The sequence below is a fragment of the Chrysochloris asiatica genome, unplaced genomic scaffold (assembly GCF_000296735.1).
Source record: "Chrysochloris asiatica unplaced genomic scaffold, ChrAsi1.0 scaffold00168, whole genome shotgun sequence".
NCBI classification, from domain to species: domain Eukaryota; kingdom Metazoa; phylum Chordata; class Mammalia; order Afrosoricida; family Chrysochloridae; genus Chrysochloris; species Chrysochloris asiatica.
In genome coordinates this window covers 5,428,745-5,497,474 of record NW_006408686.1, presented here as the reverse complement: position 1 = coordinate 5,497,474, position 68,730 = coordinate 5,428,745, and the positions used below count along the sequence as shown (strand labels likewise).

Below are 68,730 nucleotides of genomic sequence, written 5' to 3'. Positions count from 1 at the left end.
GAGGAGGAGGAGCTGGAGGTGGAGGTGGATGACCGAGAGCCTTCTCCTCTCCATGTCCTGGAGGGGCTCGAAACTTCCAGTGCTGAAATTCCTGACATTCCCAGCCTTCCCAGCCTTCCTGAAATTCCCGAGATTCCCCGCCTTCCTAGTCTCTCTGACATTTCCAGCGTTTTCGAAATGCCCTGCCTTCCAGCCATACCCAATGCCTCTGACATTGCCAGTCTTCCCAGATCTCCAACCCTTCCCTGTGGCTCCTGGCTCCAGGATCCTCTGAGGGAGCCAGATGACCCTCCGGCCACCAGGAGAGAACTGTTCCCAGGAAGTAAGTCTGGAAAACTGAGCGACTCCTCTTCAGGAAGCCAGGCAGGGCAGGAGGAGAATGAAGGGTTACTGTTTTCAGATTTCATGCCCAAGGAAATCACTGAAGAGTCGGGATTCCCAGGTGAGCTGGAGCCCGGCTCGTGCTCAGAAATCCGGAGTGCCTGGCAGGCGATGGAGCAAGGACAGCTGGCCCAGCCTGGCTTTCCAGAGCCACTGCTGATCCTGGAAGACTCGGATCTGGCTGGAGGCAGCAGAAGTGGGAAGGCAGGAACCCCAAGTGTGGCGAGGGCAGCCTCCCGGGTACGTGAGCTGGCTCGGCTCTACAGCGAGCGGATCCAGCAGATGCAGCGGGCTGAGACACGAGCATCCACCAACGCCCCCCGCCGCCGACCTCGGGTTCTGGCCCAGCCCCACCCGTCCCCCTGCCTGCCCCACGAGCAGGCCGAGCCAGGTGAGGGCTTGGCACGTGGTAGGCAAGGTGGCCCACGCTGTACTGCGGCATTATCCCTGACCCCTTATCCTCTGTACTTACAGGGTCCCTGCCTGCCTTTGGACACGTGCTGGTTTGCGAGCTCCCCTTCACACTCATCTGTGCCCAGGAATCTGTCCCCCTGGGCCCTGCTGCCCACATTCAAGATGCTGCACCTTTAACTAAACAGGGTGGCTGCCTGCATGGTCAGGGGCTACATGTTCCAGATTTGTCTGAGCAAGACCATCTGGGCAGCCCAATTGCTTCACCTGCAGCTGAACAAGGAGGCCTCCGAGATGCCCAGGTTCTGGCTACCACACGGTTGCTGACGCAGGAAGACCACTCAGACAGCCAGGCTCCGATTATCATAACTTCACCTGCTCAAGGAGACCACCTGCAAGTACACGATCCAGCCGCCGCTCCTTTGCCTGAGTCAAGAGACCACCTGGACATACAGGATCCAGCCTCCACTGTTCTTCCTGAACAAGGATGTCTTGTAGAGCTTCAACTTCCAGCGCCTTCAACTTTGTCCAAACAGGGAATTTGTGAGATCATGGCTTCAGCCACTGTGCTCAAGCAAGAAGCCTTCCCAAACAACCAGAGCCTCCCTAGCAGCCCAGTAACCGAGCAAGGAGACTCCAGGGGCATTCAGGGCCAAGCCATCAATCCCTTGGTTGGGCTCGGAGGCAGCGAGAATGATCAGACTTCAGCCAGCACCCCGCTGCCCTTGCCACATAACCTCAAAGACATGTCCGTGCCAGGTACCACACCTGTGCCTGCACCTAGAGGCCACTTGAACTGCCAGAACCCAGCCAATGCCCCCCCAGATGTTCAGGTGTCAGACATCACACCTTTGACTCTAGATGGAGATACCCTGAACTTACAGCTCCCAGCCAATGTTCCAGAGTCTTTGCCACAAGAACGTCCAGACGTTCAGGCGCTGGGTACCACATCTCTGTCTGCACATGGAAGCCGCCTTGATTACCAGATCCCTGCCTGCCCTCCATTGTCTTTGCCCCAAGACCTCCCACACAGTCAGTTTTCAGTGGCCACACCTTTGCCCCAGCCACAGGCCCTCACCACCATCCAGGTGCAAGCCCTCACAGCTCTGCCCAAGCAGGAAGACCTCCCGGACATCCAGAGCCCCAAACACACACCCCTGTTGGAACAGAGAAGCCTCACAAACATCGACGTTCCAGCGGCCACACGTTTGCCAGAGCATGGTGACACAGGAGACATTCTGGGCCTGTCACCCACTCCAGCTCAGACCCCCCTGGTTTTGTCCAAGCCAGGAGGCCACTCAGTCTGTCATGTTGCCAGGTCAGAGTCTGCAGACTTGACTCCACCCCAGAGCCCCCCGCCCCCCACCCGTCAGCTCCTAGGTCCCAATGCAGTTGCCCTCTCAAGATACCTAGCAGCCTCCTACATCAGCCAGAGCCTAGCCCGGCGGCAGGGTCCTGCAGGAGAGGTACCCCCAGCCTCCAGGGGCCCCTGGTCCTCCTCTGCTCCCACATCACGGGCACCGTCACCACCACCCCAGCCCCAGCCCCCACCACCTCCAGCCAGGCGACTCAGCTATGCCACCACTGTCAGCATCCATGTGGGGGGTGGGGGGCGGCTGAAGCCAGCCAAAGCCCAGGTCAGGTTGAACCACCCTGCTCTCTTGGCCCCCACTCAGAAATCAATGGGTCCTCGAAGGGCCCAGGGAGCACCCGATGCCCCTTTCCACTTGTGAGTCAGGATGTCAGACATCCGGAAAAGCAAGGACTTGAACCTGAAACTACAGGTCCTTGGAACTCCATTCAGAAACGCAGACACTGAACACAGGCCTGAAATTTGCTGGAACTTTCCAACGTTAGGGATCTGCTTTAGCAAATGGCCCTCGTTACTTACCTTGATACTCAAATGGGTTTGGGAAGGGGATGTCATTAATATTTTGTTAATTAATATTATAAAATGATGTCTTTTACTGTTCGTTCTCAAGGGATGATAGGAAATTGAACAGTGAATGAAGTTACACACAGCCCAAATCAATGGTTCTGAAAATTTGGGGCATGCGACATTTTTGGAAACTAAATCTATTACAACTTGGCATATGCCCCAAGTTTAGTCTTGCTCCAAGTAGTCTTCCTAGGAATGCATTCTCTTAACCATTTGCTCGGTTTTTGTCTCTCTTCCAACTATCGACCCAGCCGTTTCATCTATCCACCTTCTTCTAATCTATCCATCCTCCCCACTTTTGCTTATTCAACATCTTTATTCACCCGTAAGACATCCATTATCCTACCAGCCCACCTAGTATCCATTCCTCCATCAATTTGTCTATGAGCTCCTCCATTTCTCCATATAATCACCTATCCTGTGTAGTCACCTATCTGTCCGTCTCTACCTAAATTTGTCCTTTCTAAGCGGCTTCTGAGCACTGGCACTGCCAAACCTCAGTATAAAAACTACAGTCCCTTGCTTGCTAACACCAGAGCTTAAGTTAGGAGTCTGTCCCGCAGCTGTCTGATTCCCCTTGGCAACTACTCCCCACCCCCATCTTCATGAATATCCCAATTCTTGTGCCCACACACACACACCAGATCCCTTCACACCCTCTTCCCAGTTTGGGACCGTCTACAGTGCCTCTCCTCTCTTCCCCTGAAATATTCAGGTCACGGGGACAAAGAGCTTTTTTATATTAGGATCCTTCAGCCCACTCCTTCCAGCAGTGGCACCCCCCCAGTGGGAAGCATAATCTAAGCAGTTTCTTTGGCAACAGTATTACCTTTCTTCATCAAAGAACTCCTTGTACTTTAACATTTAAAAAAAACCCAAAACCAGCCAACCCATTGTCAACAAGTCCCCCTCAGTGACCCTATAGGACAGTTACATTGTTTCCAAGGCTGTAAATCTTTACAGAAGCAGGCTGCCACATCTTTCACCGGGTGGGGTCAGCAGCTACATACTTAACCATTGCATTACCTAAACTCACTGCTTCAGTGTATGGTTTAAGCTTCCCTGGAATTGTGTGCGACACCAGAGACAAGAATCCATTCTGTGAGTTCAAGCCTACTAGGTATGTGACTCTGAGCCCGTTTTGTTTTAAGGGCTCAGTGAGAATACTTTTCCTTTCAGAATGATCTTCTGACAGCTAGGCACATTTGTTAAATCACTCTCAAAAATATAGCTCCAGCCTACTGAGTCAGAACATCGAGGGCAGGGGTCTAGGAAGCTGAACTTTTAGCAGTCAACAGCAAAAAAGCTCAGCAGTACCGTTTACCGTTGTGAGACTCGTCACTACCTGGAATACTGCCTTGGTTCCTCTTAGTTATGAGGTCACTAATGAGTTATCACGAGTGCTTACTGACATTTGAGCAAGAGTGAGGCTTTGTTCAATTCTGCAAAATCTGGTACCCAATCCAGAGGACATAGGTAGCCATGCCAGCCACAGGGCGCACCTAAAACTTTATCCTATTCTGAGAAGGTCCTTCCTTCCCTCCAGCTCATTGACTGAGTACCATGGAATTAACAATCTTCACCCAGACGTTGCCTATTAACTTTTATTGGCTATATTATTTAAAGTTCCTAGTAAATGGGTTCCTTCCTCCTCCCCCAATTCATTCTGTTCACGTATCTCAGGAACACAAGCCCCCTGTTGCTATGTGAATCAACAATCTAAGCCTGCTGTCACAATCTCCTGGGCCCTTGATTTCCTGATGGACCATCTTGAGAATTTCTCACACCATGGGTTCATAGTCTCTGCAGATGTGTCCCAGCTGTGCTGGGAGTGAAGCAAGACCTTCATTTGAGTTAATTCCCTTTCAATCCTTCCAATATCTTTAAAAAGCAAGCAAGTGGGTTCTCATCTCCATTTCTGAGATGAGGACATTTGAGGCATAGAATTACAGGACTTTTTAGTCACAGGAGGGCTAGGATCTGAACTCAACCTATCTCAAACCTGTGCTCTATTACTGGGAGTCGGGGTTAGGGTGGCTCTAAAAGCCTGTGGAAAAATAATGCAATTTCCCACAAACTTTGAAACTCCTTTTTGTGTGTGTTGTGTCCCTTTGCCACTTAACACAACACAGACACAAGACGGGACATTTCCCTGCCAGAATGAGGCTTACAGTCTGATGCTCTAAAGGCCCCACATGACTCAGTTACCTGACCAGCTGGTACAGGGCTCAATAAAATCATGGTTAAGTACAGTCCAGTCAGTTCCTACCCATAGCAACACTAAGTTTCTGAGGAGTGGCTGGTGAGCTTGAACCACCAACCTTGTGGTTCAGCACAATGTTAGCTGGCGCTTTTATTCACAATGCTGACTGGGAAAGACAATAGCTACAATGGACTTAAGCATTGAACTGATCATAAAGATGGTGCCAGACAGACCGTGGTTACGCACAAGGCCATGGAATTGGAGTCAACTAGACAGCAACCTCCAACTTGTGGAGCTGGCCTTTCCCTCCTCCGCGGGCCCCAGCTGCAGATTCCCAGCCACCCCCAGCTGCATTCTCTGCTGAAACAAAGTTCCCAGCCTGGCCCAGGCTCCCAGCCTGGCCCAGGCTCCCAGCGGCGCCGGAATTCCCGGTATTCAAAGAGGCGGAAGGGAGGGAGAAGGGGGCTGTCTCCACCACAGCCTGGATTAGGGAAGGAGGCAAGCTCCTCATCCTTTCTTTGCAGATGTATCCCAGCTGTGCTTCTGGGAGTGAAGCAAGACCTTCACTAAAAAAGGGCTCAGGGAAGACCAGGGGTGTTAGGCCTGCCTCAGCTGACCCCCTCCCTGGTCTGTACACCATTCCCCTACTTCGGGTCCAAGGTCTCCTTGAGAATACCTGCCGCACCAACCGGTCAGCTCTCGGTGGAACATTTAGGCTAAAGCAAGCTAAAACCCAGTTAGCCAAACTTTGCCTGTTTCACTTCAAACATGGCAATACCATATCCACCTCAACCAGGGCAATTCTTAACGAAACACCTAGCTAGTGCTTATCAACCTCACCTACTCTGTAAAGAATCTTTCAAGGTGTTGTCCGTTAACTAACTGTCCTGAATGGTAGAAATGCCCTATCACCTAAGAATAAGAAAGCCCAGCACATGGTTGTATTTACACTGCAGTGTGGCCTGTGTTTAGTGCAAATTGATAAAATGGACCAATGTGGAAGGAAGGACTCCATCTCCAGTTCCTCCTTTTATTATAAAGTACGTTTCGTTTTGTGAAACTTTCCCCCTCACTCAATATGCAAGTGAGGTCTCATGTATTCTCAGCAATGAGTAGTATGGGACCCCACATGGGGTTGTCTAGTTAAAGACCCATCCTGATGCTCCCACAGGGTTAAGCGTTTTATGCTACTAACCACAAGGTTAGTGGCTCAAACCCACCAACTGCCCTGTGGCAGAAAGATGAGGCCAGCCGCCCCAGTAAAGAATGACATTCTCTCAAACCATCAGTAGTTCTACTCTGTCCCTTGCTAAGTGCCACTGAGTCAGTTCTGATTGGTAGTGACCCTGTATTGGGTTTCCAAAGAGTGTCTGGTGGGTTTGAAGTGCCAACCTCTTGGTTAGCAGTACACTGCTTATCCTATAGCACCATACACTGTTTCTTAGGATTGCTGTAAGCTGAAATCAACTTCACAGCAGTGATTTGGTTTAGTTTGGGATCGATGGCCCCACGGATTAAGCACAGTCCTTGAAACCTTAAAATCCCATAACCCTTGTTTATTATAAAGGAGAACCCTCCTCCTTGTGGTGGGCTTATCGGTAGGATTTCTGGTAGCGAGCACGGGCACCTGGACCCCCAAACTTCTTGGATTCGCAGCGACGGGGATCAGCAACCAGCAGGGTCCGGTCGTATTGGATGAGGATGTCTTTGATCTCTTTCTTGGAAGCCTCATCCACATCTGGGTAGAAGAGAAGAAAGAGGATTTAGGTAGCTATGGAGACTTTCTGTGATTCTAAGGCCAGAGCTGGTCCTGGACTTGTCCCCCCCAATCATCAGATGGGAAGGACGCACTCTAACTTACATTTCTGGTAATAGGCAACCAAGGCTTTGGAGATGGACTGGCGGATTGCTGTGGGATAAAAAGGAGCATATTAACTCTACGAAGGTCCAAGACAAGGGCCCTGCTCCCAGAGCTGCCTCCCACCAGAGTTCCTGGGACTCACCATAAATCTGGGCCACGTGGCCACCACCTTTCACACGAACACGGATGTCTACACCTGCGAACCGCTCTTTGCCCAGAAGGAGAACGGGTTCCAGCAGCTGGAAGAAAGGGTTTTAAGATCACAACCAGGCAGCAGAATCCCTCCTTTCCCTTGCACATAGCTTTTGTCACCTCTCAAAGTACTAGTCAAAGGAAGGTGAGCCCCCATCCTGAGAACCTCTATTGGTGGAAGCAGCCAGACTATTGAGATGGGAGGAAATGTCACTTAATAGCCTCTGAATAGGAAAATGTCACTGCGGGGTAGTCAGGTGCCTTTTCTCTAGGTTTCCTGCTCCATTTGATCCTCACACCCATTTCCAAAGAAATTACAATTATACCTACTCTTCACTTACTACCTCATAATCCAACATCATCTCAGTTATAACTATAGCAAAAAAGAACACTACTATCCAACTATCTCATGCATAACTATGTACACCAGGCAGTAACAAATGCCTAGGTGTGAGGTAAGAACAGTGTGATGGTTATAATCATGCTTATCTTGGTTGACCTGGCTATGATTTTCCATGGATGAAATTTGGCAGGTGTCTAATGATGTAGTCACCCTCCACTTGTGTACTACTGATGATTTTTCACATAACTATCTGGTCTTTGGACCATGTCAATTGGTGAGGACTGGAATGGGATGTACACTACACACCTACATTATGTTTGCCCCTTCTCAGCTCTAGATACTATGTATGTCCATGTTTCTGCTTCCTGGAACACTACTCCCCAGCTCTGACCACCTCCCACCCAGGTCTGAGCCAGAAGCCTTGTAATTAATTTATCCTCACTGGTAGCCCTTTGAGCTAGGATTTGCTATTTTACAACAAACTCAAGGCAGATAAATCAAGTGACTTGCTTCGAGTAACAGCAAGAAAAGGCAGAAATCGTTCTGGGCCAAAGAAAAAGAGGATGGCACATTAAAAGGGGCAGGGGGCGACCCCTTCACCCACCCAAATCAATTATTTACACAAACTGACATTCTGTTCTGTTCCTTGAGCCATCTACAATGCCCAGACCACTTTAGATAGCAAAACTTATCAGAAATAAACATCAATTCTTATCTTTGAGTAGCTTGTTCTGTAAAGCACCTTCTACGTTCATGCTCATTCTCCCCTCAACTCCGCTTTTATCTTCTGCATTTCAAGCACATCTTTATCGAGAAATCCGACCCATCAGTCTCTAAACATTTCGATGTTAATAACAGACCTCTCAGGGGCGAGATCCACAAATTCCAGAACCCAACTGTGTTTTAACAGTTCCATCTTCAGAGCCCCCCCACCACTCCACCCGTAAACGCCCTTCCCTCCAAATCCAGCACCTTGTATTGCAACGTGCGTGGTTCAATCATCTCCAAGGGTCGCCCGTTCACTTTGATGAGGCCGTTGCCCCGTTTGCAGTGCGCTACTGCTGTGGCAGTTTTCTGTGGGGAAAGGGAGAGCGAACGGGGCCACGTGAGTTTCGAGGCCCCAACTCCCAGGCTGACCCCAAACCCATACCCGCCGGTGTCTCCCAGATCCCGTCCTCCTCGTTTCCGTCCCAGTGGGCGCCAGGTCAACCTTGCGTCCGAAGACTTGCACCGACTGCAGCGGACCCTTGGACGGCATGGTTGCTGGTGTTGAGAGATCTTCACCGCGCGGCGTAGCAACCGGAAAAGGAAGCTGCGGGGCCTCCCCAGCCGCTTTTTCAGGGTCTGCGCAGGCGCCGTGAGCACTACGTCGCGACGAAAGGGAGTTTTACGGCTCTTGTCGTCGCCAGGGACGGAGCCTTGGATTCGCAGAAGAGAGGTGGATCATGGGAACGCAGAGGGTGCGTTCTTGTATGCGGAAGGGGCGAGGCCTGAAGAGTGACGGCTTTGGTTGTCGTGCATATCGTCTGCTTTTCTTGGTCAACCTCCATTTTAATATTTCTTACTTGGTCTCCCACTATTTTTGAAAACCGTCCTCTCCTAAATTACCTTCTACACACTTGGGTAATCTTCCTCGTCTCCCTAGTTTTTCCCAGAATCTCCTTAAAAGTCTCCCTCCCCTTAGAATTAACTTTTCCCAGAACCCGTTGCAAATTTCTCCTTTCTCTCAAGGCCAGACTTGGCCTCCTTTCTCAAAATCTAGTTTTCCCTAGAACGTCATTCCCTTCAGAACCTACTGTAATGCCAGAAATTCAAGCAGGATTCAGAAGAGTATGTGTCATCATTGCTGACGTCAAATGGATCTTGGCTAAAAGCAGAGACTACCAGAAAGATGTTTGTTGTTGTTGTTAGGTGCCATCGAGTCGGTACCAACGCATAGCGACCTTATGCACAGCAGAACGAAACAGAAACACTGCCCAATCCTGAGTCAGCCTCACTACTGTTGCCATGCTTGAGTCCATCTTTTTCTCTGACCCTCCACCTTACCAAACATGATATCCTTCTCCAAACTGGTCCCTCCTGACAATATGTCCAAAGTATGAGAGACGAAGTTTGGCCATCCTGGCCTCCAAGAAGCACTCTGGCTGCACTTCTTCCAAAACGAATCTATTGGTTCTCTTCGCAGCCCATGGCACTTTCAATATTCTTCTCCAACACCATAACTCAAAGGCATCAATTCTTCTACGGTCTTCCTTATTCACTGTCCAGCTTTCGCATGGATATGAAGTTATTGAAAATACCACGGCTTGGGTCAGGCACACCTTAGTCCTCAAGCTGACATCTTTGCTCTTCAATACTTTAAAAAGGTCTTGTGCAGCAGGTTTGCCAATGCAATACGTCGTCTGATCTCTTGGCTGCTGCTTCCCGTGAGTGTTGATAGTTGATCCAAGAAGAATGAAGTCCTTGACACCTTCAATCTTTTCTCCATTGATAAGAATGTTGTTTATTGATCCAGTGGTGAGGATTTTTATTATCTTTACCTTGAGATGCAATCCATACTGAAGGCTGTGCTCTTTGATCTTCATCAGTAAATGTTTTAAGTCCTCTTCACTTTCAGCAAGCAAGGTTGTATCATCTGCATACCGCAGGTTGTTAATGAGTCTTCCTCTAATCCTGATGCCATGTTTTTCTTCATAGAACCCAGCTTCTGGGATTATTTGCTCAGCATACAGGTTGAATAAGTATGGTGAAAGAATACAACCTTGTCGCACACATTTTAAAATTTTAAAACATTCTGTGTTCCCATGTTCTGTTCGAACAACTGCTTCTTGGTCCAGGTACAGATTCCTCATGAGCACAATTAAGCGTTCCGGAATACTCATATTTGCAATGTTGTCCATAGCTTGTTATGATCCACACAATCGAAAGCCTTTGCAGAGTCAATAAAGCACAGGTAAACATCTTTCTGATATTCTCTGCTTTCAGCCAAGATCCATGGGACATCAGCAATGATATCCCTCCTCCCACGGCCTCTTATGAATCCAGCTTGAACCTCTGGAAGTTCTCTGTCAATATATGATTATAGCCATTTCTGTATTACCTTTAGCAAAACTTTACTTGCTTGAGATATCAAAGAGATTGTCCGATGAGTTCCGCATTCCGTTGGATGTTTGTTGTTGTTGTTGTTATGTGCTGTGGAGTTGGTTCTGACTCATAGCAACCCTGTACAGGGTTTCCAAGGCTGTAAATCTTTATGGGAGCAGAAAGCCTCATCTATCTCCCGCGGAACACCTGGTAGTTTCTAACTGCTGACTTTGCAGTTCGCAGCCCAATTCGTAACCACTACGCTACCAGAGTGTTTTTTTACTTTTTTATTGGTTTTGGTTTTTTTGGTTCTTAAAAATTATGGATAACATTGCAGACTCCAAAACACAAAGTTGGCAGTTGGACTTCAAAACACAAAGTTGGCAGTTCAAACCAACCATCTGCTCCTTGTAAACCCTATATGGACTCAATGGCACATAACATTACAGAGAATCGAAATCCCAGGACACTTAATTGTCCTTATGAGGAACCTGTATATAGACCAAGAATTTGTTGTTGCTGTTGTTAAGTACCGTGGAGTTGGTTCCAATCCATAGTGACCCTGTATAGGGTTTCTGAGGAGCAGCTGGTGAGTTTGAACCACCAACTTTGCTGTTCAAACCGACGTTGCTGTCCAGCACCTTTCAAAATCAGGAAAGGTGTGCTTCAGGGTTGTATCCTTTCACCATACTTATCCAGTCTGTGTACTGAGCAAATAATCCAAGCTGGATTATGTGAAGAAGAATGTGGCATTAGGATTAGAGGAAGACTCATTAACAAGCTTTGACACTCAGATGATACAACCTTGGTTACTGGAAGTGAAGAGGACTTGAAATACTGATAAAATACGGGTTTCACTTCAGTATGGGCTGCACTTCAATGTAAAGAAAATAAAAATCCTCACAACTGGGCCAACAAATAGCATCATGATAGACAGATATAAGATTAAAGTCATCAAAAACTTCATTTTGCTTGGATCCACAATCAATGCTCATGGAAGTAACAGTCAAGAAATACGATGTATTGCGCTAGGCAAATCAGCTGTAAAAGACTTCTTAAAAAGATAAAAAGCAAAGATGTGATGTCACTTTGAGGAGTAAGATGCACCTGACTCAAGTCATGGTAATTTTCAATAGCCTCATATGCATGTGAAAGTTGAATAATGAAGAAAGAAGACTGGAGAAGAATTGATGCATCTGAATTATGGAGTTGGTGAAGAATACCGGAAACACCATGGGCTGCCAGAAGAACAAGGCAATCTGTCTTGAAAGCAAAGTACAATGAGGATGGTGAGACATCATCTCTTATACATTGGACATGTTGTCAGGAAGGACTAGTTCCTGGAGAAGGATATCATGCTTAGTAAAGTGAAGGGTCCTGGTGTGGCGCTGTAGATTAAGCACTCTGAATTGTAAGGTCGGCAGTTCAAACTCACCAGATGCTCCTCAGAAACCCTACACAGGGTTGCTATGAGTCAGAACCAACTTGACAGCACTTAACAACACAGTGGAGGGTCAGAGAAAAAAAGGACGGCCCACAACAAGTTGGATTGACACAGTGGCGGCGGCAGCAACAGGCTCAACGATGTAACAATTGTGAGAATGGCTCAGGAGCGGGCAGTGTTTCATTCTGTTGGGCACAGGGTGACTATCAGTTGGAACCAACTCGAGTGCACCTAACAAACAAATAATAACAACAACGGAACCCTCTTCAGGAGCCTTGGTGGTGCAATGGGTTAAGTGTTGGGCTGTTAACCACCAGGTCAGCAGTTCAAACCCAGCAGGCACTCTGTGGGAGAAAGATGAGGTTATCTGCTCCTGTACAGTCTCAGGAACCCTAGGGGAGTAGTCCTACCCTATGAGTCAGCATTGTCTGGACAGCAGTGGGCTAATCTTCTTCTCAGAGATACACTAGCAATAGCCCCCTCTTCAGGTTCTCTGGTGGTGGTGTTAAGTGCTGACTCATAGTGACCCTGTATCAGATTTCTGAGGAGCGGCTGGTAGGTTTGAACCAACAACCTTGGGTTCAAGCCTCCCTTACAGTCCAGCGCTTTACCCTACAGTGCCACATCAGGACTCCTCAGGGTTCTTTACCCTAGTTAAATATCTCTTTTTGTCTAGAACCTCCAAAATCATCTCTTCGCTTTCTCCCCGCAAAACCCTTCTCGCTAGACTTCTTCCCCACAGAATTCTCCAGTCCAAACCCCAGTCCCTTCAACATCATCTCAGGAGACCCAGGTTTGGGTTGCCTCCTACTTCCCCAATAGATTCATTCCACTCAAGAGTGTACCTTCCCAACTGAGAAGTTCCTCTCTTGAGCTCAGGAGGCCTAAGGTGGCCTCAGTTTGTCACACAGCACAGGATCTGAGGTCCAAGGTTCAAAGGGGTGTGGTGGCTCACCTTGGTCCTGGGAGGGTGGAGACAGGGTAGAGAGAAGAGGCCAGATCTGGGGCCAAAGGGTGCGTCCAGCCCAGAGTCCAGCTTCAAAAGGGTGAGAGAGGGAAATGAGTAAGGGGGAGGGAGGAACAGAACCCACGGAAACAGACTTGGAGGAACACACAGACAGACACCGCACAAGAGAGCAACAAAGACCAAGATGGGCTCAAGAGAGAACAGGTGGAACAAGAAGAGAGACATCAGGTCAGTCAGAGATGGACACAGAAAACGCAAGTCCCATATAGGGACGCCGATGACAGAGGCTAGCACCCAGAGAAAGAAAAGGCAGGCAGATAGATATAGGCAGGTACAAAGGTTCCCAGATACTAGACAGAAATAAATGGAGAGCCAAATCTAAAACCAAGCCCACCGCATTGAGCCGATTGTGACTCACAATGACCCTGTAGAACTTCTCCTTGGGGTTCACAGCTCTTTGGGGTTTCCGAGACTGTAAATCTTTTATAGGAGCAGACAGTCACATCTTTTCTTCCACGGAGTGGCTAGTGAGTTTGAACCACCGACCAATGCTAACCAACTGCATCACCAGGGTTCCTTCCAACGGAAATAAAAAGAGCAGGGTCCCCTAAATACACACCTGTAGACACACATAAAGCCTAACATAGGTGTCTTTTTAGAAGGACACCCATTTTAGGCCAGACAGACAGCTGCTAGTCAGGCCTGGTGACAGGGAGGGTCCAAAATTCTCCAGTCTCCCACATCTTTGCTAAATGTGGTGTCTTCCTGGAATCTGGCTATCAGGGTGTCTAGCTCTCTCTACTCTGAGGTTGCCATCGCCCCTAGACTCTTAGGCAACATTCCTTGGACATCTGAGTGGAGCAGGAGGGGAGGGGGCAGTTCTTTCCACTCACTGTAGTCTTCCAACCAGCTCCCTCTTTCTGGATCTCTCCCTCCAGGACCCCAGGTTAGGAGGCCAGAAAAAGGCAAGGAGAGGGCAGGGTGCTCATGTGGCTCTTCTGGACCCTCCTCTTGCTGGTGCGACCTTTGTGGAGCCTGGGGCCCCCTCTCTGTCCACGGGAGCCTTTCAGATTTCTGGTTTCCATCAAGAAGAATCTGGTGAGGAGAAGGAAGGGGCTGGGGCGGGAGTGGGGAGAGCCAGCTGACAACTGGGACAGGCGAGTTGAGGGGTGGCATGGAGGCTCATCTGAGGAAGAGTCAGGCTCTCTCCTCCAAGATCTGATTCACCTTCCTTCCTCTAAATTGTAGGGAACCAGAAATGATGGTACACTTTACACCCCGGACGATCTCTCAGTGAGTATTTCATTAACTCCTTCCTGAGGATGGGAGTTTAAAGGAGAAACCCCTCAGCTCCTGAGCTTACAGGTCATGTCTGTGTGCTTGAGGTAGAGGAGGAACTGGGGCTGTTCTGGCTAGCCAGAGCCTTGAAAGACTTAAATAAAACCCAAACCCACTGCCCTGGAGGTGTTTCCTACCCCCAGTATTGTTAACTGTGGTCCCCAGCACCTTGAACAGTGACTGGCATTTAACAGCTACAAGGTGAATTGCTGTGAGGTGGATTCTGCCTCCTGGCAACCCTCTAGGGCAGAGTAGAACTGCTTCTTGGGGTTCCCGAGACTGGCCGTCTTTACCCGGAGCAGACAGCCTCATTAACCCCAGGCACCATCAGGGTTAAGTACTGGGTGGTTACAGATGCACTAAAGAGGTCTAAGTGCATTAAGAATAGTTGTTTCTTTACTTCTCACACCAACCCTCTGAGATAGTGGGACCACCATGTATGGATATGAAGTCTATTCACAGCACAAGGACTGCAAAGATAGTATTCCCATCCGAGGTGCTGTGGATTGATACTCATCAATTTCCCAGAAAGTGGCCGTAAAATGTCCTGTTCTAACAGAACCTGTATATTAAGTATGATAACGTATCCTAGAAGGTTGGGATGATTCTGTGGCCTATTTTACAAATGAGAAAACTGAGGCTCAGGGAGGCAAAGGGGCCACAAGTCAGAAACGCAACTCTGACACATGGTGATCCCATGTGTTACAGAGTAGACGTGCATTCCAGTTCCATGGGGTTTTCTTGGCTGTAATCTGTACAGTACCAGATTGCAGACCTTTCTGCTGCTGCATCACTGGTTGGGTTCAACATGGCAATCTTTAGGTTAGCAGTGGATTACAAAATGCTGAGCCACTCGAGGCCTTGTCAGAAGATCTGGAGAGTGGAGATTTGGGATCAGGCTTTAGTGTGACACTGTCCCCACAGGTGTGTCCTGCAGAGACTCTAGGCTGCTTCCGACTGGAGCTGTCTGTGATTGGTTTTGAGGAGGGTCCGACAGTGAGAATTGTCGTGTTCCGGCTGCAGCGTCTGCTAGATGCTCTGGGGTCTCAGCTGTGGGTGGCCAGCCAGGGCCCTTGCCCACCCTGTGAGAGACATCCCCAGAGACCTGTCCCCTTCTTTCTGGCCAAACTCTTGGAGTTACTACAGGGAGCCTGTGCTGGATATCTCCCAACAGCATGAATCCTGGAGGACAGCCTCTCAGGTACTCCGGGGCCAGGGGGCCGGTATGTGTGCAGGGAGGAGGCTTGACATCCAGCCTCAACTCTCCAGCCCAAGTCTTTTCCTCCTTCTAGATCCGAGAATCCCACGTGGGGCCCCAGGAGCCAGGGCAAAGAGGAGGGGGTAAAGGAAGAAAATCAGGTAAGTTCTAAAGGCAGAGGGCCCTGGCAATCAGGGCAGGGTGTTAGGACAATGTCCTCATCTGTCCCCAGTCTCCCTCTCTCAAGCTTTCTCTCTTCTCTCCTTTCCGAGGAAGGGGCAGAACACTGCCCAAGTGGCCTCTGATCTGATCTGCATCCCTTGAAGACTGTGCCTCACTTTTATGGCTTCCAATCATTACTACTTGGAGAACTTGCAAGAAATACTGATGCTGGAAAAAAAGAATAATCTGATACAATTTGATGAACTTGACATACAGTTATGGAAGAAGTAGCTCAAAAGAGTGAACAAATCTTCACAGTGAGGATCATTCCCACCTCCTCCATACACAGAGAGGACACAGATGGGCAACTTGGACACTGGCTACCCAGAATGGGGGGGGGAGGGGCTACAAAGGCAAGAAGTGACTGCTTACAAGCTTTTAAGAGGGAACCTAGATCCAGAGGGCGTGGAGCAAGGTAGAATCTCCACTGAGTAGTATCCATTCTGCCTAGTCAGGACTGATGAAAGGAGATTCCGGCCGATAGATCTCTTGCGATACAATAGCGAGTAATTGTTATCAGGACTGATTCTAAGGGCTGGAAATGTAAAGGTGGACATTTAGGGGCAAAGGGAGGGGAGTGATTAACCTTGCAGTCTAGGAATGGAGGTCCCTCGGACCATCAAAGGAGAAGAGCGGAGAACAGAATCCTACCCAAAGAACCAGAAGCAGTGATGCCAGGGATGGGGAGATGGAGCTGCTGGGGACTTTGGACTCGGAGAGGGAGAGGAGCAATGGGGGGGGGGGGGGGGGGGGGGGGGAGGCAGGCTTGAGGGGTATACCCTTTGGTTCATGGATGATGATGACATGGAAGGGATTGTAACCATGGCAAGGAAACGATATACAATGGGATCAATGTGAAGCTGACGTCCTCCCATGTAAACTATCATATAATTCACTATAAAGTATATATTAAAAAAAGAAATAGTGATGCTTAGGCCCTAGCAGAGAGACCTGATGATTGGTCTCTGGTAGAGCCTGAGCATTCATACTTTGTTGAGTGCACCCATTTTAAGCATACATTTCAAAACATTCTGAGAAACTAGTACATTTCCAACACCCCAAAAACGTTTTCTCATGGTTTCCACCCCAGCCCCAGGCTTTCTGTTTGTATAGACTAGGTTAGCTTCTTCTAGGATTTCAGATGCATGGACTCATGCTGTATGTATTATTCTGCCAGACTTCTTTCGCTCAGCATCAATTAGTTCCTTTCTTTTACTGAGTTGTTGTTAGGTGCTGTTGAGTCAGTTCTGACTCAAAGCAAATTTACGTAGAAAAGAACAAAACACTGCTCATTCCTGGCCATCCTCATGATTGTTATGTTTAAACCCATTGTTGCGGCCACTGTGTCATCCAGCTCATTGAGAGGCCTTCAACCTTTCTTGACTGATTCTCCACTTTACTTACAAGGTCAGTTTGAACTGCAAGGTCGTGGGTTCAAGCTCACCAGCTGCTCCTTGGACACTCTATACCAAGCCATGGTACCAACTCAACAGCACTTACAACCACCGCCACTTTCCTTAGCATAGTGTCTTTCTCCAGGGACTTGTTCTGTTGTCTTTAAGCGCCATTGAGTAGGTTCCAACTGGACTCCGACTCATAGCGACCCTATATAGGGTTTCCAAGGAGTGACTGGTAGATTTGAACTGCTGACCTTGTGGTCAAACCAACCTTACCATCCTGTGTTTATCCTACAGTGCTACACCAGGACTCCTCTTACAGGACTGGGTCCTCCTAACAACATGTCCAAATTTTAAAAAAGAAGTCTTACCATCCTCACTTCCAAAGGGCAATCTGGTCGTACTTCTTCAAAAATAGATTCTTTTTTGTTTTTTCTGGCAGTCTATGGTACAGTTCATGGTCTTCGCCAACACCATAATTTTTGCTGAGCAGTTACATTAAATGGATGTCCTATAATTTATTAATCTATTCTCAGGAGGACTTGTTTTGAGTTTGGGGGACTATGATGCATCTCTTCCGATGTCTTTTTTAGTTTCCCAAGTATCGTAATGTGTTGCCAGAGTTGAGCGTTGGGAACCAACGAGAGACTGAGGAATTACTTTCAAGGGGCAGGGGGAGATTGTTTCCTCTCTCTCCTGTAGTGAATCTGGAATGCCTTTCTGCTGCAGTGCCAATAGACATACAATACATACGGAATCCAATTGTAATGAACTGCTTTTGAAAACTTCTGGAAAAGTCTTTCATTAAATAGTGCCTAGCCCCTCTCCAATCTCTTGTAAATTCAATTTGGGATTGCTTGCTTGGGAAAGGGAGCCTTGATGGCACAGTGGTTAAAGTGTTCGACTGCTAACTGGCAAGGTGGATGGTTCAAATCTACCAGCTGATTCACAGAAGATGTGGCAGTCTGCATCTGTAAAGGTTTACAGCCTTGGAAACCCTATTTGGTGTTGGTAGGCACTGCTGATCCGTTCCGTTCCAACTCATGCAGACCCTCTGCACAACAAAGGAAACTGCCCATTCTTGCGTCATCCTCACAATTGTTATGTCTGAGCCCAATGTTGCTGCCACTCTGTGGATCCATCTGTTGGGAATCTTCCTCTTTTCCATTGACTGTCTTTTCCTAGCATGATGTCCTTCTCCAGGGACTGGTTCCTCCTGATAATATGTTCACAAAGTCCTACAGAGGAAATCTCGCCATCTTCATTTTGATGGAGTATTCTGGCTGCACTTCTTCTAAGACAGAGCTGTTTGTTCCTTTCTTTTACTGAGTTGTTGGTAGGTGTCAGGAGTCAAATGCTAGGCAGTCTATGGTACTTTCAATATTCTTCACCAACACAATTCAAGTGCATTGATTCTTTTAAGGTCTTCCTTATTCATTGTGCAACTTTCACATGCCTATGTGATGACTGCAAATATCATGAAATACCATGCAACTCCATGAGACAGTTCTATTTTATCCTATAGGGTGATTAGGAGTGTAAATCAACTCCTTGGCAGTGGGATTGGTTTTGGTTGAGTTGGTTAAGTGTGTGTTTACGGAGACATGCACCTATGGTGTATTCACCTCCTGGGGGTTGACCTTGTGAGCTTGCTGGTGTCCCTAAGTATTATTACCTGGTATAGTTACATTCTGCAGTAACTATGCATATATGAAATTTCTGTAAATGAAGTCCAGCTGTCTTATTGCTTATGTAAGGAATTTCAGCAATGTATTCTAAAAGTTGTTGATTTTCAAAAATGTCTCCAGCAGGCTAACTTTTCCAGTTTCTCACTTATACTTGTCTTTTTGCCACATCTCTGACAAATAAGGAGTCTCGGTGTGGTGCTGTGGGTTAATGCGCGGGACTGCAAAGTCAGTTTGAACCAAGGTTGGCAGTTTAAGCTCACCAGCCACTCCATGGAAATCCTATACAGGGTCACTGTGGGTTGGAAGTGACTTGATACCACTTAATAACAACTAACAAATAAATCTCTGATGCATAAATTCAGATTTAAATGAACTGAGGGTGACTTAAAAAAAAAAAAAAGAGGGCTTTCGAGTTACCCAGACTTGACAATCCTGAGTCTGTAACTTTATAGCTCGGTTATTTTTCTGAACTTCAATTTCTTCCTCTACAAAATGAGGTACAACCCTACGTGGAGCAAGCGGGTTGCACTCAATTATGAACCTAAAGGCTGGCAATTCAAACCCACCTTCTGACTCTGCAAAAAAAATGGCTTGGTGACCTGCTTCTGTTCAGGTTGTTGTTGTTACGTGCTGTCGAGTTGTTTTTGACTCAAAGCGACCCCATGTAGGGTTTCTGAGGATCAGCTGGTGAGTTTGAACCGCTGACCTTGTGGTTTAAACCAACCTTTCCATCCATTAGCTTATCTTACAGTGCCACACCAGGATGTCAGCCCAGAAAACTCTAGGGAGCTCAGTTCTGTAACACATGGACTCCATGAGTCAGACTCTGAATGCCATCAGCAAACTGGTAAATCAAGTATGTAATGTCTAATTGACCAGTTATTATTTCAGACTCCTAGTGTTGCGGGTTAATGCGCCAGACTGCAAAGCCTTTTGAATTGCAAGGTCTGCGGTTCAAGCTCACCAGCTGCTCCTCGGAAACCCTATACAGGGTGGCTATGGGTCGGAACCAAGGACACTTAACAACAACAAGAAGTGTGGTGCTGTAAGATCAGCACTGTACTGCCAACCACAAGGTTGATGATTCAAACCCACCAGCTACTCCTCAGAAACCCTATAAAGACAGTCAGAGAAGTGACTTGATGGAACTTAACAATAATGATAATAATAACAATATCAATTAAGGAGCACTGGTAGCCTGTTGTTGTTGTTATGTGCCGTGGAGTCGGTTCCGACTCATAGTGACCCTGTACAGGGTTTCCGAGGCTGTAAATCTTTACGGGAGCAGATCGCCTCATCTTTCTCCCGCGGAACCGCTGGTAGTTTCGAACTGTTGACCTTGGGGCTCGCAGCCCGATTCGTAACCACTACGCTACCAGAGCCTAGTGGTTACGAATTGGGCTGCTAACCTCAGGGACAGCAGTTCGAAACTGCCAGCTGTTCCACCGGAGAAAGATGAGGCTTTCTGCTCAGGTAAAGATTTACCGCCTCCGAAATCCTGCACAGGGTCGCTATGGGTCGGAACCGACTCCACGGCACACCACCACCACCACTAACAATTATTTAGGATAAGCACTAGACTGCAAAGTCGATTTGAACCGCAAGGTGGCGGTTCAAACCCACTAGAAGCTCTTGGAAACCCTATACATGGTCACTATGAGTCAAAGCTGACTGAGGGCACTAACAACAAATTATTTCCTGCCTCCTAAACCGTGCTCACCAGCGGCTCCTAGGAAACCCTATTAGCAGGGTCGCTATGGGTCGGTACAGACTCGACGGGCACTAACAACAACAAACCGTGTTAGGGGCTTGAACTAACAAATAAATGGCTTATATTTAAGCATAAATTGTAGACAGCAAGGAGCCAGAAACCAGGTGTTGCATCCCACAGATTTACCCTACATTTGGCTCTCCCAAAGAGCCTTAGTGGCGTCATAGGTTAAACGTTGGGCTGTTAACGGCAAAGTCGGAGGTTCAAATGCACACGAGCTGGGACGAAGATGAGGCTGTTTGCTCTCGTAAAGATTTAGAATTTCGGAAACCCTATGGAACAGTTCTACTCTGTCCTATAGGGTCGCTATGAGGCGAAATACACTGGATTGTTGCGGGTTTTTTGGTTTGGACCCTCCCGTAGTGGTTGCGAATCTGGTCAGCAGTTCGAAACTACCAGCTGCTTCGCGGGAGAAAGGTGAAGCTTTCTGTTCCTGTAAAGATTTACAGCCTCGGAAACCCTATGCAGGGTCGCTATGAGTCGGAACTGACTCCTATGGCACATAACAATAACAACAACAAAGATGTCAGCTTTACACGTTGCATTAGGACAGCCCTGCGACTCTCAAGATGGCGTCCAGGAAGTGAGTCGTTTAGAGCGAGCCTCGTAAATCTCGCGTTGGGCGAGAGCAACGAGCGAGATCTCGCGAGAGAGTACGTGTCCCAGCCTGATAGAGGTGGAATCGGAGCGGTGAGGTAGGCCTTCCCCACATAGTGTCAAGCCCCGTAGCCTTCGGGCGTTGAGAAGGTGTAGTTGCGGGATTCTGGGACCCGGGTGTATGTAGCACATGTCGCGGTGCTTCCTTCTCCGGCTCGGTTACTAGAACGAGTGTTCCGGAAGTGCGCTGAGGAGTTAAAGTCTTCTACCGGGAAACCCTTAGGGAAACTGAGGCTCAGGGTTGGGTTCGGAATTGTGGGACCTTCAGAGACCGCCGTCTTTCCTTGCAGGAACAGAAGATGTCGGACAGCGAGGATAGCAACTTCTCCGAGGAGGAGGACAGCGAGCGCAGCAGTGATGGCGAGGAGGCTGAGGTCTGTGGCTTGGCTGCTGGTGAAGGCAGCACGGGTGCCGGGCAGAAGGGCCTCTAGGGGAGTCCAGAACCGACGTGAGCAGGCCCTGGCTTCTGGGAGCGTCTGGGTGGTTTTTACTGTGGTTAAGTGCCATCGAGACATCAGCGACTGTGTACCGGCTTTCCAGGGAGCGGCTGGCTCATTTGCACCGTGATCTTGCAGTTCCCAGTCCAGTGCTTACTCTACAGCGCCAGGTACGGTGGGGTAACAGGTGATGGGTTTAAAAGACCTGCCATCGAGGAAGTCCCGCTATCCATTTCCGTACGTTTTAGGTTTGTATGGCTGGAGGAGAGTCGGTTCAGACCCACAGTGACCCTGTATAGGGTTTTCAGTATAGTTATTCTAAAAACCTGTTTTGGGTGCTTACTGGTGCCATACGATCCGCGCTGTACTGCGGAAGAAAGATGAGGTTTTCTGCTCCCCTCAAAGAATTAAAGCCTCAGAAATCCTATACACAGGGTCCCTATGAGGCGAAACCACCTCAACAGCACTTAACAGCAATGTGCTAGGAGTCGTGGTGTGGCACTGTAGGCTAAGCACTGGACTGCTAACCTCAAGTTCGTCGGTTCGAAGCCATCAGCCGTGATATGGAAATTCTATATAGCATCCCTGTGAGTATGAACTGACTGCATGGCCCTTATTGACATTGGCCCTAGGTGGCACCAGTGTACAAAACAGATTTTTAAAAAAACTTCATAGAATTGGCATTCTTATGGGTTTAAACAAATATAAACAGTAAATACATTTTGGAGCAAAAAACTGAGAGTCCAGGTTGCACTTTAAATAGAGGGGGTCAGAGTGAGCCTGAGAGGGTGGCATCCGAGTAAAGACTTCAGGGACATGAGGAAATGAGTTGTGGGGATATTCCCTTTTTCTAATAAACGGGAACAGTGTGTAAAAAATCAGGAGCAAGTCCTTGTGTTCAAGGACTAGCCAGGAGTCTAGTTTGTCCTGATCAGAGGGAACATGTGAAAGTCAACAGTGGAAAACCAATAAAGAGAGGACAAGGTGATCATAAATACTGTTGAGCTGCAGAAGTGTAAGCTAACTCTTCAAATTAGTTGCTAACCCTTATAAGGGAGAGGGCATGTAAAATCAGGGCTTACTGCTTTTCAGGGACAAGGGGAGGAACTGGCAAACTAGGGTCCAGGGTGGCTGCTCTTTGGTAGAACTGAAAAGTAGCTGACCCCTTTAGATCTGGGATTTTCTTATCCCCTTCCTCCAACATTGAGACTAGGGTCACTTGCCCGCCACACCCTGCCTGTCTGATGACAGCATTAACTCCTTTGTGTCATGCATGGCAGACAGTACCATGGTTTCCTTTGGTCTGCTCCATTGATGTTGCCTGCTTGGTCCTTGTAGCCATTGAATTGTCATCTCTTGCTTTTCTCTTTGGGGGGGGGCCCTCTGATTCCCCTGAGGAGCTGGAGGAATTGGGGTAATGTGGCAGGACTGGAGCAGCTGGGAAGATGACTGATAGGAGTGTTGCTTCAAGCTGTAGCGCTGGGTCCTGGGTCACTGATTTGTGTCTTTAGGACTCTGTGTGTGGTGGTTAAAGCCTGCTGGTATGAAACTGTGATCCCTGTTCCTTTTCCTATCTGGGACAGTCTAGTTGACACTCCATGGACTTGTCTTCCCAGCACTATGCTAGCCTCTTGACTCACCTGCTGGCTTGTCTGCTCTCACCAGGTGAGGGAAGGGAACAGAGAGGGCTTTCTGTAGGAGCGGGAAGAAGAGCAAGGTGACGGCAGCAGAATGATGCTGGCCAGCTCTAAGAGAACATGGTGGAAGCGATTGATGCAGGGCGGCTGAGGAGCTGATTTCTTTACCTGAGGACATGGCAGTATTTAAGCAGGGAACCAACAGGGTCAGATTCATATTTTAGATCAGAGTCTCCCAGGACTGTAGGACATATTCCGGGGGTGAGGGGAGAGGTACTTTTAGGTAGAATCAGGATACTTAAGTTCTGTTGAATTGCTTAGTGAGGTTACTTTTCTTCGTTGTGTATCCTGTTTTCTGATTGGGTCAAGGTGACAGTTTTACTCTGGTGCTAGTATGTTGTGTGGCACTGCGGGTTAATGTGCTGGACTGCAAAGTTGGTTTGAACCATAAGGTCGTCAGTTCAGGCTCACCAGCAGCTCCCTGGAAACCCTATACCTGGTCGCTATGGGTCGGACCTGATTTGACGGCATTTAACAACAATGTCTTGAATGAAAACCCAAACCCTTTGCTGTTGGGTTGATTATAATTCAGAGTGTGTCTATTGGACAGAGTTGAACTGTCCCATAGGGTGTCATAGGCTGTAACCCTTACAGGAAGGGGGCATCGGTGGGGCAGTGGTTGCTGGCTAACCAAACGGCTGGTGGTTTGTAGCCACAAGCTGTGTGGGAGAAAGCTGTGGCAGTCTGCTTCCATAAGGACTTACAATCTTAGAAAACCTAAGGGGCGATTCTCCTGACACTTCCTCAGGGTTGCAGTGAGCCGGAGTCAACTTGATGGCGGAGGGTTTGGTTGTTTTGGTTCCTCTTTATGGCACCAAGTTGACAGGTCTTGTCTCTCTTGGAGCAGTTAGTAAGCTTAAGCTGCCAACTTGTCAGTTAACAGCTGAGAACTTAACCTCTGTCCCACCAGGGCTCCTTTTTTTTTTTTTTTTTTAATGTTTTTTTGTGAATTATGTAATAGTTTACATGGTAGAACATTAGCTTTACATTCATCCTATCATATATCGTTTTCATTGCCATGGTTACAATCCCCTCCGTGCATCATCAACCAACCAAAGGATATACCCTGTAAGTCTGTCCCCCCACCCCTCCCCCCCAGTCGTCAGCACTCAGCAACTTGCTTATTCTTGTAGTAGTCAATCACATTGCCATTTTTGTTTTGGGGTTTTCCTGCTGATCTTTCTTTTTTCTTAAATGTTTTATTGTGAATTATGTGATGGTTTACATGGTAGAATATTAGCTTTACATTCATTCTATCGTATATGGTCTCATTGCCATGGGTACAATCCCCTCCATGCAGTCCTTCCCCCGTACCCCCCAGGTCTTCAGCACACAGTCGCTCTCCCTCTCTGGATCTAAAGTCTCCAGCAGGTCCATCGCTCCACGTCATCATCTCTGCATCCATTTCAGGCATCACTGCTTCTCTGGGTAGGGTCCCGCTCTCTGCTCTTCTCCCTTGATGGTCCTAGGGACCTCCGCGCCTAGACTGAAAAGTTAATCACTCCCTTCCTTGCTATAAAACATCTACCTTTACATTTACAACCCTCACGATCAGTCCTGATAACAATTATTCACTATTGTATCACAAGAGACCCATCCGCATTTCATTTCATCAGCCCCGCCTAGTCAGATTGAATACTACTCAGTGGAGATTCTACCTTCCTCCAGGCCCTCTGGATCTAGGTTCCCTCTTGAAAGCTTGTAAGCCAGTCACTTCTTGCCTTTGTAGCCCCCCATCCCCATTTTGGGTAGCCAATGTCCCAGTTGCCCATCCCTGTCTACTCTGTGTGTGGAGGGGGTGGGAATGATTCTTGCTGTAAGGACTTGTTCCTTCTTTTGAGCTACTGCTTCCATAGGTGTAGGTCAAGTTCATCAAATTGTATGAGAATACTTTTTTTTTTCCTCTTCTTTTTACTTCTGGTTGAGCTCTGCTCATCCAGTCACTGAAGCCAGGATAAGTGGGTATTATCTGCAAGTGTGGGTGTTCTTTTGCATATGCCCTCCCTTCTTATCAGCTGGATGCTTCACTCTCCACTCTAGTCCTTTGTGGCTATGTCACTGACTCTGGGCCCAAGAGTCCCCAGGTCTTGTCACACTGCTGGCCAACCAGGTCTTCACCCGGGTTCACAGAAGTCTATTGAACATTGTAGGGCTTAGCTCACCGCTAAGGCTCCTTATGTTTTGAATGTTAAGTACCATCTAGTTGGCGCTGACTCGTAGAGTACCTCTGTAGGGTTTCCGAGGAGCAGCTGGTGGGTTTGAACCACCAACCTTATGGTTAGCAATCCAGTGCTGATCCTACAGAGCTGCACCAGAAGCCCCTCTATCTTGAGTTTGTTGTTGTTACTGCTGTCCAGTTAATTCTGCTTCAGGGTGACTCTGTATAGGATTTCTGAGGAGCAGCAGGTGTGTGTGAACCTTGTGGTTCAAGTGGATCTTGTAGTCCAATGCTTACCCCACAGTACTGCAGCAGGAGGCTATGTCGTGAATAACTGAAATTTGTTGGTCTCTGTTATTATCAGGCTTTAGGCTTAGAATCTCCCAGCAGGCAACAGTATGGTGCTGGAATTTAGTAACGTTCTGCTGCTTTGGTGCTTATGGTTACTTTTTATGTAAAACTTTAAAAAAGATTTCAGTTATGAACATTTTAAAATACAGAGAAGCTTCTCTTCTCTATGAAGAGAAAGGTGCGTGGATTTAAAGACAGCGTTAGATCAATGCTTACACTCGTGTGGATATAGCAGGAAATCATGCACTTAATTAGGAAGAGATTGAAGTTTGGGAAACACTGTTATGTGGTTGCTGTGGAACGAGGGATTAGAGTTCTAGAGCCCAGGATGAGACTGGGTAAGATCCAAGTGTTAGCGGATCCTGGTCTAGGCTGATGGGTGTGGAGATGAGGTGGCACTGAGGTCAGATTTGGCAGATTTGGAGACAGTAGAACTCTGGATGCCACAACCCTACAGGTAGAGGAAGAGCGGCGGAGTCCAGCAGGCAGTGAAAAGGAGGACGAGCCAGAAGAAGAGGAAGAGGAGGAAGAGGAGGAGGAATATGATGAGGAAGAAGAGGAGGAAGACGATGACCGTCCCCCCAAGAAACCCCGCCATGGAGGCTTCATTCTGGATGAGGCTGGTATGTTGCAGTGCCGACGGGGGCTGTCCTTCCGCCATCAGTTCCATTTCTTAGTGTACTTTTAAGAACTATCTGTAATTTATTTAATTTTTTTTGTTGTAATTAGTAAGGAGCTCTGATAGCGTAGTGGTTATAAATCAGGCTGCAAACCACAAGGTCAGCAGTTCGAAACTATTAGGTGTTCCATGGGAGAAAGATGAGGCTTTCTGCTCTTGTAAGAGATTTACAGCCTCGGAAACCCTGTACTGGCTCACTATGAGTCGGAACCGACTCCACGGTACATAACCAGCCATTATAGTTAGTAACGTTGATTGCATTCTCATCCTCCTCTGAGCTGTGCCTCCCCCATTAGTATAGGCTCACTCTCCCTCTAAGTTTCCGGTCTAATCTTTTGAGTTGCTGTTGTCAATTTGATCCCATGTTGTTGTTGAGTGTCATTGTGTCGGTTCCAACTCAGCAACCCTGTATAGAGTTTTCAAGGAGCAGCTGGTGGGTTTGAACTGCCAACTTTGTGGTTCACAGGCCTGTACTTATTCTGCAGCACCAAAGAGCACAGTGCTCTAGACAGACATTATTCACTATTAAGCGGAACTATTGTTTGGGTTTATGAAGATTTCAGGGACTATTGTTGGTTTAAAGTTTAAGGATTATCTCAGAATAATAGTTTCAGGGGTTCACCTAGACCCCATAGCACCAGAAGTTCTGGATTCCATGAAAATTTGAAGTTCTGTTATACATTTTCCCCTTTTTGATCAAGATGCTACTATATAGAATCTGTGGTCAAAATGACCAGTAATGGTGGCTGGACACCAACCAGTTCTTCAGGTCTCATGGCTGAGGAGAAGTTGTCCACAGAAGCAATTAGCCGTAAACACGCATATATACACACCGGTTTTCATTTCATAGTTGGGTGGGAACTTTTTGGCCTGCTTCCTTTGATCTTATTTTTTTTAAAGGATGTGTGTGGGGGTGGGAGAGGAGATGCCTCCTATAGCTGTAGGCTTCTGCTCCACCCAGCAGGTGGCTGAGGTCAGGTGCCTGTCTAGAGCCCGTGTAAGTGGAGATGTGTGGGCCCCGTCTTCCCAAGAGAGGCTTCAGTTCTTGGGAGCTGTGGTGAAGGGCCCCTATGTCCCAGCTGCCGCCCTGACTCTTTGGCCTTCTCTTTCCAGATGTGGACGATGAGTATGAGGACGAGGACCAGTGGGAGGATGGGGCAGAAGATATCCTAGAGAAAGGTGAGCGTGGGCCCCTTTCCACGTTGATGGGGGGCCCATCTCCCCATGCCCTGCACCACCCCCACCCGCCTCACCTCGCTTCTTTCTGTTGTTGCCAGAGAGACCAATTCCCCACCCTTTTCCTTTTAGGCCCATGAGTTGGGGGGTGGGGTGGGTGGGTGTTATTGGGAGAGGACTCTGGGATCCCAGGGCCCTAATGAATCCCTTCTGATGATTGTGGGGTTGGGTGGACTCTGTCCCAAGATACCCCCCACTTCCTGGGCCAGTGTCCCCCTTCCCTGTTATTTTCCGTTTTGTGCACCTCATACATTTCGGCTTCTCTCCCAACCACCTGGTGCCTGGCCTTTATTTTTGATTTTCAACCTTCCTGTGTCCCTCCCTTCCCCTTCCCCCAACCCATGGTTGATTTTGCTGCTATAATTTGGCTCATACTTTGTCTGCCCTCGCCCACCACCACTACCACCACTACCACCACCACCACCACTACCACCACTACCACCACCACCACCACCTCCTCTTCCTCCAAGTAGAAGAGATTGAAGGTAAGAATCTGAAATGTATGATTCCCTGATCCTCCTCCCATATCTTGACATTGCCTCTTTCTTGTGGCACCCTACCCTCACCCACCCTGTCCCTGTTTGGCCCTGGGGGCACTGATTCATGTAGGATTCAGAGGCAGGCAGTTCTGGGCCAGGTCTGTAGTACTTGCTGACCAGGAAAAGTGTGTGTATTATTTCTGTGTCTGGGCTTGTGTGTGGTGTTCAAGGATGGGAGGGATGGAATGGAGTTGTGAGTATGGGGAGCATCTGGATGGGGAGCAGCAGTCCCCCAACTGCTGGGCCCCACTCCTAGGTCTTTGTTGGGAGGAGCAGGAGAAGATAGGAGGTGGAGGGTTGGGAGTCTCCTCAGTGAGGTCTTTTCCTGCCCCAGGGCCATACTCCAGCCCTCTTAGGTCCCCCACTTGATCCAGGATCCTTGAGCTACCACCTCCCCTTACCCGCCCCATCTGCCTTTTTTTTCTTCCAGCCTCTAACATCGATAATGTTGTCCTGGATGAAGACCGCTCTGGGGCTCGACGCCTCCAGAACCTCTGGCGGTGAGTGAGGAGAGGAAAAGTGTCCCCATGGCACTGACACCTGTGGGGCAGTTTGGGGACTGGACAGCCCACCTGCCTTTCCTTCACCTTCCCTTCACATTTGCTTTCCCCTTTGTGCCTCAGGGACCAGCGTGAGGAAGAACTAGGCGAGTATTACATGAAGAAATATGCCAAGTCCTCGGTGGGAGAGACGTAAGGGCAGGGCTGGGTGGGCTGAGGGTGGAGAACTGGTGGTCCCTCTGCAGGGAGGGCAGGGCTGGCAGTTCCCTCCCTCCCCCGCAAGCTGAGCTTCATCTTCCTCTCAGGGTGTATGGTGGGTCTGATGAGCTTTCGGATGACATCACTCAGCAGCAGCTCCTCCCGGGAGTCAAGTAAGGGGTTGAGGGAGGCCAGACAGGCTGAGAGGGGGCTTGTTTTGGGGTGATGTGCTCACACAGATTAATGTGCCCACAAGGGTCACTGCCTGAAAGAAATCAGGCTGCAATCTCATGGAGAGAAAGTGGTGGATGCGGAGGAGCAGTTGGGACTTTTGGGTGGGAGGGTAGAGAGGGGTGGGTAGTGGGGTAGCTCTGAATTGGTGGGGGTGGGGTGGGAGAGGAGCAAAAGGGAAGGCCTGGTGTTTGTGTGTTTCACGCATAGGGGACAGTTGCACTGATGGTTGCTCTGCCTCTCCTGTCTAGGGACCCCAACCTATGGACAGTCAAGTGTAAGGTGTGTGCTCTGGCTGAGTGGGGGACGATGTCTGTTCTGTGTCTCCTCAGCCTGCCCACCTCTTCATTTTGGTCCCTCTGTCTGCTTTTTGATATCTTTCTTTCCTGCTTCCCCTCCCCCAAACTCCGTCTCCCACCCAGTCTTCCTTGCTGGCTGACTCTATCCCTACATTTGTCTCCTGTCTACTTTCTTGTGTCCTGCCCTTCATCCCACCAACTCTCTTTCCCTCCAGATTGGGGAGGAACGAGCCACAGCCATATCCTTGATGCGCAAGTTCATTGCCTACCAGTTCACAGATACGGTAAGTGTGGCTACCAGGCATTAGGGGTGTGAGAGGATGAGAGATCCAAGCCCACAGGGAGGGACACAGTGAGTGCCAGGTGCCCCTTGTGCTGAGCAAAGCTTTGTGGTGACGGAGTTGGGCTAGCTAGACAGAGATTGCAGGATCCTTCGGTGCTCTGACAGCCACTGAGTATTGGCTTTGCTCTTTGACCATTTCTAGCAGGCTGTCCATAGCTACTGTAGCCATTTGGCCATAGGTGAATTCTGCCTGTTCACCAAGCCTCTTACCCTCTTAGGTGGGCAGCTGTCCCCCTCTTATAGCTTAGACCTGAGTTCTCCTTCCCTTTCATGTCATCAAACATTCACCAAGCCCTTCTGCTGCCTCTCTCCCTGATCTGGCAAGTGCTGAGCTCGTCTCTGTCCTTTGAGGGCTCTGTCAGCACATGAAACATGCAGTAATGCAGCCCTCATGCAAGACAGCAAGTGTGGGGTTAAGAGCATAGATCTTTCTTTAGACTGCTAGGGTTCAAATCCTGCCTCTTCTGCTGTCTGTGGACCTGTCCTCGCTCCTCATCATCATTCGGATAAAAGGACTATAGACATGTCTGATTCTCAAGTGGAACCTGGCATGCAATTTCTGCTTAATAAACTTGGTTATTAGAAGTGTAACTGGTGATATTAGAACCAGGGCAAACCCTGTGAAGAGTGCTCTCAAAATTACCTGTAAAATTTGTGAAACATGCTTCTGATTACTGTGTGTTGGCTGGTGACTTTGACATGGTACCTGTGTAACTGAGTCCTTTGTTCTTTTCCTGCCAAAGCAGTGGATGTCACAGTGGGACCAAGATCAATAACAAAGTTGCAGGATTTGCAAATCATGATTTTAAATGTTCAGGACTCTGTACTGTGTCCTGGGGCAAAATCCTAATGAATCTGTTTAAACTGTGATTGTATATGGTAAAAAGCCCAGGTCTCTTTATGCCTGAGTCCCAATCTCTAGAAGTCATGACTAGCAATGATTTGTGTCTTTCCACGCCACCCTCTACATACATAGAAAGGTATATCTTGCTGTTGTTTTAAATACTGTTCTGCAGCCAACCTTTTTTCTTTGATGATTGTCCTTTGTGTCCAGTAAATAGAAATCAGCCTTATTCCTTTCAGTGGCTCCATAGTTTTCCATTATATGAATATACCATTCTTTTTTTTTTTTTTTTAAACGTTTTGGAGTCAAGTGAAAGTTTATAGGGCAGATAATCAGTTGTACATTCAACTAATCGTACACTTTGTTTCTTTACAATAATTATAATCCCCTCCATGTGCCACCAGTTAACAGTATTTCTATTTGTTTTAGCTCCTTTTTTTTTTTTAAACACTCAGGCATATATAATAATTTACACCACCAAAGGGCACATTCTACAAGTCTGCCTCCTGGCCACCAGCCCCCAGTTCCTCTCTTCCCATGAATCTAGAGTCCTCAGCTGCTCCCTCTCTCCATGTCCCCAACTTTTGTCTCCATCTCTGGTGTCGCTGCTTCTCTGGATAAGATCTTGCATTCCGCTTGTGCTCTTCTCCCTTGATGGTACTAGGGTTCTCTGTTTCTGGACTGGTCCTCTGTTTCATGGTACTTTTCAGTATTGTTTGCCAAGATTAATTGCTCCCCCATTTTTGTTACAAAACTTCTACCTTTACAGTTGTAATAGTTGCAGTTAGTCATGATAACACTTACTATTGAAACATAGAATCTTAACCCCATCTGTTTTTATCAGACCCATCTAGACCAGATGAAACTATTCAGTGAGGACTCTCATGTCTTGAACATTTGTAAACTTGCCCCCTCATTTTAGGTAGCCATTGTCTACGTTTCCTGTCCCTATCTGCCCTGTGTACCGAGGGGATAGCATTGATACTAGATGTGAAGACTCCTTCCCTCTCTATTGGTGTTTTGAGCTATTACCTCCATGAGTATAGGTCAAGTTCATCAAATTGTAGCAATTTACCCTCGTTTCCTTTATAAATATTGTTTGTTTTTTGTCTTCCTCTAGTCGAGTTTCTCCGCTCATTTCGTATCCGCTGGATGCTCACCCTCAGCTCTTGCACTCTGTGGCTATGTCCTTGTCTATGGGCTCAGGTGTCCCCAGGTCTCACCACACTTTGGACCAACCTGCCCTTCCTCTTTATCTCTCTGATATCCAGGTCAACAGGAGTCTAAGGAATGTGGTTGAACTCAGCTCATTTCTTCATTGCTGCTTTTCCCCCCTTCCACTCACCAGTAAACCAATGTGGTCGCCAGCAAGCATAGATGCCTGCTCATGTGTTCCCTTTGAGTTTCAGTCTTAGAGGGGGGGAAATATACTAGTCTTTAGACTTTTTTTTTTTCTTCTTAGTACTCAGGAATAGTTTTGAACACCTTGCTTTTTATTTCAATTGGGTTTTTAGAAATCTATGCATGCTAGAAAGTTTTACACCATTCTTTTTTAAATTGGGTAAGATTTTCTGATACAGACATATTAGGTACCATCAGTTCTGACCCTATAATGTACAGCAAAACGAAACATTGCCCAGACCTGTGCCATCCTCACAATTATGTGTGAGCCCACTGATTCCATTGTGTCAACCCATCTTGTTGGGGGTCTTCCTCTCTTTCACTGACCCTCCACTTTCCCAACCAAGCATGAAGTCCTTCTTTGGGTACTTGTCCCTCCTGATAATGTGTCCAGAGTATGAGAGACAAAAAGTTTTACCATCCTCCCGTCTAATGAACATTCTGTACTTCTTCCAAGACTGATTTGTTTTTCTGGCAGTCCCATGGTACTTTTCAGTATTCTTTGTCAACACATAACTCAAATGCATTGATTCTTTTTAAGTCTTCCTTATTCATTGTCCATTTTTCATATGCATACGAGGCTACTGAAAGTATCATGCCTTGGGTCAGGCACACCTTAGTCCTCAAACTGACATCTTTTGCAACAGATTTTCCTAATGCATTAGGTTGTTTGATTTCTTGACTACAACTTCCATATACATTGAGGTACAATCCATATTGAAGGTTGTAGTCCTTCATCAGTAAGTATTTCAAGTCCTCTTCACTTTGAACAAGCAGGGTATGTCATCTGCATATTGCAGGTTGTTAACGAGTCTTCCACCAATCCTAATGGCAGTTTATCAGATTATTTGTTTGTTCAGCATACAGATAGAGTACATACAGATAAAGTATGGTAAAAGGATACAACCCTGGTTCCCAGCTTTCCTGATTTTCAACCACTCAGTATCCCATTCTTCAGTTTTAATGATTTCGTCTTGGTCTATGTACAGGTTCCTCATGAATGTCCAGTTCTGGAATATTATCTAGAGTTAGTTACATTATTCTGGAATGTCCAGTCTTCACAATGTTATTCAGAATATGTTATGACCCAGATAGTCCAATGACTGCATAGTCAGCAAAGTACAAGTAAATATTGCCCTAGTACTCTCTCTTTTCAGCCAAGATACATCTGACATCAGCAGTGGGATCCCTTTTTTGAATCTACCGTGAATTTCTAGTAGCTTCCTGTTGATGTACTAGTACCACTGTTTTTCAGCTCTCTTCAGCAGAACTTGTAGGTGATATTAGGACAGTCTCTGATTTCCACGTTCTGTTGGGTCGCCTTTCTTGAATGATGGCACAATTATGGACCTCTTCCATAGACGGACCCCTAAATTTCTTTGCGTAACTATTGAGCACCTCCAGCGCTGCATCTGTTTGTTGCAAGATTTCCATTTGCATTCTGTCAATTCTTGGAGCCTTGTTTTTCACCTGTGTGTTCAGTGCAGCTGGACTTTTTCCTTCCAAACTATTGGTTTTTGAACATTTGGAACCTTTTGAAATGTTCTTGAGATGGTCCCTAAATTTAGGTGGAATGTATTAAAGGTCATATTTTGGCTCTTGTGTACTTTTTTTTAGTGTTCTTCAGCTTCAGCTGAACTTGCATATGAACCTAGTTTGCCTCTGGTGCTGTTTTGGTTGGTATTCGACTTCTCCATTGTCTCTTCCCACAGATATAGTCAGTTTGATACCTGTGGGTTCCATTTAGTGAGGTCTGTGTGACTAGTCACAGTTTTTGTTGTTCAGTAAAGGTATTTGCAATGAGTAAGTTGTTGGTCTTGCAAAGCTTTGTCATGCAATCTCCAGCATCATTTCTATCACCAAAAGCATATTTTCCAAGTACAAATATTTCCTCTTTGTTTCCAACTTTCACATTTCAATCTCCAGTAATTATCAATGCATCTTGAGTGCATGTTTATCACTTTCACACTGAAGAAGTCAGTTGTTGTTGTTAAGTGCTGTTGTGAACCCTGTATAGAGTTTCCAAGGAGCGTCTGGTGAGCTTGAACTGCCAGCCTTGTGGTTCAAACTGACCTTGCAATCCAGTACATTAACCCATAGTGCCATATCAGGACTCCAAAGTTGGTAAAATTCTTCATTTATATAATTATATAACACTTTTCAATGTTATCATTACTGGGGTTAGTGTGTGGTGCATAAATTTGAACAGTTGTGTTATTAACTGGGCTTTCTCGTTACTGTTGTTATGTGCCTTCAAGTTGGTACTGACACAGAGACCAGGCAGTTAGCAGTCCAGTTCTTATCCTGCAGTGCCACACCAGGCTTCCCGTCTTCCTCATAGGCATGTGGCTATTATCGTACACAGACAACATCGTACTTCAACATAGATCTTGAAATGCTCTTTTTGACAATGAATTCGTTGCTCTTCTTTTCAATTTGTTGTTCCTGCATAGTGAACCATATGATTGTCCAATTCAAAAAAATCTAATACTAGCTCATTTTAGTTACTAGTATGTCTTCTTTATGTGTTCCCTTGATGAATGAAGAAACTGTCTGAAAACAAGAAGCTGGTGGAAGAAGATCCCCTAGCGTTACCGTTCAATTTTAGGTGAATATCTAGGTTCAACAAGCTTTCAGCTCAGTGGGTGTCAACAGTTAGCTCAAAGTGCGATCTTTCCATCAGTCTTATAACAAACTACTGTATTCGTGGATACATTGAAGCTCTACTATATAAATAGTGTATTGAAAGTGCCAAGGGCTGCCCATAGAACCAACAGATCTGTGTTGGAAGAAGTTGCTCCTTGGAGGCCAGAATGGCCAAACCTTGTCTCTCATACTTCGGACATATTGTCAGGAGGGACCAGTCGCTGGAGGATATCATGTTTGGTAAGGTGGAGGGTCAGGGAAAAAGAGGAAGACCCCCAACGAGATGGATTGGCCAAGTGGCAGCATCACTGGGCTTAAGTGTGGCAACAGTAGTGAGGCTGGCCCAGGATCGGGCAGTGTTTCGTTCTGCTGTGCATAAGGTCACTATGAGTCGGCACCGCCTCGGTGGCACCAAACAATAACATATAAATAGATACATTTGCAGGACGACATGTAACTACATTTGTAGAAATACAGTCTAACATATATATTCCTGGCTTCATTTGCCTTCCCATCTCTGTTCATCTTGTGTCTTTCTATGTATCCAGTAGTAGATTGTTACTGTTATTTCAGGATTGTGTATGGAAACAGTATTTATCTTTGTTGCCTTTATTTGGGCCCTTGTGGACTTCCAGTGTTTTCCTTTACTGCCATCATTTTGTGCTGTCCTCACGCTTAGTGTATATTGCCTTTCCCTTCACTCAAGTTAGTACATTTGATCCTCTAGTTATTTACCCTCCCTTCTCCTTTCACTGGTGGTAGGTAACCTTTGAAGAATGTTTCTTGATGTTTGTAAATCTTTCCTTGATATTGTAGCAGTGGTGGTATGTGCCCTTTTGTAATTGCCTAATTCCACTCAGCATGACATCCTCCCAAGTTCCTCCAGGTTATGAAGCGTTTCTTAGATGTATTGTTACTCTTGCGTAGTGTCCCATTGTTTGTATGCAGCATAGTTGTTTATCCATTCACCCTTTGATGAGCACTTACGTTGTCTCCATCTTTTTGCTATTGTGTCTAGTGCTGCAGTGAAGTCAGGACGTGCGTGTGTGTTCATAGCAAGGCTCTCTTTGGCATCTATACGTAGTAGTAGTGAGATTATTGGATCACATGAGGGGGCTTCAAAAAGTTTCTTTTTTAAAAAAATTCTTTATCTTTTCATTCCATTTTTCCAAGAACTTGTTGAAGCTCCCTTGTTTTGTCAAGACTGTTGTTCAGTGGTGAGTTCTGTATACATCTATGACACCAAGTTGGTTGGTTGTGTCTCTGTTGAGTTTCTTTCTAGTTGTTCCGTCCTTCATTAAAAGTGGTAAGTTAAAGTCCAGAAACATGAGGCACCAACCATTCCTCCCACAATTTTCTTTGCTTCTCAGTTGGGTTCAATAATCCATTGCAACAGCCACACAAAAGTCAGACAGTATACTCATAGTTATGAAATTTATGAGGGAAGGTACAATAAAGGATCAGAACTGTTTAGGGCCCCGTTGTTGTAGTCATCTGATAAGTGCCCTCAGGACACACCATTCCATCATAAGCCTCAGCCTAAAGGCATTTTGCTCCAGTTCTGTGGGTCTCCCATTTAAGTACCTGGAGGCACCCCACTGTCAAAGCAAACTTCCTGCCCAAAGTCATTCAGCGTTACTTGCTTCGTGGGGCTGGGAAGACCACTGCTGTCTGTCTCGTGTTTTGGTGCTACTGCTTCTCTCTGGTGTCACAGCTTTCTGCCCCTGGTTCAATTCAAGTAGGTTCAAGTCACAGGAATCATGGGGCTCAAAGAATGAGCTCCACTCCTGCTTCTTAGATTGTAGTAAGATCCCATCTCCTACTCCTGAAATGACTTCCCTCTGATCGTGGTCACGCTGGAGTCCTGGTGGCACTGCAGGATAACGTGCTGGACTGCAAGGTCAGTTTAAAAATGCAAGGTCTGTGGTTCAAATTCACCAACTGCTCCTTGGAAACCCCGTAAAGGGTCGCTATGAGTTGGCACTGACTCAACAGCACATAACAGCACCAAGCAAAAGTTTTAAGCTTTTAGTTACAGTTGACTGCTGACATCCACAGCTGACTTCTGTCCTCTTCTCAGTATCTTCTCCGACCTTCTCTTACCCGGACCAGCAGGGCAGAGACACTTGGTGGGAGTTCCAGACTATGACTTTACCACGTAAAATTCACTTGTATTATTGTGCAGTTGTCTATTTCTCTGTTCAATTCCGTTAATATTTGATTTATGTATTTTCAAGCCTTTCATTGGATATGTAGACATTATGTCCTCTTTTTGAATTGACCCTTTAATCATTATGTAATGTTCTTCCTTATCTCTTTTGCTGGCTTTTGCTTTAAAGTCTATTATTTTATCAGAAATTCAAATGGTCAGCCCTGCCTTTTTTTTTATTCCTCGATGTATGTATTTCCATCCTTTGATTTCTTAACTTGATTTGGTCTTTGTGTCTAAGGTGTGTCTCTTGTAAACAGCATATTGATGGGTCATGTTTTCATATCCATTCTGCTGATCTCTGTCTCTGTACAGGTAATTGCATCCGTTTACTGGTGTTACACTTTCTCTGTGTGTTACACTTTCTCTGTGTGTTACACTTTCTCTGTGTGTTACACTTTCTCTCTGTGTGTGTCTGTATCTGGTGGGGTCATTGTTCCATGTATTTTTCTGTCCTGAATTCATTTTGTTTATGGCTTTTCCTTCCTTGTTGTTGTTTTAGTGTTTATTGAATCTTTATGGTTTTCTTGTATTTTCTTTTGGTGAGATTTATTAAATTCTTTGAGGTTATCTTGTAATTCATTATCTTCCAAAGTTTAAAATCGTCCTTTCTATCTTGACTTCCTCTCCCATTTGGAAGTTCTCTAGCTACACCATTTATTCCCTCTCTTTGCTTTGTAGTTGTCGTTTACCAGTTGACATCTCTGGTTCCTGATTTTCTGTCCTGTAGGTTTATTTTATTCTTGATATTTCTGTGTACAGTTTGAAGTCCTGGTTTGTTTGTAGGAAACACTGGACCACAAAGTCAATGTCTCAGACCCATCAGACGCTCCTCAGAAACAGGGTTGCTATGAATGGGAACCAACTCATTGGCACTTAACAACAACAACATCTCTGGGTTGATTTCCAGATTGATATTTGGGGAAAAAAATTTGAATATAGGTTTGGCTATCTAAATTTCTCTTTTAGTACTACTTTCCCACATTCCACAAGTTTAGTATGTTTTAATTCACTTCAATGTATTCTCTAATTGTCCTTGTTAAGTCCTTTATATGACCCATTGGCTGTTTAGAAGCTTGTTAGCTTTCCACCTATTTTTCAGTTTCCTAAATGTTCTTCTGTTACTGGTTTATAATGTCTCAGTCTTTGTAAACTGGAGAACACTGTGATTTTATTCCTTAAAAAATTGATTGAGACTGTGACTTTGGAGTGTGTCCATGGCATTTGTGAAGAATATGTACAAGGGGGTTTCAAAAAGTTTATGGAAAACATGGAATGAGAAGACAATGGAATTGTTCCACAAACACTTTGAAGCCTTCCTGTAATCTGATGTTATTGGTGTCCTGTTCTATAGATGTCTGGCGGGTCTAGTTGATTTTTATAGTATTGGCCAACTTTTCTGTTTTCTTGATCTTTGATCTCATTGTTGTGTCCATTACTGAACAACACAGTGGATCATTAAAGTTTTTGTTTATTATTGTTGTTATTGTTAACTTGTTTCTTTCTCCCATTCATTCTGCCATCAGTTTCAGGCTTTTGTTATGACTAGAGTATATGTTGATGATTATAATATCTTCTTGATAGATTGACCCTTTTTCTAATTGTAAAATGTCTTTTTTTTTTTTGAAGTTTTTATTGTGAACTGAGTGATAGTATACATGGGGAAATGTCAACTTTACACCATCATTTCATTGCAATGATTACAATTTTCTCCATACATCATCATTCAACAGTATTTGCTTCCATTCCCTCTGGGTTTTTTTTTTGTTTGGATGGGGAGAGGATGTACACAAAAACACTCAGGAATACATAATAATTTAAAAAAACCAAAGGGCACATTTCTACAAGCCTGCTTCCTGGCCACCAGCACCCAGATATAAAATGTCTTTGTCTCTTATAACAGTTTTTGTCTCAGTGTCTTGTTTTGTTTGATATTAGTGTAGCCCCTCCAGCTCTCTTTGGTTTTTGTTGCTTTTTTCATGAGGGGGCTTTAAAAAGTTCATGGAAAAATTCCATTATCTTGCAATGACATTTTTCTAAAAACTTTTTGAAGTCCTCTCTTATTCTTCTATGTCACTGCAAGGTCATGTTATTATTTAAAAGGTCATGTTATTATTTAAAAGGTCATGTTATTATTTAAAATGGTCTACATTGCATTTCTAGGTATGGTTAAGCCATAATTTAATCAGTCCTTTTTGTTGGGAAGTTTTAAATTCCATTTGTCTGGTTGCCATCATAAAGAACGCTTGCCCGGTGACACCCTTGTATCCAGGTCACTGGCCCCGCACGTTTCTGTGGGATTGACTCCTGGGAGAGGGACTGCTGAATTGGTCATTGCTCTTTGTAGTTCTGTCTGACCCTCTCCTCTTCCCCTGGCTCACCCTACAGCCCCTGCAGATTAAATCGGTAGTGGCCCCAGAACACGTGAAGGGCTATATCTATGTGGAGGCCTATAAGCAGACCCACGTGAAACAGGCCATTGAGGGGGTAGGCAACCTGCGGCTTGGCTACTGGAACCAGCAGATGGTGCCCATCAAGGAAATGACGGACGTGCTCAAGGTGGTGAAGGAAGTGGCCAACCTGAAACCCAAGTCCTGGGTCCGCCTCAAGCGGGGGATGTATAAGGACGATATTGCGCAGGTGCTTGGGGTCATGGGAACTGAGGGAGGGTGGAGCTCCTATCTAGATGTCTGCCCCTCTGCTCAGTGCTCCTCCATTTCCCCTCTCCCCTTTCCAAGTACAGGGAGCAGAACCCCACTCAGATTGTTTAGAGCAGAGCCTGGGGTGGTGGTGAGGCCGAGGAAACTGTGTGATGTGGCCTGGAGCTCTTGTGGGCTGGGCCCACTTCAGGCAGGGGGGCAGGACGTGTGGGGGACTAGGAGAAGGGGAATGGGGAGGAGGAGAGCAGGGTTTGAGAGAGATTTCAGGGGAGAGTGAATAGGCCTAGGGGACTGACTGAATGTGGGAAATGAGAGAGGAGTCACGATGACTTGGGAGTCTGGCTTGAAAAGATGAGAGGGTGGGGTGTGGAAGGAAGAGCAAGTTGCAGGGAAGGAATGATGTCATTTTCTGTGCATGCTTAAAGATACGTTGAGTACAAATCTAAAGGAGCTGAGGGAGTGGGCCACGTGGATGTCTTGGGAAGCATGGTACAGGCAGAAGAAACTGTGAGTGTGGGCAAGAGGGACAGGGGAGAGGTGCTGGATGGGCCTGCAGCACGTTGGGAGGGTCTGAGGCCCACAGCCTGGCTTTGGGTTGAATAGGAATCCCTTAGTGACTATGGTGGGAATTGTTGTTGTTATTAAGTGCCGTCGAGTCGGTTCCGACCCATAGTGACCCTGTATAGGGTTTCCAAGGAGCAGCTGGTGAGCTTGGAACCACCGACCTTCTAGTTCAAACGGCTTTGCAGTCTGGCACATTAACCCACAGTGCTACACCAGGACTCTGTGGTGGGAAACCAAGGGTGATTTTGTCCCTGGAGGACACCGGCAATGTTTGGGGACAGTTTTGGTTGTCACAAGTGAGGAGGGGGCGGATCTCGCACCTAGTTGATAGAGGAGTCAGTGATACGGCTAAACATCCCCCATATACAGGGTAGACCCTGCAGCTGAGGTAACCCCAGAGTAGACTAGGGGGCCAGAGGCAGAAGCTAGGAGGACCCATGAAGAAGCTGCTACTGTAGTGTAGGTAGCGGTGATGGTGGGACAGGAGCAGGGATGGAGTGGCAGAGGAAGGCAGTAGAGACCGGGTTCTGGCTGTGTAAGGCAGGGAAGGGGTTGAGAATGAGTCCTAGGTTTTGTGCCTGAGCACAGGAAGAATAGAGTGGGTAGCTGAGGGGGAGGAGCTGGGCGGGGAAAGCGGGGTTCAGCTGTGGGTGTACTAAATTCAAGGCACCTAGTGAAGCCTCAAGTATACAAGTCAGACGTGGCACATCCAGTTGCAGCGTTGAGGGGAGATGGCCTGGCTGGGGAGAGGATTTTGGGAGCTTTCAGAGTCTGAATTATTTCTCCATTACCCTGCCCTGTCCCCTTCACGTGTCCAGGGCTAGGGAGATAGAGGCCCAGATAGGGAACTGGGCCCCCACTGACCTGCCTCCTGCCTGTCTGCCCAGGTGGATTACGTGGAGCCCAGTCAGAACACCATTTCCCTGAAGATGATCCCGCGCATCGACTATGACCGCATCAAGGCCCACATGAGCTTGGTAACATGGGGCGGGCCGCTGGAAAGGCAGGCAGGAGCATGTGTGCTTACTGCTGGCTCAGTCTCACTGCCTCACCTGTCCATCCATGCCACTTTTCTCCACAGAAAGACTGGTTTGCCAAAAGGAAGAAGTTTAAGCGACCGCCACAGAGGCTGTTTGATGCTGAGAAGATCAGGTGAGTGGGCCTTGGGGACCCCAGGGCCTGGAGCACAATGTGTGTCTTTATGAGAGGGCTTCAAAAAGATTGTGGAAAAATTCCACTTTTTGTTTCATTTTTCCACAAACTTTTTGAAGTCCCCTACTACATGTATGCCCGCAAGCAGGGGGCTCCCAGCAGGTGTAGGTTGGAAGTGGTCAGTTTAACCCTGTAACCTCAGTCAAAATGGGACATCCTGGGCCTTAGCTTCCTCAACTATAAAGATGGAAAATTACTACTCATGCTTCCCAGGATTGTAGTGAATTCATCTATATGTTCTATCCAGAGCAGCTCTCTGTGGTAATAAGTGATCTGAGATGGAATTTCTCCACTATGGCAGATGGAGAATCTCACTCTGATCTTCTGGTGGGGTGGGAGATGGAGACATCTTATAAACACTCAACATGGATATGGCAAGCTGTCATTGCAGAGCTGAGGAAAGGTGGCCAGATTACAGAGAGAATTTGGGGAGCTGTTGGATTGCTTCCCCTATTCCTAGGATGGCAGTGGATTATGGGAGAGAAGGAGATAGGGATGTGCGCTTCCCTCTGGTCCTGTTCTAGAACCAGTTGTGAGACAGCCAGTCAGAGGCCTAAATAATCTGTTTTTAATCCTGATAGAAAACAGATTGTAGAATTCCCCTTTAGATCGGCACCTCAGAAGCCTTGCTGGGATTGAACCCATTTCTACCGTTAGTCCCTGACCCACTGGCCCTCCCCCTTACTGGCTGTGTAGCAGAGAGAACAGAGGGTCAGTACTCCCTAGTGCACATGCTCATCCGATGATCAGACTCACCAGGAACAGAGGGTGGCAGAGGGAGCAAAGCTGGCAGGAGGAGCTGGGTCTCCTTGTGGGGAGTGTGGGAGCCTTTTCCTCCCCACTCTGGAAACAGGGGAGCCAGGGACTGACCCGGGGCCTGGCCCCTTCAGGCCGGGGGCAGCAGAGTTCAGACATATGCTCAGGACTCCAACCCACTTTGGTTTGCACCTTGAATTCCAAATTTGGTGGCTTAACAACCAGGGCGTGGTGTTGTCTATTGGCTGTGATCAACTTTCCTCAACTTACCAGGAGCCTCCCATTCACCAGCACTGCTGCAGATGGAGAAGGGGCAATGGCAACAAATACAAAAGGTCACACCTGCCTTTTGGGAACCGACGTTCTTGTTAGAGCATGCGCAATCCACTGTCAAATGACGATAAGCATTGTGGGGACAAGTAAAGCAGGGAAGGGGCCAGTGGAGGAGCAGAGGCCGTGCTGCGGGCCTCTTCACTGAGGTGGGCACCAGCAGAGCAGAGGTAGCGCTTCCATCCTGTGATCTTCTGCTTTGTCAGCTGAGAGACTGAGGTACAACACAGTTGTCTTCTTAGCCCCCTCCCCTTCTAATCATCTCTCCCCCTAAATCTCAGGTCCCTGGGGGGTGATGTTGCCTCCGATGGTGACTTCCTTATCTTCGAGGGAAATCGTTACAGTCGGAAAGGCTTTCTCTTCAAGAGCTTTGCCATGTCTGCTGTGGTGAGGGTCCCAGTGGTGGTGGTGGTGGTGGTGGTTTTGTCTGGGAGATAGGTGTCAAGCTTTTACAGCCCCCTACCGTTCAGACTGTGTGTCTCAATTAATCTGGGATTCAGGAGTGTCCCAAGGGGGATAATTCTTGCTGTCTGCTCAGCTGGGCTGTGACACGAATTAATCCACTCCCCCCTCTTTCTCACTGTCCTTCGGGGATTTAGATCACAGAGGGTGTGAAGCCCACACTCTCTGAGCTGGAGAAATTTGAGGACCAGCCAGAGGGCATTGACCTGGAGGTGGTGACTGAGAGCACAGGTATTTGATCCCTATCCTGTAAGCCCAGCCACAGAGCAGGGAGTGGTCCAGGGCGGCAGCCACTTGTCTACCCCTGCAGGGAAGGAGCGGGAGCACAACTTCCAGCCGGGGGATAATGTGGAGGTGTGCGAGGGCGAGCTCATCAACCTGCAGGGGAAGATCCTCAGTGTGGATGGCAACAAGGTCACCATCATGCCCAAGCACGAGGACCTCAAGGTGGGCACCAGCCTGCCCCCAGTGTTAGGGGGCACTTTACTTGTCTTGGTGGTGGTGTGCTAGCTACAACTCGGCATTTGACGGGGGATGTCTGGGCCTCTCCAGTGTTTTCCAGTGCCTGAGGTCATGTGGCTCTCAGGGTTGGGGTGGGGGCTTATGCAGGCCTGCTCTTGTGAGGGGCAGGAAAGGGATGTTTATCTTTAGGGAACGTCAGGAGTCTGAGTCTTCGGGTGATAGGTCGAGCTGGGCTGTGTGCTCACCTTCCTGACCTTGCAAGTGGCTGCAGGAGGAGACGTGTGTCTGAGGGTGTTGTGTTGTTGGAAGATGTGCCTGGTTTGTCTGGAATTGACAAGTGCCCTGACTTTTTTTGTTTCTGTGAAGTGAGGGATCGGGTGGGGCCATATGTAGACTGAGATGGAGATTTATCCAGGGAGTTCTCTGAGGTGGGGCCTAGTCTGGTTTCTTAGCCAGGTGTGTCTCTGAGGGCTTATCTGGTGCCCTGTGTCTGAGAGACAGTCTGGGTCTGAAGGACTGTCCAGGCCGATGTCCCGTGTGCAGGCCTGGGGTGTCTCCAGGGCAGTCCAAGTGAGGCCTGCCTTGTTGACATTAGGTATTCCGTGGTAAGACCTGTGAGCCTGAAGTGAACTTTGGTCCAGGGCCTTTTCTGAGCCCTCCAGTGGATGTGGAAGATGAGGGACCGGGTTGTATGACTTCCCCTCACCAGCTCATCCTCACCCAACCCCCCAGGATATGTTGGAGTTCCCAGCCCAGGAACTCCGGAAATACTTCAAGATGGGGGACCACGTGAAGGTGATTGCTGGCCGATTCGAGGGTGACACGGGCCTCATCGTGCGGGTGGAGGAGAACTTCGTCATCCTTTTCTCTGATCTCACCATGCACGAGGTAGGGCTGGGGGTAGGGGGCAGGGCACGTGTGCTGGAAGGAGACCCCAGCAGACAGGCCACCGCCTTACTCCTTTCCTCCCCTCCTGACAGCTGAAGGTGCTCCCTCGGGACCTGCAGCTCTGCTCAGAGACAGCCTCGGGTGTGGATGTAGGGGGCCAGCATGAGTGGGGTGAGCTGGTGCAGCTGGATCCCCAGATCGTGGGCGTCATTGTGCGTCTGGAGCGGGAGACCTTCCAGGTGTGTGTGAGAGAGGCCTGCACTGTGCGGTTTCCTTGCTCCCGGAAGTGGCAGAGCACGTGACTGTGTGCTGCTGGGCAAGTGATGAGTCCGTTAACTATACCTCAGTTGCACAGCCTGTAAAACGGGAATGCTGGCAGTGTTGATATGTAGCCTGGGTGCCACAGGTGCCTTTTCCTTCCATCCCCTTCTCTTAGACCTGGGGGCCACAGAGCGTAGGGCTTTAGGACCCTGGACTCTGGATTCACATAGTAGCTCTGGCGCTGCTGTCACGTGGGACCCTGGGTTAGTGATTCACCCTCGGTGGGCCTGAGTTTCCCCCTCTGTTAGATGGGAATCATGACAGCCCCACCTCAGAGGGAGGTTATGAGACTTCAGTGAAATCTCCTGTGGGAAGATATTAGCAAGGACCTGACTGACCCAGGGGATTTGAACCCTGGAGGACACTGGGCCAATAACCACCAGGTTGGCGGTTCTAGCCACCAGCCACTCTGTAGGAGAAAGATGAGGCTTTTTGTTCCTGTAAAGATTTATAGCCTCACGAACCCTATCCAGGTCATTGTGAATGAGAATCAACTCAGGGCCATGGGTCATGGGTTTGGTTTGTTTGGACCCAGAGGGGTGGGAATACTGAAGTTGTTACATTAATACCAGCCCTGCTCCCTCTTTCAGGCAGTTGTTCGGTCAGTACCTCTCTCCCAGTGGGAATGTTTTTGGTGCCTAGGGTGCCCCATCCTGGAATCATCTGCCCTGGGCCAGGGAATCTTGATGTCCTGCAGAGTTCAGAGCATCACCCACAGGGAAGACCCCCACCACAGGGAAGCCTGTTTTACTCAGCTCCTCGCCATTCCCCCACCCTCACAGGTATTGAACATGCATGGGAAGGTGGTGACGGTCAGGTACCAGGCCGTGACCCGGAAGAAGGACAACCGCTCTGCTGTGGCCCTGGACTCAGAACAAAACAGCATCCATGTGAAGGACATTGTCAAGGTCATCGATGGCCCCCACTCGGTGAGTACAAGCTTTTGCTCTCTGGCTGGATCTGAGGAGGTATGGTGGGGTGGACCTCTAGCTGGAAGAGTGACTCTTCTTTCCCTGTCCAGGGCCGGGAGGGCGAGATTCGGCATCTCTTCCGTAACTTCGCCTTCATGCATTGCAAGAAACTGGTGGAAAACGGGGGCATGTTTGTCTGCAAGAGCCGCCATCTGGTGCTGGCAGGGGGCTCAAAGGTGAGGCAGGCTGGAGGTACCCTGTGGGATCCCTGGCCATACGTGGTCCCAGGAGTAACAATGTTAGACTTGTGATGGTTAGGAGAGCCAAGTTTCTTAGGAGGCTGAGCTCTTTTGCACTTGTCCGTTCAGGTGGCTCTACTTAGCACTTCTTGGGCGCCAGACACTCTGGGCTGCAGCACAAAAAAGACCAAGGTTTCTGCCCTCTTAGAGCAGAGCTTCCAGAGAGAGAACCAGATAAACAAGTAAATAGAGGACTGCCTGAGGTGTGCAGGAAGAGAATAAAATGAGGCAAGGGGAACAGAGCAAGGTGGCTTTAGATGGAGGAGCTTAAGGAAAGGCCTCGTGAGGAGGTGACACTGAGCAAAGAGAGCCACGAGATCATCTAGGGGAAGAATTTTCCAGGCGGAGGAATAGCAAGTGCCAAGGCCCTGAGGTGGGACGTGTAGGAAAGTCATACAGACTGGATCAGAAAAGAAACCAGGTCTATGGATCTGGGTGGCTGGAGTGAGAGTTGGTCTCCTCAAGGTCCTGTGGGGAATTTTAAATTCCAGACTAGCCCAGTCTCAGTTCCCCGCCATGGCCAGGCTAGGCCTAGGCCTCTTGATTGACAGGCCCACAATGGCAGATGGGTGACAGCTCCCCCAGAGGGAAATTGAGGCATCGCTACCACCGGAAAGAGAGAAGGGTGGCTTCTGGGTAGGTTCCAATAGGAACTCTACCCAAATGCATGCAGGCAGGGTGGCATGGGGGCTTAGAGCCTGTCACTCAGGCCTGGCTACTCCTGGCTCCTGCCTGCAGTTCACTTCTTGTCTTTTCTCTAGCCCCGAGATATGAGCAACTTCGGTGGCTTTACCCCTATGAGCCCCCGGATCAGCAGTCCCATGCACCCCAGCGCAGGTGAGAGGAGTGGGAGGGTGGATGTGTTGGGGTACCAGGAGGGAGGAGCTTGGTTCAGCCCGCACACTGAGCTGTTGGGGCCACCAATGTGACTGAGAATCTTGGGTCCCACCATTGGGATAGTCCCAACCCTACCGAGACAGCCTGGAGTGGCTCAGGTTCAGATAGGGGAGCCTGGAGGAGGCCCCTCCATCTACCTAGGGTGGAGGCAGGCAGGTGAAGTGGCCCTTGAGGGCGCCCTGGATGTGGGGACAGTGTGTGAGGAGTCACACCACCCGCTGATTTGTGCAGTTCTCCTTCCTCCCCAGGTCAGTGCGATGGCTTTGGAAGCTCAGGTGGCAGCGGTGGCATGAGCCGGGGCCGCGGACGCAGAGACGAGCTCATCGGGCAGACTGTTCGCATCTCTCAAGGGCCCTACAAAGGTAACCTGTGAGATCAGGGGACGGGCCTGGTGAAGGAGCCTTTGTCTGACCTCTCTTACCTTCCTCCAGGCTACATCGGCGTGGTGAAGGATGCCACCGAGTCCACGGCCCGGGTGGAGCTGCACTCTACCTGCCAGACCATTTCTGTAGACCGCCAGCGGCTTACCATGGTGTACGGTGGGGTCAGGGAGGGCCAGCTCAGGGTCACTGCCCAGAGAGGCTCTACTCACCCCTCATTCTTTTGGCCCACAGGGACTCACAGCGTCCTGGCGGCATGACTTCAACCTATGGGCGGACACCCATGTACGGCTCCCAGACGCCCATGTATGGCTCGGGCTCCCGCACACCTATGTACGGCTCTCAGACGCCGCTCCAGGATGGTGAGCACTCCCAGGGGAGTGGAGGTGGGGACTAGACACAGGACAACTGATAATCACATCAATTGCCCCCTTCTAGGCAGCCGTACCCCACATTATGGCTCACAGACGCCCCTGCATGACGGCAGCCGCACACCTGCCCAGAGTGGTGCCTGGGACCCCAACAATCCTAACACGCCATCACGGTGAGGGCCAGTAGCTGGAGTTTGGGATTTCCTGAGCTCCTGGGCTCTGAGGGCTGGTGTGTGAGTCGTTTACTCTGAGGGCCGGAGAGGCCTTCTTGGTTCCGGGGAATGGCGGGGTCTGTGCCCAGCCCTGAAATCTCTGCCTCCTGCTTTCTCCCTCAACCACAACCCCAGTAGTGTACTGTGCTTGGGCCTGGGGCCCTGACCTTGGCTAGGCAACGTCATCTCCAGTGTCTCTGTCTCCCGTATCAGCAGTGCCTCTGGGTGGCCAACGGCAGGTTGAAATGGCCCGGGTTCCAGGCCTGTGGGTGTAGTTGCTCTGCAGGCACGTGCTGCCTGGTCATTGTCAGTCTCTCTCCACCTCCCCACAGGGCTGAGGAAGAGTATGAGTACGCCTTTGATGATGAGCCCACCCCGTCACCACAGGCCTACGGGGGAACGCCCAACCCCCAAACACCCGGCTATCCCGACCCCTCATCCCCGCAGGTCAACCCGCAGTACAACCCACAGACGCCAGGGACACCGGCCATGTGAGTCCACTGGGGCTTTAATCAACCCTGCTCACCCCCCACTACTGCAGCTACTTCATTCCTCTACCCCAACAAACGCCCCTTCTCTTCTGTCCCTGCAGGTACAACACAGACCAGTTCTCGCCTTACGCTGCTCCCTCGCCACAAGGCTCCTACCAGCCTAGCCCCAGTCCCCAGAGCTACCACCAGGTGGCGCCAAGTCCAGCCGGCTACCAGAATACCCACTCTCCGGCCAGCTACCACCCCACGCCTTCCCCTATGGCCTATCAGGTCTGTTCTCCTGACCTCGAGAGCCTGGGCAGACCTCAGCCTATAGGGACAGCCAGGCTGGATGACCTGTTCCCAATGACCCTATCCCCTTCCCCTGCAGGCCAGTCCGAGCCCGAGCCCTGTTGGCTACAGTCCGATGACACCTGGAGCTCCATCTCCTGGTGGCTACAACCCGCACACACCAGGCTCAGGCATTGAGCAGAACTCCAGTGACTGGGTGACCACTGACATCCAGGTGAAGGTGCGGGACACCTACCTGGACACGCAAGTGGTAGGGCAGACAGGCATCATCCGCAGCGTCACGGTACGTGGGGCCCTGGTCTCTGTGGTGATTGACAGATTTCTCTGAGGGATCCGTTCAGTCCCATGTACCCAGTCCCTCATTTGGGCCAGTCTTGAGCTTCATACCAGGTTCCCACACACCTCTGGGCTACTGGCTTCTCTGGAACTGAATTCTTGAGAGCTCTCTCCAGCCTGAGGACCTTTGCACAGGTTCTTCCCTTACTCTGGAACATTCTTCCTTCCATTCTTTGCCTAGTTAACTTCTAGTCACCCTTCAGGGAAGCGCCTCCTCCTGGTGCAGATCTGGCCCTTCTTGGCTCTCAGCTCTGTGGCTCTTTGACTCATGGGTTCTGCCACAGCTTAAAGTGGACCCTGAAGTGCTTCTCTGATTACTCAGCCTGGGTTCTGTTCCTAAGTTGATATCCCCCTTCCTAGGTAAAGACCTACCACCTAGGTGGTCCTTTGTTAAGTGCTGTTGAGTCAGTTCTGACTCATAGCTACCCTGTGTAGGGTTCCCAAGGAGCAGCTGGTGAGTTTAAATGGCTGCTCTTGTGGTTTGCAATCCAGTGCTGACCCTACAGCGCCGAACCAGGAGTTGTCCTTTAATCAATATTCACTGAAATCACTAAAGAAACACCAGAGACTAAGATAGCCCAGGCCTTGCCCCCATGGAGTTTACATTTCAGTGGGGAAACTATAGCAAGGGGACTCCTACCCAACTTGGGGGAGGGAGTCAGAGAGTGCTTTCTGAAGGAGAGGTCTGAGCTGAGACTTGAAGAAGGAGGAAGAGTAAGCCAGGAAAACTGGTGGGGTTGACTAGGCTCCAAACAGGCATATGCATCCGCACAGGCCTGGATGTGCAGAGCTCTGAGCAAAGGGGAGCTTGGGCTGTTCTAAGGAGTTGGGAAGGCACTGACAAGAGGGGAGTTGGGGGATCAGATCTGTGGTTTGGAGTGGATTCTCTGTGTTGTTATATTGGCCTGGACTAGTGTGGTAGAACAGACTGGGAGCCCGGGCCGGAAATCTCCACAGGAGGATTGTCTAGTAGGAGGGGACACAGGATGAGGCCAGGGTTCTGTCTAGGGACTGGAGGGCTGTCCCTTAGGTGAGATCCAGGAGGAACATTTAGGGAGAACATACTGAGGTCACTTAGGGACATGAGGGATCAAGTGAAGAAGCAATACTTCCCTCACTAACCCGGAAAGCCCTCCTAGACACACACACCCCCTGCCTTGGAACCTTAGGACAGTGACTTCTCTGAAGGAGCCCTTGGTGTGTGTTCTTTGGAGTGAGGTGTCCTGGGTTGGGAGCAGGCCAGGCTGATTATGGGCTGTCATCCCCCCCAGGGAGGCATGTGCTCTGTGTACCTGAAGGACAGTGAAAAGGTGGTCAGCATCTCCAGTGAACACCTGGAGCCTATCACCCCTACCAAGAACAACAAGGTAAGGGCACAGGCTGGATGAAGGGCATGGGGCACCTGACAAGGGACCTTGACCTCATCTCATGCCTCCCCGCTACAGGTGAAGGTCATCCTGGGCGAGGACCGGGAAGCTACAGGTGTCCTGCTGAGCATTGATGGCGAGGACGGCATTGTCCGTATGGACCTGGAGGAAAAACAGCTCAAGATCCTCAACCTCCGCTTCCTGGGGAAGCTTCTGGAGGCCTAAGACAGGCAGGGCGGGTGGATTGGGGTAGATTTCTAGCAGGTGACATGAGACCCTGGGGCTGCAGCAAGAGCTGGTTATTCTGGATTTTCTTTCTTTTCTTTTCTGGGTTCCCATCTCCTTCCTTTCTTAATTTCATGGGAGTCAGAGTAGAGTCTGGGGGAGGGTCGTCACCTTTTATGCACCAATCCCCCAAGCTTGCTTTTTGTGTTACGGTCTTTCAATAAAAAGAAGCTGTTTGGTCAAAGTCTCGTCCTGGTGTGTGTATTTGTCGGGATGGATGGGGTGAACTTGTCTGGTCTGCTAAGTGGACTTATTTGCAGACCCCACTCTTACTTACTTCATTGTGTGTGATCTTGGGCAAATCACTTTGAGTCCTACCAAAGCCTTAGCTTTGCCCTCTGGAAAATAGGGTGCCCACCCCACAGTGCTCTGGAGGAACGGATGAGAAGACGGCTCTAAAGATGACTACAGACCAGCCTGTGTGCCTGCGACAAGAATTCCCACCAAATCATGTATGAATCAGACTAAGTGAAGTCACTGCTTGTTGTTAGGTGCCATTGAGACGGTTCAGATTCACAGAGGCCTTCCATAGGCTTCCCAAGATTAAAAATTTTCACAGGAGCAGAAAGGCACATTTTTCTCCTGCAGAGTGGGTGGGCTCAAACTGAAGACCTTGTGGTTTCTAGTCCAGTCCTTATCATATGGAGCCACCATGCTCCCCCAAATCACTCCCAAACCCAACCCTGCCCGTTGCCATCAAGTGAATTTCAACTCTTGGAGACGCTCTAGGATAGGGCTGTTTCACAGGGTTTTTCAAGCTGTAAATCTTTATGGAAGCTGACAAGGTTAGCATCCCAGCGCTTAAACCATGGCACCACCAGGGCTCATAAGTCATAAACTAAGGGCAGGAGGGGCAAGAAAGGCTAGGAAAAAACGGCCGGGAGGTCAGATGCTAGCCTCGCAGCTCCACGCAAGGGAAGAGTTTATGAGGAAGGATTGGCTTTTTGGACCTCTACTTCTGACAGCTGGGAGATGAAGGCAGACCACTCAGAGGGAGAGGAAAACTCCTAGACTCGGTTATTCGCGATTTGGGCCCATCAGCAGCCAGTGGGATAACCTTGGTCAGTGGTTTTCTTACTTGGTCTCATTTTTACCTAAGCCACTGGGTGATTTGCCCCGCTGCGTCCTGTTGCCAGGAGCGCGGCGCTCGAAGGCATGAGGAAGCCAGTGGTGCCCGGTACATGAATCCATTTGGTGCGCCCCAAGGCAGCCAGAAGAACAGCCAGAGGTGATTCCGCCGGCAGCACTCCTTCCTCAGCCCTTTGTCTCTCTCGGGCTCCCGTCCGCCCCCACCTCCTCTGCGCACCCATTGGTCGCGGTTCTGACCTGGGGCGGGCGAAAGGGGAGCGAGTGGGCGGGTCCGCGTGGCGTCAGCGCAAGATGGCGACCTCGGCGGCGCTGCTCTTGAGCTTGCGGAGCGGGCTTCGACTTGGCGTCCGGGGTTTGTGCACGAGGCTGGCGACGCCGCCCCCCCGGGCCCCGGACCAGGTGAGCTGGACAGGGGTGGCGCCCCAAGTGTGGGGCCCGTTCCCGGAATTCCGGACGGCACACCGGCACCCGGGGGGTTGAGGACGCCGCACCTCAGGGTGCTCAATGGAACGCCGCCGCCTCCCGAGTTCTGGGGTTTCTGTGCGTCCTGGAACAGACAGCGCTTACGCCCCTGGGCTGGGTGCTGGGGGCTGCAAGTGCGTCTTCTAGACCTCATCTCTCCCCACGTGGGCGTGGGGTGAGGGCGTCCCCGGTCCCCCACTTCTCTGCTTATCCAGGCAATACTTGAGGGGGTGGGGCCCGGGACGCAGGTGTCCCAACATGGCCTTGGGGTGGTTTTTCCCGCGTTAGTGGTGGAAGGGGGTTGGCTAGATATTCAGGTTCCCAACCTGCCTCCATGTTGACAGATAAGCCATTCTGATCTCCAGGTCCATCACTTCCGTGCCCTACTTCCTCACGTCCGTCTCCCGGATCCTTTCCCCTCGTCGTCTGAATGTCTGAGCTCCCTGCCCTGTCCCATTCCCCTGTGTCTTCCATCCCCTTGTTCCAAGTGTCCAACACCCCAGGTCCCCTGATCTCCTCCCTTCCTGGCTTTTCTAGGTTCCAGATGCTCCAGTCCTGATGCCTCTAGGATCCTGGGTTCTTCTGGGATCCAGGCGTCTGACATTCTAGTTCTTGATCCTCCTGAGGGACGCGACATCCCCATTGCCCCTCTAGGGACCTGACGCCTGAGGGTTATGCGGGTGTCTGACCCTGGCTCTAGACCTTGATTCTTTTCAAGTGCCAGGGTGTCTATACCACCCTGGCCTTTTCTCTCTTCTCTTTTGGCCAACCTGCCCCCTTTTCCTCAACCACAGGCTGCAGAGATCGGGGGCCGTGGGGGCACTCAGGCCCAGGGGTCACAGCAGCCGCGGGGCTCCGAGGGTCCTAGCTACGCCAAGAAAGTCGCGCTCTGGCTTGCTGGGCTGCTTGGAGCCGGTGGAACTGTGAGCGTCGTCTACATCTTCGGTGAGGGATATTCCAATTTTGTCCCCTAATTTTGTCTTGTTAGTCTATCACCGAGCCTCCCTTTCTAGAGGTTTCTTTAGGTTCATTCAGCTCCTCCCACAGTGGGGCAAGCCAACTGGGACACCCACCTAGAAAGGGGAGAAATTCTCCTGTCTTTTCTCTTCTGCCTCCCTCCAAGTTTTACTCATTCAATTTGGCTCCTGTGCCAGATGACAGGGAGTCGAGAGGACGAGGGGAAGACTCAGAACCCAGGAGTCCAGTCTCCCTGTTCCCCCCTTCCCTAGGACCCAGAAGTCTGGGCCCCAGTTCTTCTCATGCACACCTTTCTCCCTTACAGGAAACAACTCTGTGGATGAAACTGGTGCCAAGGTGAGGAGGAAAGAGACCCAGCTGCCATGTCAGGGGTCCCAGTCTGTGGGTATAAGGGTGGGCCCCCCATTTTTGCCTGTGATGAGCTTCTCCCTCTCAGAGTCTTCTTGACATGACTGGGCTCTGTCTCTACTGGGCATGATGGGGTTCTTAGTCCCTGAGGCCGGCTTTTTCTCTTTATCTCTTAGATTCCTGATGAATTTGACAATGGTAAGTAAACAAGCACAGATTCTGGGTTCCTCTGATTGTCCCAGTTTGCCTACTGCCTGCAGGGATATAGCCCTCCCCATCTGTTAACCTTCCCCCTTCCCCTCCTTCCACTGGGAGGGGAAGAGGAGCATTACAAAGCCCCAGTCCCCTTCCCTGGCCCCTCAGCCCAGGAGCAGATGGTCTGGGACAGTTGGAGGAGGGGAGTGAGGGCTTGGGGAGACAGGGCGGCCCTATGTGAGACACATGACTTCCTGCACTTAGATCTGAGCCTCTAGTCCCTAACCCCCTCCTCTTTATGACAGCTTCTTTTCCTCCAAGCCCCTCTACCATTCGGCTGTGCATTTCCAAAACAATGCTTTCCTCTCTCCTCCCCACTCTAACAAACTGGATTCTAGAGCAGTTGTCAGTTGCTATCACACCTGACCCATCACAGGAGACAAATAAGTCCACAGCCACCTGTGTGTGTTTTGGGGAGCAGGAGAAAGCACTGGCAGCCTTGGAGACCTGTAGAGTGACTACTGGTCACAATGGACTCAACAGTGGATTTCGTGTTAGAAAGTTTGTCAACAGGCATGTTAATCTGTTGATGCTGCTTGAACTGGAAAGATGTAGCAGCACTCTGTCTTAAGTCAATATACTGATTTTAAATGATCCGATAAATAAAACTTTAATATGTTTACTAACTTAACTGGCTTCAGTCGTGTAGTTTTTGAAAACCATAGGATTAGCTAGGCTAAGTATACTAACTACATCGAAGTAGGCAGGCAGTCTTACAAGTACGGAAGACGTGAATAACGGGATTTAAAGCACTGTTGACATTTTGGAGTGGGTGATTCTTGGTTGTAGGGGATGGCCCTGGACATCACAGGATGTTTAGCAGTGTCCCGGGTCTCTACCCACTAGATGTCAGTAGCGCAGCAATGAAAATATGTCCACAGACTCTTGGGCTCACTCTCGGTTGAGAACCCCTGGTTTAAAATACAACGATGTGATCTATTTATCCTGATTTAACTAGACTCAGCATATTGGCTTAATGTGAGTAGTTCTAGAAAGCATAGTGTTTCAAAATGGACGAAATACACTACCTAATGTCAGTAGATACTAGGGACCTCAATAAGTTTGTGGGGAAATTCCATTATCTTTTCATTTCATTTCCCTATGAACTTTTTGTAGCCTCCTCGTAGATACACATATGTTGGTTTTATGTGGGTAGATGACAAGTATTCTGTTTTATACATCGTGTGGTGTGTGAATATGAATAATTCAGGTTAAAACTGGGCAGGTGGATAAATGTCTTTGTCTCTACATGACGGTTACATCATTGTAACCAAAGGCATTTTGGAACTGGAAACGAACCAGGTGGGTTTGTAGATAGCTTGGATCTGGTGGCTAATTAAGTCCTTGCAGGTTGAGCAGGGACTTACCTCGGAATCCCTTTGTGCCCTTCTGTTCTTGTAGATCCAGTTCTGGTACAACAGTTGCGCCGGACGTACAAATATTTCAAAGATTATAGGCAGGTGAGCCAGGAGCCGGCCCTTTCCTCATCCATCCAGCCCAGCCCAGCCCCCCTGCCTCTGCCTCAGGCTGCCTCACCCTGGCCCTCTCTCACAGATGATCATCGAACCCACCAGCCCCTGCCTGCTCCCAGACCCTTTGCGGGAACCATACTACCAGCCGCCCTACACGCTGGTCCTGGAGCTCACTGGTGTCCTCCTCCACCCCGAGTGGTCGGTATGTCCTGGGGAAGGCAGCGGGTTGGGGCCCTGGGTCCTATAACGGGTCAGAGCTCTGCTATGTGTGACCTTAGGGAGGAGGTGCCCCCTTTCAGATGTGATAAAGAAAGCAGGGTGACAGTAGGGTTGGGTGGGTATGCCTTGGCACATGGCAAGTACTACCAAGCAGTTGTCAGTTATTCTGGGACTCGTACCCTATAGGCTCACAGATCCTCAACCACAGCACCACCCTCCCCTCCACTCCCACACTCCTCCCAAGAGTCGTCTAGACGGAGCAAGAGAGCTCTGATTCTGGAAATTTCTCCAGCTGGGTCTCTGTCCCCATGAGGGGGGCTCTGGACAAGCCTCTGGGTCTCAGTGTCTCACTTTCCACAGTTGGCCACTGGCTGGAGGTTTAAGAAGCGTCCAGGCATCGAAACCTTATTCCAACAGCTCGCCCCTTTGTATGAAATTGTCGTCTTTACGTCAGAGACTGGCATGGTGAGGACTAAGGACAGAGGAGGGGTGCTCGGTGTGGCAGGAGGACTGGAGGGCCAGCCTTGACCTTGTCCTCTTTCCCATCCCACCTCTAGACAGCGTTTCCTCTCATCGACAGCGTGGACCCCCACGGCTTCATTTCTTATCGCCTCTTCCGGGACGCTACTCGATACATGGATGGGCACCATGTTAAGGTACCATGTTGGATCACTGGTGGGCCTCTGGGAGCAGAGACTTGGGGACAGTACTTCCTGAGTGAAAGAGCCCTGATTCTGCTGCCAGGCTTCTGTCCAGGGAGTTGGGGATGAGGGATGGGGTCATAGAATTTGGGACTTATGGGAACTTCTGGGACTGAAATTTGAATAGTTTATATGTGATTGTGTTTGGGGTCTGTTTGACCTGAAATCTGTGACTGTGACCATTATATGAGGGGACTTCATGGAACTAAAAAGTAACGGAAAGCTTCCACAACCTTTTTGAAGCCCTCTTGTCTACCTGGCATCCAGGAGTGTGTGAGTCTGTGAGTGTGGGTCCAGGTTTTCCTGAGTTTATGCCTGTGTCTTGGTGAATCTGCAGTCTGTGTTGTTATTCAGGGTTCACAGGTACTGGGTTGTGAGGGTTGGGGAGAGTGTCTGTCTATCTGTCTGACTGCAGACCTGTCTGCACCACTGTGCCTAGCTGAGAGGTTCTGAACGCTGTGCTGCCCCAGCATGTCCCCGTTTCCAGGCCAGTGCCTGGCTCCTCCCCCCAATTCCTTTGTCCCCCTCTCTGTGTGCAGGACATCTGTCTGGGTAGAGGAATCTGGGTGTGCCTAGTTCTCCAGCTCCCTGGGAAGTTTGATGCCATCCACCTAAGCCTGGTCTTGTAGTGGCCCTGGTGATCCCATGTGTGTGATGCTGTGTGTCTGTCTCTGTGGTTTGCTGGTGAGGAAGAGGGGGTCAGGCCGTGACCTGACCGGTCACCTCCTTCTAGGACATTTCGTGTCTGAACCGGGACCCAGCCCGTGTGGTCATCGTGGACTGCAAGAAGGAAGCCTTTCGCTTACAGCCATACAATGGCGTTGCCTTGCGACCCTGGGACGGCAACTCGGATGACCGGGTCTTGTTGGACCTGTCTGCCTTTCTCAAGAGTAAGGCTGGCCTTGACCCCCAAACCCTTGCTCCTCCAAAGGGATAAGAAGCACTTGACTCAGGCTTATCTGTCTTGTAACACTGAGCAGTTGTAAACCTTGGAGTCTTTAGAAGTTTTTTAGAATTATTTGGGTGCTCTTCTGGATGTTTAGGGGGTACTCAGGGATGTTCCAGGACATTCAGCGTTCGGAACTCTTTGAGTGTTGAAAGGTGTCCCAGGTAGTACCAACAGCACCTCCACCCTCTGCCCCTGTGTCTCACCTGTCCCCTGGGATTCAGCCTGGCTCACCGCCACCTTTGTGCCCACAGCCATTGCACTGAATGGGGTGGAGGATGTCCGGACGGTGCTGGAGCATTATGCGCTGGAGGAGGACCCGCTTGAAGCTTTTAAACAGCGGCAAAGCCGCTTAGAGCAGGTAGGTGCTGCTGGGCCTACCTAAAGGTAGTCACCCTGAGGGTCGCTGGAGTCGGCCTGTCTCCATTCTCACTGATTGGCTGTGTGACCTTTGGTGAATATGAGGGGGCTTCACAAAGTTTGTGGGGAAATTCCGTTATGTGTCTTTTCTGAAGCCCTCCCATACCTTCCCTTCTTTGCCCCAGTTTCTTTAAGCGGGGTATCGGGCAGCCTGTCTTACAGGGTGGTTATAATGAAGGGTAAGCTGTTGCTGCCAGCCTCTTGAGTTAGGTCTAGGGCCTGGTTCTTTGTGGGGGTGGGCTGTGGGCTGGGCAGTAGAGACCAGGGAGTGAGGGCCAAGGGTCAGTGGAAGAGGTTCTGATGGTCTTGGGTATTTGGAAGATGAGCTAAGGGTGTGTGGATTGAGTTCTCAGGGTCTAGGCTGAGAGTAACCAGATTCCAGGTTGTGTTCCTGCAGCCCTTGAGAGCCCAGAGAAGGGGTTCCTAGAGATTGGGAGCTGGGTACTGTTGCCCAGGGGATGAGCCAGGGTTTTGCCAGCGTCCATGCTGCAGTGGCAGGGTCTTCCTGGTGAGGAGGGGAGGCTGGGATCTGGATAAAGGATCATGAGACTTTAGGGACCAAGAAGTATCTGAGGCTTGACTCCCCTCCTCTGTCTCTTCACCGGCCGCAGGAGGAGCAGCAGCGGCTGGCCGAGCTCTCCAAGTCCAACAAGCAGAAGCTATTCTTCGGCTCCCTCACCAGCCGCTTGTGGCCTCGCTCCAAATAGCCCCAGTACCTGGGTCTCCTCAAACTCAGTGCCTGGGTTCTGGCCCCAGGGTGCCCAGATCCAACAAGTGGGCAGTCACATGTCCAATAAAGTCCATCCCAGATGCCACCACTCCTGTGTCCAGAGAGTCTCCAGAGGGGGGCATCGCGGTGAAATCAGGGACGCTGGGATTCCTCTCTCACAGTGGCTGATCGACTGCCAAGCACGGAGTAGGTGTTTTGTTGGAGCAGGGTTGGAGCTGGAACACTTAGGTCCCTGCTCTGGCCGTACTTTCCTGTGTGCTGTGTGATCTGCAAACAATGCATCTCCCTCTCTGACCTCAGACTGCGTCTGTGGACGAGAGAAGTGAGGATGGCACCTTGGGTTTGAATATGTAAAGTGTCGGCCTGAAATTGATTGTTTCGTGTTCAATTAAATTTTTTTTTTTTGGTAGAAACTAGAAACTGGGATTTTAAAACAAAGTCACCCAATTTTTATATGTTGGCTCCTAAGTAAAACAGGCCAACAATATGCAGGAGAACTTTCTGCTTTGGTAGAGGACATGTTCTTGATCTCCTCTGGCCCGGACTATAGCCATAGGCCACTTTAAGAATATTGAGCACTTGAAATGTGCAAGTGTGACTGAAAAACAGATTTTTCCATTTTGTTTCATTTTAAATTATCACTGGAGACTCTTGGCCCTCACATTGGGCAGCTGGGCTGTGTGGTAAGCAAATGGGCTCCAGACTGCCCAGGTACAAATGCAAGCCTTGCAACTTCATGGCTGTGTGATATTGGACAAGTTACTTTACCTCTCAGTGACTCAGTTTCCATAGCTGTAAAATAACCATTGCAGCTGTTTGACAGGATAGGCTTTGCGCTCTGTGTAAGGCATTTGATGGCAGCCGTGAACCTTAGGCAAGGTATTTACCTCTCTGCCTCATTTTTCTCATCTCTAAAATACAGGTGTACTATTTCCTTTTCGTAGTAGAGTGTGTGTGAGGAGTAAAAAGGGTGATCTTTATTCAGACTAAATCTATCACCTGTTGATCTGTCTGTCTGTCTAAAGGTAGGCTTGTTACCAGGCTATACCGGCTGCTCACGGATTTAAATACCCTGGTGGACCTGTTTGATTTGAACCATCTTCTCCCCAAGCACACCTGCTGTCCTGGCCAGCGTCTTGTATTAGTACCAGTGAAATATTTAAAAACAGAAACAAGAAGCCGTCTCTGCTCTTTGCTAGACTTATTAAAATGTATTTCAAACTGTGCACCACCATAAACCTCTGAACTCTAGATTTTCTAAATGGTTCACAGGTGTCTACAAAGAATAATAAAAAGTTACGCCTTCCCTCCATCCCTGGGTGTGGGAGAAGGGGGTGTCCTTCATAGAATGTATTCTCCAGGAGTCCATCTTCCTCTCGGCCTTAGGGGTGACCCCTGACCTCCCTGTTGAATATTGTAATCTTGACTCCCAGTACACCCCATCCCTCTTTACTTTGACTCATTCCCCGTTATTTCACTTACTCCTTCTTTCCAATATGGAAATACCAGGAGGCAGTTTTGTCTTTTTTGTTGCGGCTGGTGCTCAGTAAACTGAACCCACTGCTGTTGAGTTGATTCCAACTCCTTAAGTGCTATGGAGTTGGTTTCAGGTGGCTGGTGAATTTGAACTGCCAACTTTGTGGTTCTAACCAACCTTGCAGTTCAGTGCTTTATCCCACAGACAGCATACCAGGACTCCATAGATAAGGTTCCAAAACTAAGTATTTATGGAAACCACCTCACCTTTTATCCTAAGAAGTGGCTGGTGGGTTTGAACTACCAACCTTGCAGTTAGCAGTCCAGTGCTTATCCCTTAGTGCTATGTTGGTGATTACTAGGCACATCTTAAGTATCTGGGGTAAGGGTGTTCCAGGTGGCGGAACAGCTAGTGCAATGGCCCTTGGGAGCCAAGGGCATGGTCCAAGGAACATGAAAGGCCCATGTGGCTAGAGCAGTGAGCGTGGAGGAACATGGAGTTGACATAAGAGGTGACGGGAGCACATCACATGCATGGGCTTCCTGGGTTGCAGCGAGGACTTTGTCTTTTACCTGGCGGGAGATGGAGCTAGGTCCTAAGCAGAAGGAATGTTTCCTCATTCAGGGGCAAGAGGTAATGAGGCTGCCGTATGTCCAGGCTGGAGATGATGAACTGGACTCTGGTGGGGACCTGGGGATCTGGGAGGAGGCCCATTTCCAGGGATTTGTATAAATGATCACAAGAGTTCTTTATGGAACATGCATGTTGGTTGGCATGTGATACAGTTAAGTTCCATTTTATTTCAAAGACCTCCTGAGTAGCTCAGAAGATGCTTGGAAATCCCTTGAGGTACACTTCACACCCAGAGTTAAGCAACCTTGTGAGGCACTTAAATGTTTGCCACAAGTACTGTTTTTAGCGTCTAATCCTGAGATACATCTCACCTGGGTATCCACGCTGTCATTCAGATGAGGGGTTTGCCTCCAGTAGCTGGTTCTAAGAGTTGCCCAGATTCTTGGGGAGAGCAGTGGCGCTAGAGGGTAAGCACTGAATTATAAATCACAAAGTCAGTAGTTCAAATTCACTGCATGAGAAAAGTGGGGGCTTTCTGCTCCTGCAAAGATTAACAGCCTCAGAAACCCTATTCAGGGTCACTGTGAGTTAGAACAACCAACTCAACAGTACTTAGCAATAGTGAGGTGCTTATTTGGCCACCTACCACAGTGCAAGGGAGCTCTGGTAGCGTAGTGGTTACGACTCGGCTGTGAACCGCAAGGTCAGCAGTTCGAAACTACCAGCTGCTCCGCGGGAGAAAGATGAGGCTTTCTACTCCCGTAAAGATTTACACCCTCGGAAACCCTGTACAGGGTCGCTATGAGTCGGTTCCGACTCCACGGCACACAACAACAACAACAACCACAGTGCAAAAGAAGAAACGGATCTGTGTTGGAAGAAATGCAGCCAGAGTGCTCCTTGGAGGCCAGGATGGCCAAACTTAGTCTCACATATTTCGGACATATTGTCAGGAGGGACCAGTCACTGGAGAAGGATATCATGTTTGGTAAGGTGGAGGGTCAGAGAAAAAGAGGAAGATCCCCAGCGAGATGGATTGGCCAAGTGGCAGCATCAATGAGCTCAAGCATGGCAACAGTAGTGAGATTGGCCCAGGACTGGGCAGTGTTTTGTTCTGTTGTGCACAGGATCGTTATGAGTCGGTACCCACTAGATGGCACCTAACAACAGTGCAGATTCCATTTTGCCTTCCAATAACTTTTACCCCACCAGCGGCTCCTTGGAAACCCTGTATTGGGTTGTCATGAGTCAGAACTGACTCGATTACACTTAACTTTCATATATGATATCTGACTGCATCTTTTGAGACCACAGAACTGAGTGGAGTTAGATGGAGAGGCTGTTTTAGAAGGTTTGGGTTCCTCTGAGGACCTTAGTCCTTGCAAGAATACAGGTTAGAGCTCCCAGCAGGTGTCTGATCCCCTTGGGGGAGAGGGCTTCCTAGAGGAGATAAAGTCTGGGGAAACAAGAATGAAAAGAATAGCGAATAGGGAGAGAGTTTATGTGGAGGAGTACTGGGTTTCCCCACTAAACCAGGATCCTCTGGATTAAGAGACAGCTCCAGATTGGTACACACTTTTGAAACCTCTACTTGAAAAATTATTAGCACTTGTATGTGATTCCACTAGTCAATGCTTCATTGATCCCCTGATTTTACTCCTCCAAAAGAAAAAGGTCTATAAATTAGACCTTTATTTCCCACCTATAATAAGCTAATTTTTTAAATTCTAGAAATGAATGCTTTTACTTCACGGAGTGATTATGACTAGAGGGACGGGGCATCTGCTCCTAAACTCGATTTCTTTGCTCTTGGCACAGGAATACTAAGGGACTTCTGGTAGGTCTAAGGGGTGTCCCTCCTCCATCCTGGGTTGGGAAAGCGGGCCCCTGCTATGCGAGGAGGGAATTTCCTGCCCATTTGCTCTTCACACCTTCCGGAGGCCAAACGGACCGACCAGCTGCGACCCGGAGGGGGAGGGGGGCGGCCGCCCGGCAGATGGCGACATTTACATACAGCTGGGAGCCCCCTTTTGAGGCAGGGGCTCCTCGGCCCTGGCGTCTGTCGCGGCATCACGGCCACAGAGTTAGGAGAGTGGCTTTGTCTTGGGGGAAAACGCACGCGAGCGCACCCATACAAGTCCACACACGGCTACACACATAAGACCTCCCACCACGTCCACACACACCCTCGGCCCTTCACGCACTGCCCCTAACGCACACACACACACCGAGAAGCACAAACCACAAAATCACAGGTTCAGTCGACGAACACAACGAAGCATCCACACACAACAGAACCAAGGACATTGTGGACAGCCACCCTCCCCCCCAACTCACACACACACACACACACACACACACACACACACACACAAGCGCAAAGCGATTTAAAACCTCAGGAAGGGGCTTGACCACCAACCAATTCCAGGCACACACTGAGCCACACAATTTCAGACATCCAATCACGAAGTCACGCACAGTCCCCCGGTAGCTCTGGCCCGCACTACACGCGCGCACACACAATCTGGAAACCATTAACAATCTCATACACAGGCTTAATTAACCCTTGGGCCCGAGCTACACACAACGTCGCATCCACAACCGCACACACTCACGACGTCGCCCGTGCCCACACAACCTAAAGGCTGCTCCCGTAAGGACCTCCATTCCTGCGACCCCCCCCTCTCCCCGAGTCCCCCGGAGGGCGGGGCCGTCCCCTCGGATATAAGGCTCCAGAGCCAGCAGCTGCGACTCTAGAGACCCCTGAAAGGCCATGGTCGTCCCGCGGAAGCCCCGGCTCCTATTCCGGACTATGTTCCTGGCGCTCTTTTTCCTCCCCCAGGTCAGAGACCCGCGGGAGATGAAGAGGGACGGGAGGGTTACAAGGTGGGGGGCGGAGGACGACCTGGGGATAATGGGGAGGGGACGCAGGGCGGACAGGATGCTTTAGCCCCTGCGGCCCCCTCACCCTGTACCCCTTTCTGCCCTAGGCACGACCGGCCGGCGTCTTCGAACTGCAGATCCATTCTTTCCGGCCGGGTCCTGGACCTGGCGCTCCGCCGTCGCCTTGTGGCGCCCAGGACCCTTGCCGCCTCTTCTTCCGGGTCTGCCTGAAGCCGGGGGTCTCAGAGCAAACTGCAGAGTCCCCGTGCGCCCTGGGCGCTGCACTGAGTGCTCGCGGACCGGTTTACACCCGGCAGACGGGAGCACCTACGTCTGACCTGCCGCTGCCCGACGGCCTCATGCGCATTCCCTTCCGTGACTCCTGGCCGGTGAGACCTGGGCCCCGGGTGTCCCAGGTGCTGGGGCCTAGCCCTTCACCCAAATCCCCTCCTCCAGACCCCTCCTCTCCAGCTTCCAAGATCCCTTGGGATCTCAAATTCTCAGATTAGTAACTCTACTATGTATTCCTAGACCCCTAAACCCCACTCACTGGCTACACTAAATGTTCTGACCCCACTCTGCAGGCTGAGGGCTCCAAATTCCCAGAACTCCAAACTCATTTTATGGAAAGGTTGTATTTGCAGAATTCTGTCTGCTTGTTGTTGTTAAGTGCCGTCGAGGTCGAGTCGGTTCTGACCCACAGCGACCCTGTATAGGGTTTCCAAGGAGCTGCTAGTGAGCTTGAACTGCCGACCTTGCAGTTAAAACAGTTTTGCAGTCTTGTGCATTAAGCCACAGTGCCACCTCAAGTACTGGGATCCTCAGTTTCTTTGCACCTAGGAACCTTCCCATTCTGTGTTTGTTGTTGTTAAGTGCCGTCGAAGCGGTTCCGACCCATAGCGACTCTGTATAGGGTTTCTGAAGAGCTGCTGGTGAGCTTGAACCGCTGACCTTGCAGTTCAAACGGCTTTGCGGTCTGGAGCATTAACCCACAGAGCCACCCCAGGACTGCCATTCTCACTTTATCCTTCCTCAATTCTTCCAAGTAGGGCCCCTATTCCTGATCCCTTCATCTCCAAAATCCTATGGCCCATTCCCACAATCCCAAAAGCACAGTAGTGAACAGTCCTGTATTTGAATTCTAGACTCAGCCTTAGTTTCCTCATCTGTAAAATGGGATTATCAAGGTACCTCACAAGTCTCCCTTGTGAGGAATTCAACCTGGTATCTTGAATAAAGTGCTTAGCACAGGGTAAGTACTCAATAAAAAAAGCCAAACATGCTATTCCTTCCCTAGGCCAGTCCCTCTGGGAGTTATCTTCTGTCTGCCTGCTCCCCAGAATTGACCATGATTTCACCTAAGGTCAGCGGTTCGAAACTACCAGCTGTTCTGCTGGAGAAAGATAAGGCTTTCTACTCCTGTAAAGATTTACACCTTCGGAAACCCTGTACAGGGTCGCTATGGGTCGGAACCGACTCGACAGCACTTAACGACGAATGATGACTCTGGTCTTCACTGAGTCCTTCCTTGCCTTGACCAATGTTTTTTATTCCTTCCTTTCTCCCTCCTGCAACCCAACCAGGGTACCTTCTCGCTCATCATTGAAACCTGGAGGGAGGAGTTAGGAGAACAGATTGGAGGTGAGTGTCTTCAGTCTTGGGGTAGAGAGAGTTGTAGCCTGATGTAAAAGTCCAGGGGAGTGACCTGATGCTGCAGAATGGGACCTTCACAGAATCCCTGGTCCTGTGGTGTCATCACACTTCCTGGAGTATGGAGCTGTGGATCTTGGGACTGGATACGGAGTCCATGGTCCTGGAAGCCACTAAAAGCAAGAGACAGCATTTCACAGCCCTGCTCCTGCCTGCGTCATGATTTTGAGAACCAAAGTGCAATAGGAGTTACTTCTGATTCTTCTTTGTCACCCTCTCTACATAGAGGTCTCATGAACTCTAAGGAATGTTGTGGGCTCGCCAGGGAGAATTTTGAATGAGAGTTTTGAAGAGAGATATGACGTATTCTTATACTACTTTGGGGAAGAAGTGTTGGCTCTATGTAATTTTGAAAATGGCACAGGACCGGATAAGTTTTTGTTCTGTTATACATAAGGTTGTTATAAGTTGAAACAGACTCCCCAGCATCTAAGGGAGGCCTGGAAGGGGGTGGGGGCTGGTGGGCATTTTGATATAGAAAACTCTTGCAGCCCGTTGTTGGGGTGTGTCTTAATTATCTAGTGCTAAAATATAGCAGAAATAAAGCAAATGGATGGCTTGAACAAGTGGAAATTTATTTTCCTCACAGTTTAGCTGGCTAGACATCTGACGTCAGGATGTCAGTTCTCAGGGAAGGCCCTTGTCTCTTTGAGTTTCTGCTGGGTAGTGTTCATGTGGCCAAGTGTCTTTCTTCCGCCATACCTGTTTGCTAGCGTTCATTTCATCTCTTTTATTTATATCTCAAAAGAGATGGACTCAAGATTGCATCCTACACCAGTCCTGCCTAATGAACATAAAAAAGACAACCCATTCCAAAATGGGGTTATAACCACAGACATCGGATCAATTCCAACTCTTAGTGACCTTCTACAGGACTTTTGAGACTAAATCTTTATGGAAGCAGCCAGCCTCATCTTTCTCCTTGGGAGTGGTTGGTGGGTTTGAACCACTGACCTTGTGGTTCTCAGAGCAACACCTAACCCACAATGCCGTTAGCACTCCTCAACCACAGGCATAGAGATTAGAATTCACAACACATATTTTTAGGGGGCACAATCTAATCCATACCAGGCTGTAACAGCTTTGCTGAGGGCAAAGTGGACTCTCCTAAGGTCACAAGGTATGATATGAGTAACTTATGGCCTAGTCATTGGTCGCTATTTTGATGTTGGAAGATTCTGAGGTACAATATGGGAAGATCTGCTTTTGTCACTTTGCCATATGGACTATCCAGTGTCACAGGGTGATATGGTGGTAGTGGTGGTGTGTCGTGGAGTCTGTTCCGACTCATAGCGACCCTGTAACAGGGTTTCCGAGGCTGTAAATCTTTACGGGAGCAGAAAGCCTCATCTTTCTCCAGTGGAACAGCTGGTAGTTTCGAACTACTGATCCTGAGGTTCGCAGCCTGATTTGTAACAACTACACTACCAGAGCACCTATAGGGGATAATTTATGGCCTAGTAATTACTTTGTAATATCAAGGGATTTAAGGGCAAAATATGGTGTCATTATACCTTTTGTAGGAATCTCTCCATGGTATCCGGTCCTGCTATATTTGAGCCCATGAGGTGGGTCGTTTGAAACCCCTAGAGGTACCTCCTGGGTTCAACTATAGGAACGATTGTGAAGATGGGGTAGTACCAGGCAGTGTTTCTTCTGTGCATAGTGTTCTCTGAGTTGGAACCTACCTCAGAGGCAGCTCAGAAACCAGGCTTGGTGATCTGCTTTGGAAAGGTCACAACTTTCAAGAGCTTACGGAGTTGTTCTCTGTATACATGGGATCGCTGTGAGTCAGAATAGACTATAGGCAACTAGCACACAAGGCTTTCGTGGGAGAATTATTGTCATCGTAGTCAGGGGGAACGACTTGAGATTGCAGTATCAAAGTTCCCAGGAAGGTTATAGCTTTGCTAAGTGGGTAACTGTCGCTATGGCAGTATCAAAGGATCTCAGGCTGGATACAAATTGTTTTGGCGTGCTATAGGGTCTCTAAGAAAATTAACTGAAGGGCAACGGTTTAATATTTGGTTAACAGAGGTTGGAGACTGCAAGTCAGTGCGGGTTAGTCTCTAAGGAGAGTAGAGTTTCACCGCGGGCCGACCAGCGCCTCTCTCTTGTCCCTGCAGGACCAGGCTGGAGCTTGCTGTCGCGCGTGAACAGGCGGTGGCGTCTGGAAGCCGGGAGCCCGTGGACACGTGATGTGCAGCGCGCAGGTGGCTGGGAGCTGCGCTTCTCCTACCGCGCGCGTTGCGAACCGCCCGCCGTCGGGGCTGCTTGCACGCGCCTCTGCCGTTCGCGCAGCGCCCCCTCGCGGTGCGGCCCGGGACAGCGCCCCTGCGCTTCCGTGGAGGATGAATGCGCAGCGCCGCGTGAGTCCTCCGTTCAATACCATCCTATCCTGCCGGGGACCCCAGCCCCTCCTTTGTTACTTTCATCCCCCTACCCAGTTACCAGTACTCCAGATACCCTTCTCCAGGGAAGTGGGGACTCCCTTGTTCCCAGATCCCGCCCAGTTCTACTCACGGTCTTCAGCCCCCTCTCAAGATTCAGCTACTGGCTACCACTTTTGGGAAAACTGAGGACCTTAGATCTCTCATTAGGCCTGCCTCAGTACCTCAGACCCCTTCCCTCTTTCCAGTACTCTTACCAACCCCACATAGGAACCATACGCCTATTTCCCATACCCATACTCCTTCTAGATAGACCCCATAGACTTCTCATTCTGAGGCCTCCCAACTTCCACGTAGGAGTTTAGAAACTTCTAAACTCTCCAAGGGGTCCTCCATCCTCCCTGCCTACGATTGTGATCAGATCCCCTTCCTTTTTAAAACCACGGATCCCTCAACTTACCCTGGATTCTCTCAGATCTCTCCCTACATGGCAAGACCCACTGAGGCTCCTAAGGCCCCCAGACTGATTCAGAAGAGACAGGAGCCCTCCCGGGTCATAAATCCCTCTTCCCCGATGCTCTTCTTCAAACCCAGACCTGGGGCCCTCCATCCCCATCCCCTTCCCAAGAGCTCTGGAATCCAATGGCCTAGGTTCAAATCCTTGCTCCTCTACTTCCTAGCTAGGTGAGTCATCTCACCACTCTGGACCTCAGTCACTGAGGGCATAAGCTACTATCTAGTGCAGACAGTTGTCACAAGGATGCAACAAGGTAGAGCATGAAAAACACTCAGAAGCCTTCCTCATTCCATCCCTCTACCTCACACTCTTCCTTCTGCCTCTGTGTCCCTCCTAGTGACCTGTCGAGCAGGCTGCAGCCCAGAGCATGGCTTCTGTGAGCAGCCGGATGAATGTCAATGCCTGGAGGGATGGTCTGGGCCCCTCTGCAAAGTCCCAGTCTCCACCAGCAGCTGCCTCAACCCCAGGGACCCATCCTCTGCCACCGCTGGATGTCTCATTACTGGGCCCGGGCCCTGTGATGGCAACCCATGTCTCAACGGGGGCAGTTGCAGTGTTAGTATTGCCCCACCCCTACCCTGGGAGTTTCACCTCCCTCTTTCTGGGGTGTGTTTTAGACACCTACTGGGCTGGAGCACTCAGGCCAGCTGTCAGGGAGGGCTTCCTGGAAGTGTCCAGCCTGCACCCGGGGCCTTGAAGTTGGATTAGGGGGTGGGCAGAGCCAGCAAGTGGTAGGGGATGGTGGGACCAGGTGGAATAGGGATTTGGGATATGAGGGGAAGGGGTAGACATGAAAGGAAGCTCTCTGGAGGAGGTAGGGGGCACAGAGCTGGGGCTTTTGATGTTCGATTTGGTGGAGGGGCACACCGTGTGAGAGGGTGGACTGAGTGAGCAGCATTGGGTGAGCAGAGGTGGAGATGGGAATGAACTTGGTGTGGATTGGGATAAGGGAGAGGCCAGCGTGGGTCACCTGGAATCACCTGGACAGTGACAAACACTCAAATTGTGGGGACTGGGGAGCAGAAGACAAGAGAAAGTTAGGAAGACAAACTCGGGAAGGGAAGGGCAGACCAAACAGACTATGTGGTAGACAAAAGTGTAGAGGTGGGAAGTGGATGTTTAGGGGGCTCTTCCAGGTGGGGTAACATGAGTAGAGACAGAAACACAAAGTGGAGTGTTGTTTGGGAGGGTTTCTCAATGA

The 68,730-nt window shown here is 49.2% G+C and overlaps 5 protein-coding genes across 6 annotated transcripts in view; 4 read left to right on the top strand and 1 right to left on the bottom strand.

Moving 5' to 3' along the window:
* Window positions 1-2,525, top strand: part of PLEKHG2 (pleckstrin homology domain containing, family G (with RhoGef domain) member 2) — a 9,639-nt gene extending 7,114 nt beyond the window's left edge. The window contains exons 16-17 of the mRNA XM_006871529.1: window positions 1-772; window positions 856-2,525. The exon at window positions 1-772 is cut by the window's left edge and continues 114 nt beyond it. Of these exons, the coding sequence (XP_006871591.1) occupies window positions 1-772; window positions 856-2,525 (2,442 nt within the window). The remainder of the gene's footprint in view (window positions 773-855) is intronic.
* Window positions 2,526-6,519: 3,994 nt separating this feature from the next.
* RPS16 (ribosomal protein S16) lies at window positions 6,520-8,632 on the bottom strand. The gene is made up of 5 exons (XM_006871435.1): window positions 8,541-8,632; window positions 8,303-8,404; window positions 6,938-7,034; window positions 6,796-6,843; window positions 6,520-6,672 (listed from the first exon to the last, which is right to left on the bottom strand). Exons 1-5 carry the CDS (start codon window positions 8,586-8,588, stop codon window positions 6,527-6,529), a joined length of 441 nt encoding a protein of 146 aa, XP_006871497.1. The 5' UTR covers window positions 8,589-8,632; the 3' UTR covers window positions 6,520-6,526.
* A 12,693-nt stretch (window positions 8,633-21,325) lies between these two features.
* Window positions 21,326-50,299, top strand: SUPT5H (suppressor of Ty 5 homolog (S. cerevisiae)). 2 transcript variants are annotated; one of them, XM_006871434.1, is made up of 29 exons: window positions 21,326-21,470; window positions 26,197-26,362; window positions 27,532-27,597; window positions 28,128-28,139; window positions 28,624-28,693; window positions 28,817-28,885; window positions 28,999-29,064; window positions 29,374-29,404; window positions 29,637-29,705; window positions 39,253-39,504; window positions 40,976-41,065; window positions 41,170-41,240; window positions 42,668-42,773; window positions 42,986-43,079; window positions 43,159-43,295; window positions 44,043-44,198; window positions 44,291-44,437; window positions 45,302-45,448; window positions 45,541-45,666; window positions 46,491-46,583; window positions 46,880-46,988; window positions 47,058-47,160; window positions 47,241-47,368; window positions 47,445-47,550; window positions 47,922-48,080; window positions 48,182-48,350; window positions 48,451-48,654; window positions 49,979-50,074; window positions 50,153-50,299. In XM_006871434.1, exons 1-29 carry the CDS (start codon window positions 21,396-21,398, stop codon window positions 50,297-50,299), a joined length of 3,264 nt encoding a protein of 1,087 aa, XP_006871496.1. In that variant the 5' UTR covers window positions 21,326-21,395. The 2 variants fall into 2 exon arrangements, with proteins under 2 accessions (XP_006871496.1, XP_006871495.1); XM_006871433.1 differs by lacking the exon at window positions 28,128-28,139.
* A 1,395-nt stretch (window positions 50,300-51,694) lies between these two features.
* On the top strand, window positions 51,695-57,956 carry TIMM50 (translocase of inner mitochondrial membrane 50 homolog (S. cerevisiae)). The gene is made up of 11 exons (XM_006871432.1): window positions 51,695-51,847; window positions 52,705-52,855; window positions 53,193-53,224; window positions 53,413-53,434; window positions 54,893-54,951; window positions 55,046-55,165; window positions 55,543-55,647; window positions 55,740-55,838; window positions 56,617-56,773; window positions 57,084-57,190; window positions 57,861-57,956. Exons 1-11 carry the CDS (start codon window positions 51,740-51,742, stop codon window positions 57,954-57,956), a joined length of 1,056 nt encoding a protein of 351 aa, XP_006871494.1. The 5' UTR covers window positions 51,695-51,739.
* A 4,846-nt stretch (window positions 57,957-62,802) lies between these two features.
* DLL3 (delta-like 3 (Drosophila)) overlaps window positions 62,803-68,730 on the top strand; it is a 7,871-nt gene continuing 1,943 nt past the window's right edge. The window contains exons 1-5 of the mRNA XM_006871528.1: window positions 62,803-62,871; window positions 63,020-63,301; window positions 64,496-64,553; window positions 66,749-66,991; window positions 67,867-68,084. Of these exons, the coding sequence (XP_006871590.1) occupies window positions 62,803-62,871; window positions 63,020-63,301; window positions 64,496-64,553; window positions 66,749-66,991; window positions 67,867-68,084 (870 nt within the window). The remainder of the gene's footprint in view (window positions 62,872-63,019; window positions 63,302-64,495; window positions 64,554-66,748; window positions 66,992-67,866; window positions 68,085-68,730) is intronic.

What these genes read in the sequence shown, in the direction of transcription:
- RPS16 (XM_006871435.1), bottom strand. Translation starts at nt 8,588, where the DNA reads ATGCCGTCCAAGGGTCCGCTGCAGTCGGTGCAAGTCTTCGGACGCAAG. An exon ending in TGCAAGTCTTCGGACGCAAG is followed by an intron (nt 8,405 to 8,540) that starts GTTGACCTGGCG and finishes CTTTCCCCACAG; the next exon opens with AAAACTGCCACAGCAGTAGC. An exon ending in CCACGTGGCCCAGATTTATG is followed by an intron (nt 6,844 to 6,937) that starts GTGAGTCCCAGG and finishes TTTATCCCACAG; the next exon opens with CAATCCGCCAGTCCATCTCC.
- TIMM50 (XM_006871432.1), top strand. Translation starts at nt 51,740, where the DNA reads ATGGCGACCTCGGCGGCGCTGCTCTTGAGCTTGCGGAGCGGGCTTCGA. An exon ending in ATTTCAAAGATTATAGGCAG is followed by an intron (nt 54,952 to 55,045) that starts GTGAGCCAGGAG and finishes CCTCTCTCACAG; the next exon opens with ATGATCATCGAACCCACCAG. An exon ending in TTACGTCAGAGACTGGCATG is followed by an intron (nt 55,648 to 55,739) that starts GTGAGGACTAAG and finishes TCCCACCTCTAG; the next exon opens with ACAGCGTTTCCTCTCATCGA.
- SUPT5H (XM_006871434.1), top strand. Translation starts at nt 21,396, where the DNA reads ATGTCGGACAGCGAGGATAGCAACTTCTCCGAGGAGGAGGACAGCGAG. An exon ending in TATGGACAGTCAAGTGTAAG is followed by an intron (nt 29,405 to 29,636) that starts GTGTGTGCTCTG and finishes CTTTCCCTCCAG; the next exon opens with ATTGGGGAGGAACGAGCCAC. An exon ending in TCATCGATGGCCCCCACTCG is followed by an intron (nt 45,449 to 45,540) that starts GTGAGTACAAGC and finishes TTCCCTGTCCAG; the next exon opens with GGCCGGGAGGGCGAGATTCG.